Source organism: Varanus komodoensis, unplaced genomic scaffold, assembly GCF_004798865.1.
Source record: "Varanus komodoensis strain SLA01 unplaced genomic scaffold, ASM479886v1 scaffold13_1, whole genome shotgun sequence".
In the NCBI taxonomy this organism is placed as follows: domain Eukaryota; kingdom Metazoa; phylum Chordata; class Lepidosauria; order Squamata; family Varanidae; genus Varanus; species Varanus komodoensis.
Window position 1 is genome coordinate 1,980,806 of NW_025335408.1, and position 72,089 is coordinate 2,052,894.

Sequence of the window (72,089 nt, forward strand, 5' to 3'; positions counted from 1 at the left end):
CTAGCTTGAATATTCAAATACTGGGCCAGCTCCTCATTGTCTTTCTGTAATTGCCTACTTCAGACTGTAAAAAGAAAACACTGAAGCCTGTTAAATTTTGTAACTTCTGATTGTTTTATCAGACATCCCTCTTTATCTGTCTCTCTTGATGTGCCATGATGTTTTTTTCAGTGTTTCCTTGATGATTTCTCAATATTCTTATCTTGTAATTCTTTGCTTCCACATTTGTTCTTTCATTATCGCCCATCAAAGTCTCATTCCCCTCCCTGCCATGCATATAGCACTCTGACTCCATAAAACACTCTGTGTATGTTCTGTTCCTTGCAGCAAGTCTTAAAGTGCTGCCCTTCAGTGCTGTTGTAATCTAATGATTCCTGTTGCTGTTAATAAGCTGGTGAGTACTTGATTGTAGGCTTCCACTAAATCTGGGTACTCATTCCAAGCTGGTCTGGAATCTGCACAAACTCAAACAAAGGGCTGATCTTCTAAGCTTCAGTCCAAGTCTGCTGGTCCAGAGGAAAAAGAGGAAGGGGGAGAGACATGCTCCTGACATTGCTTGCAAGTTGCTATTATTGTTGTGCTTATCCCTTCAGGTTTTAAAACATCTTCTTTTCTATTTTTTAAAGTAAAATTTAAACTTGGTTGTTTGAAACTTTGTGCACTCTCTGTGCATGGGTCCGTGTTACTCTCCACATGTCTAATAGCCAATCCCACACCACCTAGAGTAGCTGTCTGAGAACAAAAATGGTTTGAGGCTGTATTGATGGAAGAAGCCAGAGGAATACTCCAGGGCCAAAAGTAGTACAGTATTTTGCCTCTTTTCACTGCGATTCATGGAATAGGACATTGATGGCCCATGGCAATACAAAATTCCATGTGTCAGTATTCACATTCCAAATTGATGGGGAGAAAGTTCATGCAATGCTAGGTAGTTCTGCTGTTGCCAAACTGCAAGGGCCCCCAGAATCCTGGTTATGGGTACAGGATCTTCTCACCTGGCTAGATGGTTCACAACTCCCCATTATTCACTCTCGGGAATCACTAAGTGGCAGCAGCAGAAAGGAAATGCTGGGAGAAGCCAGAGCATCCTCTTTGGCTTCACAGGTGCTCTGGCTTTCCTTGCTGCTCTTGTTCCACTAGATGAGCCACTGTCTAACACTATGGCAGAACCAAAGCATTCTGTGAGCTGGTGCATGGGGCAAGTAGCTTGCGTTGATACCTGTAACATAAGGCAGCTGCTGATTGGAAATCCCCTGTGGTAAACATTGCACAGACCTAAGCAAGGTTTGCTGGCTTCAGACTCTGGTCTCATGATGACATCACTTGATTGAATTTGCAGCACCAAATTGTACATGGTGCCAGGAAAACAAAAACTAAACAATAAAGCAACCCCTTCCCTTGCCCAGTAAATTATGAATGGGCCAGCAAAAGCACTAATATTTGAAAGGAACACTGCTGAGAACAGGAGGAGATGAATGCATTGCAAGAAGGATAACAAAGATGAGTTCACTCAGTAGGCTGCAGCAGCGGGAGAAGCAAGGGGGGATTTAACCCTTGAGCTTGGTGTCAGTGCAGATAAGGAAAAATGATTAATAAATCTGAAGAATGGTGCATGCTCAGAAGAAAGCTTTCATATAAAAGGCAACATTTCAATAGAATTAGGATGGAAAGAATAAGGATAAATGCCCATGAGATTGATTTAAAACTTCTAGCACAAGCCTGCAAATATTAGAAGCTCTGGGTGGTGTAACGATAGAAAACCAGCCAGCAAGATTCCCCAAAGTAACTGATTTAACTCTGAAACATACTGTGATTATATACACAGACTGACTACAGAGGGGTTCAGAAGGTTGGAGGTACAACCCCCATCCAGCCTCAAACAACTGATAGAAAAAGGTAATACAGTTAGTACCATAAAAAAGAAAGCTCTGACCCAAAGTGCCAGAAAGACATTACTTTAAATCTGTATCTAGTGGTCTACTCATTTTCATTCTACGGTAAGTGCAGGGGGTGTGATTCAGATTGGGGTACTAAAACAGGCAGGTGGGGCTTTTAAGATTCAGACTGGGTTCCTTCTGCCTACTCTGGAGAAACAATGCAACAATGTGGATTCTAGACACAGTTTTCACTGTTCTGTTCTGATTCCAATAAAAGTCACAGAAAGAAGGAAGTGTTGCTAGTATGCAGAATGCCTGATATATATATCATCAACCGCAGCACAAATCCTGGTCCACCATATCAGCAAACAACTAGGAAAATGACATACGTAGTCACTTTGTTAAAAACCATAAAAGTGGGGAGAGACTCTCAATGCATTAACACCAGTGGAAACAGACTGAAATTAATCTAATTCTTCCTCAGATATATTGAATACCCCCTAAAATTAGGGGGATTGAAGCTATTTCCATAATCACTGAATTATTAAACCGATTTAGGAGTTCAGTGATCTAATGTGACATCTTAGCACTGTAATCCAACACATAGCTAATAACAAATAAGAAGTCCTATCAATTTATTGGGACTTACCCTTGTGGAAGTGGGTACAACATTGCTGGATTAAAAAAGGCAAACCATTGCAAACTGAACTGATTAAACATTCAGTTGCCAAATATGTACCAATAGTGTCTATTTTCCAAATTCATGCTCTCTGGATGTCTTGAAGTACAACGTCTATTTATTCCAAACTTTGGAATGGTGTAGCTGCCAGGTTTGGGAAGGCTGCTCTGTGTTGACTAGCAGTGGATCTTTGGGATTTAAGTCAAGAGTCTTCTCCAGCCTATTTGGAGATGCCAGGGATTGCTTGAACTGGGACATTTTCCATGCAAACCATCCGCTGTGTCCCAGAATGGTTGTGTGCATGTAGTAAGTGATCCACAGCCTGATATGGGCATGCAATGTGAGCCAGGCCTGCCTTTCTTGTGGGTGCTGCTGAGCACTTTGCTGCCACCAGCCACCTCCACTCTGCTGAGGACATAAGCCTTGGCTCCTAACAAGCTCTTCCATCTTGAGCACCACTCAGAAGTGACAGCCTCATAAGCTGATGGCTGTCCTGCATAGGAGCGGCTGTGCAGAGAAAAGAACCTCGGCCTTGATCTTCCCTGCAGAAGGAACTGCCCTTGTCAAAATTCTTCACCAAAGAATTACCAAAGTTCACATTGTACTTGCAACCACGGAGCCACAAAGGGTTACTGGAACTAGATTGCTGGGGGAAAAAGGAACTCGTTTAATCTTCAGCATTTCAGATTCCTGTTCCAGTTTTAGAAACTTTACAGAAAGGAGCACTGGGAAATCATTGCATTGGCTATGTAATCACCATTAGGTTGAGTGGAAAGGCTTAACTTGCACCTGCTTGGATTTAGAGCCATATCACAATACAGCAGACAGCACAGCAGATGCATCCATATCTTACAGCTGCTCTTCCTACAAACATCTGTCATGTGTGTATTTTGCTGATATTCTGACTAGATCCCATCCATGAAAGCCACTTAGTTCTTCACATTTATTCTTATTGCACTAATGAGGAAATTGGAGCTCTACGTGTTTATTTATAACCCTCTGCCCCACCCCCAAATGGTAGGAAGTGGCCTGAAAGACGTCTGTGCTAGACTGACACACAATATTGTAACCTTTGTATTTAAAAGCAATTCTGTTTGAAAAGTTAATGAATGTGTATGATCAAGCAGTGTTCCAGATACAATAGCTTAATGTTCGAGCAAGCCTTATGTGAAAAGGGAAGTACAACACCTTTTCTTTATCTGGTTGTAAAAGCCTTGGCATTTATTTTAGATGTTCCAATGAATTAGAGAAGCTGTAGAGGTTGGTGGAACATGCTACACAATCAGCACAAAGAGGAACACCTACTCAAATTAATAATAAATGTGCTTGTTAATTATTTTTGTGGTTATTTTTCTCCCATGGGAAATGTGGCAACCTTGTGGCCTTTTCTTTTCAATAGAAGTGCTGTACTGTGCATTTGAATGTTATCCAACTGCTTATTTACTGCTAGCAAAATACAGAAGTGTACTGTCATAGATCAAGTTAACCAAAGAAAAGTGATTCCATTTCTCATATTCTAGTGCAGGTTTGGTGAGACTTAGAATACACAAAACCCAGAAAAACTTCTCAGTTTTCATGCTAAGAGCTCAACTTCCTACATCGCTGCTATCAGTTGCCATACATTACACAACAGATGCCTGTGAAACTAACAAAGAACAATGTGGGATTGAACATAAGGTTTACTCTTCTGAGAAGAGGACATATTTTTTCCCTCTTCCATGATACTAGAACTTGCAGTCCTCTTATAAGCTGATTGGTGGGTGATTCGGAAAACAGCAAATAATTTTTTTCACATCACACATAGTTACATTATGGAATTCGCTTCCACAAGATGTAGTGCTGGCCGCAAATGTGGATGGCTTTAAAAGGGGACTGGGTCAATTCATGGAGCTTACACCCAGTCTGGATAGCATTATGCTCCTTCCAGATCAGAGGCAGTGTGCCTGTGCAAGCCACATGTTGAGGAACATGGACAAAGGAATCTGCTGCACTTGTGTCCTGCTCTTGTGTTAGACATGGGCAGCTGGTTGGCCCCTGGAAGAACAGAATTCGGGCTTAGATGGACCTTTGGTCTGATCCAGCATGGCTTTTCGTCTGTCCTTATGCACTCAGCTCAGTATAGGGGCTTTGGGAAAGAACAACACAGTAGTTTACAGCTAAATAATCTTTTCTAAAAGACTGAGCTGGGAATCAGGAAGTCTCTGTTTCTAATTTCACCTCTCCATGAACTTGCCTTAGGCAAGCCAATCTCTCAGGTTCACATTTCAGCAGCAATATGGAGAATACAAGTGCCGACTTAATGCACCTTCCAGGGTTGTTTTAAACATGAGAATTAGATAATGTATGTAAATTGAAGCCCTTGAAAATGGAAGTGCAGTTCTGGGACTCAGACGACCTGGGTTCTAGTTCCCGCTCAGCCATGAAGCCAACTGGGTAACTTTAGGCCAATCACAGATTGAGAGCAGCAGGGGGAGAATGATATATGCGTTCTTTCCAAAAGAAAAAGGCAGAATATAAACCTAATAAACAAATGCATAAAAAAGGAAAATCAAAGCAATGCAAATGAACTTCCAGCTAAATTGGTGCCTAGGGCATTGTGGACCTTTCTACACTATGCACAGGGTTCAGCACGAGCTCTTTTCTCTGGTGCACCAAGAGAAAATTGTGACAGAATTCTGGCTATGATGTCTTTCAAAAAAATTCAGCATGGACTACCTTGGTTGGAAATTGGTGCAAGTTACCATTGGTAGAAAAATAATAATAATGGGAAATGGTCTTCCTGAAGACATATTGCAGTCCTGGGGATGGAAAATTCAATAATCAGGTAAGAAACATTTAATCATCAATCAGCCAGTTCACCATGGCACAATCATTTCCATTTAAATAGATCCATCCACGTGTCAGATGAATGAACTCCAACTGAGTCCAGTACTAGTATTTTGGTCCATAGATCTATGTCTTTGCCATTCTCCAGTTTTCATGAAAGCCACACCTCACTTCTGTTTTCTTCTAGTTTGAATTCACTGTGGCTTTCTGTAAGGCCCACAAATGACATGATCATGATAAGATTCCACCTCCTCGCCAGTGTTGTTTAACTTCTGGGATTTGGGGCTCACTGCCAGCAGTATATCAAGGACAGCTCCATCTTCTTGCATATGTAATTCCAGAGCAGAAATTCAAATCTTGAACTATTATCTGAACTTAGTGAAGGACAATGAGTCAGAGCTTCAGGCAGACACAATACAGGTGTTCCTGGCCAGTTAGAATATAGAGTTTAATTCATGGAAAAGGGTTATTGGATGTTTTACAAGGAGTCGCACTCCCTTGGAAAACAGGTTTGTAGTTTGAGGGCCTTGCTGGACTTGGCCTTGCTGATGGATGTGAAGGAAGAGGATGCAACTAGGAGGGCTTTTGCTCGGATGAGCCTGGTGCACCATCTGCCCTTGTTCATAGAACAGCTGATCTTGGTATGGTTCTGCGTGTCTTAGTGAACACATCTGGACCATTGCAATCCTGCCTGTGTCAGCTGCCCTTGAAAATTCAGAAGCAATGAAATGCCATCCCTAAAGTTCTGACTGGGTTCAGTTCAGTGGAGCATGTGCTCCTTTTATTCTTCAGGTTGCATCAGTGAAAAGCTTATCCAGTCTAGCATCCTGTTTCCCTTCACAACCAAAGAGAAGCCGACAAGCAGGTCATGAATGCAGTAGCACCTCCTACTCACTTTGCCCAGTGATTAGTATTTAGAGACAGAGTGTCTCTAATATTACAGATAGCAAGTAGCCAACATGGAGAGATCTGATGGGGGTAATTTCAAAAGCTTATCCATTTAGTTCTCTTTTATGGAGAGCACTTTTTCAGCTTCCTAAGCTAGGAATGATGCACCATACAGCAGTGGCAACATCCTAAACTGGGTGGGAATGAGCAGTCGGTAAACACAAAGGAAATGTCAAAAATAATAGCACTGAAATGATCCTGTTTTTGTTTCACTGATAGAAGGAGGCAGCACTTCATGACCTTGAAATATTAAGATCAACAGGATACTTTTCCTCAGGATTGCATCTTACAGGAGGAAATATCTTCTGAAATCTGTCAAGTTATGTCACAATGTGCAACAAATAAATGCTTGCAAATAAAATAGATAAAAATAAGGAATGGAGCAGATAAAAGTCATATACATAACACAACAACCTGCCTAATCACAGAAAATGATGATTTTTGTTTAAGGTTTTTAAACAGCTGATTGAGAAGTTCCTTTTGGTTGTGCCCTCCTTCTCTTTCTCACAAATGGCATTTGTGGAAGAATCCTAATCATATGGGAAAGACAGAACCCATGCTCAGCTTTGAAGAAACTACTTTTAACATGCCTCAAAACAGCAATCAGTTCTACAGGAAAAGAATACTCTGTGAAGGTACGGTGTAAAAAATATGGCTATCCTAAGTATCCATATGTACTGGTAGCAGAGAGAGATTGAAAATGCTAGAGGAAATATATATATACAGTGATACATATATTCAGTAGCAGAAAAGAGAGATTTTTTTTTCAGGGAAGTTTGTACTAGAGCAAAATCTAATTTTGAACAGTTCTGGGGCTTGAGAGAAACAGCTTGCAGCCCACAAAAAGATTCCGCTGTTGATCAGAATTTGCTGGGGAGAAGAAAAAGCATAGAGCATATGCTAATGACCGTATGCACTGTGCATTTTACTATAGTTCATCATAATTCTCAAGAAAGCAAAGTATTACACATGCTAAAAATAATGTAGACCAGCTGTGCTCCTTCTGGGATACAAAAATATTACTGCTTAATTGGGTAAGCCCTTCTAATATCTTCACCACAGTGTGCAAAATAAGCTGTTTGTAATTATCACCAGCTTCTCCACTTAACCTAGGATTTTATTTTCTCCAATATTAATTTTTCTCCTTATCTCTCCTGACCTCTCTTGCTCAGTTACCTGGTTACAAAATTGTCTTCTTGGTATCTTTTGTCTCAAGGGAATTGCTTCATACTGTTGGCAAAAACACATGGTGTTTAATTATTAGTGAATGTTTTTCTCTGCATGTCTGAAGGTTTTCAGATTTAACATTGATGATTCATGCATACATGCAAAAGCTGGAATATTTACATTTGTGCCTGGGGTCAATTTTATTCTAGGTATAGAAAGATAAAATACAGTATGGATTTAATTATCTTATTTTGGGGACCTAAACTATAACAAGCTGCATTATATGCTCTACTGTTAATTAACTTAGTGCTTTGGAGGGTCCACTTTAAATAGAAAATCAGCCTGAGAAATGTTACATTATCAGATCTTCCATTTCTGTGACATATTTACAGTTCTACTATATAAAGGAATAGTCTCGTTGGTTAGGTGAATTTTTTTAAATTGAACTCTGCTTTCATCTTAATGTTAATGTGTGAATCAATTGTATAGGCACTGAAAAACAGCACCCTCCCGTATGCTTATGTGTTTGACATTGAAGTTTACATGCAGAACAAAACAAAACAAACACTGCTTTGCTAATTCTATTAAGTTCTATCTAGTTCAGTGTTGTGTCTTAAGAAGTAAGCCATTTACCAGGCCATAATCCTTTGCTGTTTCCTCCAGTATTTGCTAGTCAGGTGTGTGCTTGGTGATTCCATCTGACTTTAATAGCTAGTAGTCACAGGTCTCCTTGTGTATGTATGTGAAAGCTGACTGCAGCCCTTCTGCACAACCCAGCTTAGAAGTAAGTCCCATTGAATTCATTGGAACTAGCTCTTGAATAAATAGCTTTCAGTCTTAGGGGACAGTCCTACTGGATAGCTGCCTGCTAGAATGAAGTCATTGAGATGAGACGCTTCTGAGCATCCACTGGCAGGGTGGGAGAATGACAGGAACTATTTTCACCTCTCTACTTCACTTGCATTTCATGCTTGATGGAATTCACCTGTCTAACTATGTTGCACTGCAACTAAGATTCATTGTCTTTCCTCCCTGTCCATCAGCACATTGCTTTACTTTCTTTCTCTCTTCTTCCAAGAAGTTACCACTGAATGTGAAGCTTATTGCTACTCCTGCGAAGGTTGGGAAGAATCCAAGCTGGGCATTGTCCTCCCTGAGGACAACTTGGAGAGTGGGGTGGGGAAGTCAGCCATAACACCTTCCCAAAGACAATGCAGTCACTCTCTTAGAATACTGTCATTCTGGGAGTAATTTGTTCTGCTTATTAGAAACACTGTTCATAATTTTTTTTATTTCTCTTCTCTTCTGACATTTTTTACTATGAGTTCCAACAGTTATGTTCATTTTCAGTTACTTCCTAACAGTGAATCTATCTTTTTCTTTGCTGAAGCTACTGAGTGGACATTTCAGGGAAATCCCAGGATTCTTGGATAGGTATCAAACAATTTAAGCCTCCCTAGAGTGGTGTCAATTTTTGCTCTAGTGTACATCATTTTGTGCTTTAGTTGAATCACCTAACATTTAGCTGTCCACTCATCCAGTTTAGCAAAATATCCTGGGCTGGATAAAATGTTTAGATATTTCATTTTCAAATAGCATCATCTTGAAGTAAAATAAAGAACATGCTATATAAAATGAATGTTATTCTTAATTTGTTGTCTGATGTCTTTGCAAAACAAAAACAAGAACAAAAAACAACAATGATGAAAGTTTCTGTAAGAGAACATTTTGGTAAAGCTTGGAAACATTTGGCATCCAACTATTTGCACCTGTTCACATCTTTTGTAAACATGGTTGATATAATTATAATGCCATATGTTACCTATGACTGGCATAATATGATTAATATAACACTAGCACAAGTCCCTCTAACACTGCTTAAGTGTTATGTAGCACTTAGCAACACTTCACTAAACATTAAGTGTTCTGTCCATATTTTTTCAGGGATTGTTAAAACAAACACCTGAGTTACAGATAACAATTTAATGAGAATGTGTTCTATGTTTTTTTAAAAGAATGGGAACAACTTCATCCCACCAAAGGGTCTCTCTCTCCCTCTCCCTCACCCCCCAACCCCTTGTCTCTCTGTGTTAATGAATCCAGAAGCCATAAAGCCATAAGAACAACCTGTCAAGGAACTGCTTCTAATACACTTCAATTTAGCATCATTTGGCAATGTACCACTTATGGGGATGAGTATACAGACATACCAGTTTGGATCCAACCCTCATGTAAATGGCACTCCACTCACACAATGAAACTTCTGTTCACACAATGGGACAACTCCAGCCTTCCCTTTTCTTCCTGCAGCCTCCTTGAATTAGTGCTGTCTGTTCAGGAGGATGTACCCCACAACTCTCTGGAGTTGATATGGAAAGAGGTGGAGTTTAGGGATGTAAGCAGGAAGGGAAAATCTATTCTTCCCTGTCTGAATGATATGGCTGGATACAACTCACACTGCATTTCTGCTCCCTTTATCTGAGTAGCAGTGCTGCTTGTCGGTGGGTCATCTAATTAGATTTCTGGCTGTCATTGTAAACTATTCATGAGCCCCAGGTTCTGTGGTCGCTGTTTTCCTAGGAACAGAATATATTCCCATACATAAAACAAAAGCCAAGACAACGCTAACTTTGCTCAGGGTGAACCAATATACAGGAATGCCACCCATGGTGGCTTTCTTCTTCTTCTTCTTCTTCTTCTTCTTCTTCTTCTTCTTCTTCTTCTTCTGTGGTTACTCTTCTTCCTTTGCAAGTAATGTCTAGGGATATTTACTGAGTGTCACAAGGAGGGTTGCTTGAGGAATTTGATCTTTGCAAATCCTCATGTGAACTGACCTGATCTGCACTTCTGAGATTAATCTGTGGTTTGGAGTACAATTATCCTTTGGATTTCACATTTTCCATATTTTGTGATTCAGGGCTTGGCTGCATAAACATAATAAAGTGTATTTATAAATATGCCATTGAGAAATGAAGCTCCTCTGAGCATTTTCTTCTCTTACCTGGTAAAATGGTGGGTAAAAGAGCAAGTTATCAAGGTCCTTCTTTGTTTATTTGTAGATAATCATCCCATGGTCATTTAAAAATTTCTTTTGATAAGTTTTTAGTCTGCTGCTGTTTCTATGCTTTTTAAGGATGTTGTTTTACTGTTCTTTCTTTTATTGTCAGTTTTGATGTTAATTTTATAATTTTAAGTTATATATTTTTCATTTTAAGTCACCTTTTGTTTGAGATTGCAGAAAGTCAGAATTATTTTTTTTCCAGATGTGCACATGAAACACACCCTTGTTCATTTCCTTCTAGGGTAAATATGTGGAAGCAGAGTTTGACCATGCCTGCCCAATCCACTCACAATGCTGCATGCTTTTGTGTGCCCCTCTAACATCCACAGGCAGAGTGCATGAACTGAAAACACTTAGCTGTATATGAAGGACTTCCATGCAATTGGGAGTCCTAATGAAATAGAGTTCCTGATGACTTGGAAAGCTCCTTCCATGAAGTTTCAGGCACATGTAGGACAATCGTTTTGGGTGCTTGATGTGCAGGTGTTGGGAGTAGCTACTGTTGTTGAGTAGGATGTGTTGAACTGCTGTTAAGACTGGGCCTCTGTGTTGTTTAGGGTTTGGCTTTCTTTCCCTTTCGTGTGGAAAAATTGTGCTATTTTAGGCATCAACATGCTAAGGTATACTCAAAATGGCAGAGAGGCTGAGCTTCTCTCTAGCAGTGCTTAAAACACTGTGATTTCTGTTGGGTTTGAGGGCTGAGTCTAGCTGAGTGTCGTGAAATGCTTTGAAAATTTATTCATAGCATTTTTAGGTATGGGAATGTTAAGTTCACTGAAATATAACAGGAGTACACAAACATGAGAAATCAGCTTTTGCTTGTTTATGTCCAGAAATTAGCACATTCACACATCCCACTTGTTCTGCCCTGTGCTGCTTAATCAATAGTGTCTCATGTCTGAATCTTCACTGAGTCATATGCTGTGTCTTATCTAGCAAGAGAATCAAACCAGTCAGTCCTAGAGGAGATCAACCCTGACTGCTCTTTAGAAGGCCAAATACTGAAGATGAAACTCAAATACTTTGGCCACCTAATGAGAAGGAAGGACTCTCTGGAGAAGAGCCTAATGCTGGGAACAATTGACGGCAAAAGAAAAAGAGGAGGGCGGAGAATGAGGTGGCTAGTCACTGAAGCAGTTGGTATGAGCTTAAGTGGACTCCAGGAGATGGATGAGGACAGGAAGGCCTGGAAGAGTGTTGTCCATGGGGTTGCAATGGGTCGGACACGACTTTGCGACTAGCAACAACAAATCCAACAAAACCTCTTGCTTCTTGTTTAGTGTCTCTTTACTATCACAAGGTCTCTTTAATAAGGGCATCTCTAAGTTAACCTCTTGATGGAAAAGCTTCGTTCTGCATCAAGTTGGAACCTGGGAAAGCATGAGTTTTGCAGATTCCCGTAACCCTAAATTGGAGCAAGGTGGTGTGTGGGACACTTTGGTAAGGGCAATTTGGCGAGGGATGGGCATCAAAGTGACCATATTACATTTGTTTTAATAGCAAATATCCCTGTCATTGACTCTCTGTGTCCTTTCTCATGAATGAAAGGAAAAACAGGCATAAGAGTAAGCCCAAACTCCTTTATACACATCCGCTCCTGTGACCTTTTGTGATGGATTTGTCCTTGCCAAGAGATTTTATGAAATGGATGTTTGCTTTTAGCTTGAATATTGATCAGAAGTTCTGTATTTCATGCTATTTCCCAAGAGGAAAGTGCTACCACAGAACATAAGTTTGTTTCTGGTATTAACAGACATAATTCTTAAATTAGGCTTCTGAGATGACACATTTTTTATTTTGAAATCTTAAAGAGTTTTTACACGATTAAAATATGACATAAGAGCATTGAAAATTAGATTTAAAAATACAAAGTAGTTTCAAGCAAAACACATATCAAAGTCTATTTCAGGAGCAGACCATAAGTAAGTAAAATAAAGTAACTTATCCAAGTGAGATTTTTGAGCTTGAAGGGGGGAAAGACGGATAAAGCGGAGATCTATCTGAAGTTCTGAACAGACTGAAGTTCTGCTCTGATTACTTATTTTGCTTCTCATGTTTATAAGAGTCTTCTGTACTACTTACAGGTATTTTACAAGGAATGGAATTCAGCTAATAACATTTTTCAACATTTCCAGATCTGATTTGGTAGTTATAGATTTCTTTTACAGTTTTGTCAGTAGTGCTGACCACACATTTTCCTAAGTTCCCCAGAGAGGATACCATCTGCTTCTTTTCTGCAGGTATGGTTTGCTATTGTAAATCTCAGCTTTTTAGTTCCATTTACTTCTTATAGCATCTTGTATTAACTTTTACTCATTTGTGTCATAAGCAAAACATACAGAACAACACTCTGGATGAGCAGACATCCTTCCTTCTTATTTTAAGTACTTTCTGACTTTACATGGGAAACTCTGGTTTTCCCAGGTTACTTTAACAATAGCAGGCTCTGAGGGCAGGGAGAAGTTTAACTGAAAATCATAGCATGACAGCATGAATGTTTCCGTTAGAATTAGCCTGATTCAACCTTAACATAGGAATATATTTTCTAATATTTTGTTTGCTTCTTTATGAGAAACTCATAAACTCATGAGAGAGAGAAGCTTATAAAAGAAATGTGGAAAACCATGTAAATATTTATTCAGAATTAATATGTGGAAAGCAGAATATTATGCAGATTGGTACAGGAGTCCTGTAAAGACTTTTGGGATAAATATTTTTCTGCTGCTCTCAGGTGGAAATATTTTCTTTTCTTTCCAGTTCCCTCCACCAAACAACCTTACATTTCTTTGGGTCTCAGGAATTTGCTTTGGGTAACATGGTTAGGTAATATGTGGGTTGGTTGGTACACACTTGTGTAGGTAATCAAAAAAGAAAAGTTTTCAGTAAATAAGATTATCTTTTACTGAAAAAATGTCAAGAAGAAAAAGTGTTAAAGTATGAATAGATGTTCACATACAACACAACAAACTATATGGGCAACTGAGAAATAAAAAACAATAAATGCTAATAAGGGATAAATGCATCCAGAACTGAATGCTATCCCTATTTTATCCAAACAATATCTTGAGTCAAAGCTCAAACAATTTTAGTTCTAGCAATCCATACTCTTGGTTTTCTGAAGGACTCTTCTCCCATTCTCACCCCCTAACTCTCTCTACTTTTTTCTACATTGGTTTTTCTTTCTTAAAATTATTCCCACTCTGTTAGCTCTAACCAACTGGGAGGATCGTTCTCGTTCATTTCTGCAAACTAAGCTTCCTTCCCCTCTCCCTCTGACCTTTTGTTGAACATTATAATCGCTTGCTCCTGAGCAGAATTTCCTGACCACTATATTCTAACTAAGCCTCTGAGCTCTAAACCACTAACCCTTACCTGATATTGAGTAGCACTCAGACTTGCAAATACATTTAACCCCTAAGTGAACTAAGAATAACAATGGAGGACCTCTCTGTTTTGCCACACTCTCAAAGGTAGAAAGATGCAGGGACTACACTGATGAGGAAACCGATCTGTGCAGCCTCATGTTTCTACCATCTTACCAACAGTACGGCTGATTTTTACCAAACAAAATGTTCATCTGCAAGGGATCAAAGGGACAGCATTGCTAGTGTGATTATAACTCTGTGCGGAACAGCATGCATCACTTCAGTGCTAGGGGTGGTTTGAGCATGGTTGACCAAGGTTTCTGAAAGCAACCACAACAGCAGCAGGTGGTGTGGAAAATGTGGGCGGATTAGTTTTCACAAAATGAGACATACTAAAGAAAGATACAGGAGGCCCATATGGTGTAACCTTCAGCACACATGGTTGTGTAGGCGATGGTTGTTCTGCTATAGTTGCATACTGTGTCTTTCCAACAGAAACCATGCGAGCTAAGTGGCCCTGGCTGCTAAAAATACCTTACTTGTTGGGCATCACACAATATGTATGTCAGATAAAACTCTTTTTTTCCTGGAATAAAGCTGTCATTCCACTTACTCAGAGGGTCAGGGATTGGCACAGACTTTGGAATGCTGGATCAGGGCCTTGATGGTGAGCCCAAGTTGACCAACCAGGACTAGACCCAGCTAGACTCCAGGGCTGTAGCCTCATCCCTTCCAAGGGATGCACTTCCACAAGGGCATCCACTGCCACAGTGAGCATGTTTATGGGAGATAGACAAGTAAGAAAAGGAGAGACTTCAGGCAAGAGTTCTGTCCCTTGAGGCTTATCTATTAAGGGAAGGTAGTTGGAGGACAAGTTTAACCTCGTGGTTGGTGGGTGTGTGCCAGCAATTTATTTTCCCAGCAACAAAATAGGGTCCTAGGTCTCCAAGATGAATGATTGTGGTAGGTATGTACTGACTGCACAAGTCAACCTGGACCCTGGTCTAGCATATTGGAAAATGGTTTGATTCAGCTTCTACTGATTCAGAGCTGGCCACTTCAACTCTAGTACTGAACTCAAGCTGAGGTTCTGAAATCTGAGGCTTTGTGACATGTGTTGACCATTACGGGAAGTGAATAACAGCAATACTTTTTCCTTTTCTATACTAGAAGTACATGATTTTTTCAGGATCTCTGAAGGGATTATACCTGCTGAGTGGGGTGCTTTGTGGGATGCATCTTTATTTTTTGACTATTTTGAAAAGAGAGTTTTTTCACCAATAACATTTTAACTTTTGGCAGCATTTGGATGAAAGTTGCAAGTGCAGTTACATTTTCTGAAGTGATCAATCCTGCCATATTTCAGATAAATAGCTGTCAGAAAGTGTGTAAGAGTAGCCTTTACATTTGGAAGGTATCCAAAAAGGGACACAGGTATACGCATATGTTCCCTGTGGGGCATTCTTTTGTCAATGACAGAATCAGAGGTTATTTAAGCAAAATTGCACAGTGTATCAGACAAGGTACAGAAACATATTTGGAAGGAGGGTCTTAATATTTTGCTGAATATAAATTATTTGCTTCCTCTTCATTTTCCATTCATTTTTTAAACATAAAAAAATCATTTTGGGGGAAAATATAGATGAAATAGCACACATAGCAGAGGTGTGATACAGCAAGAAACTTGCAAATTTTCAGATAGTTAGTAGAAGAGCTAGGGAGTTATGATGACTAAAAATAACTTTAAACCTTTTTCATACTGAAGTCTGGTGATATTATCCTTTACTTTCCCCAAAGCACAATGACTGGAACCACTTGTAAGAGCTACAGAGATCATAAGGCTTAAAGATGGATCTCTTTTGCTTAGCTTTGGACTTGGTCTGAATCCAATGCACATCCCTGGTTCCCTGTATGTGTTCTCTATCCTGTCTCCAAGGCACCACTCACTTTCTCTTTCTCTCTTTCCAATGCACACATACACCTAGAAGGAGATCACACGGGAAAAGGAAGCTGCTACTTCCTCATGTCATTTCTGACATAATTTGCATCGTTCTCCCAAAGTGCAGTGATCGATAAAGACTGGTAGAAACTACAGCTGCCAGTCACTCAACTCCACTTTTTCCAACCCATTGGCATTCAGAGAAAGAAAACAAAAGACCCTAGTTCTGAAGACACAGTGCCTGCTTTTCTGAAGCCTCAATTAGGATTCAGCTACACTTCTAATCACTTTGGAGGCAAGCCTCCTTTGTCTTAGGAAGCACCAGCAATGGCCAAAAGAGACTTAGGATTCAGGGGAATCTGATAAACTGTCCCAGTAATCAGGCCCTGGGAGCATAAGACAATGTACATGTCATAACAAATTGTTTAATCCCTGGGAAGTGAAAGACTTATTTTTGAGCACTCCTGTGTACTTGTTCTGTTTACAAGCTTTATGTGGATTTGTATTCCCTGTTGGTCTCCTGCTTTCTTTTTATCTTCTCCACACCACTGACAGACCTGCTTCTTCTAAAAGAAACCTTAGCTTTGTCAAGGCAGACAAAAGCAGTCATGCATAGAGTTCATGGGAAGGTCCTGGGCACCATTTGGTGGAAAGATACCATTGGAAATGCCCTTAATGCAGCAACCCTCTGCTTCCAGAGTCAAGATCAAATGCTCTGGTAGTGTTTCTAAGTGGTTAGAGCAGTTGGGAAGAGAAAATGGCCTCCTTGGAGGTCTTGGTCAGAAACCTCAATCCTGCAGTCTTCTTTAAAAAAGGAAATCTCCCCTTCATTTATTATCAAAAAAACTTTTACAGAGACAAAAGTATAGAGAGTATATAAAACAGAAAACAAACTTTTAAACTATCCAGCTTGCACAGACTCTAGGGATACATGAATCTTGTAAAATTCATTTCATCTCTGCTTCATAGATTGTCAGGCACCTTTTGTTCTGTTGTCTGCTCACTGATGGAAGTATATTTTGTACAAATGCATGTGTACACTTTTGCACCAATTCAGAATTGCCCAAAATGGCACCCCAAAAGGTGCAGACTCCCCAAATATACCCATTTCCTTGGAAAACATGCCTTTTCACATGTGCATATCTTTACATATTTTTGGATGAACTTTTATATATCAGGTACATGGGTAGACTTATGGAAAATACAAGTGTCCCCAAGTCTGTCCAATACACCCCATGCAGGAAAAACTGCTCTGTTATACAATGCACAGGCTGGAGTCTTAGAAATGCAGGTCCATTGCAGATTTCTCCAGCATGCAAGTAGACTCCAAACTTACTCCATGCAACTGTCACGGTGGAATGCGCCACTCATCTCCAGCCCCTCATCAGTAGGGCAGCTGGGCCCCAAATAACAACACAGCCATTTACCATCAGGCATCCAGCCTTAAGCAAATATTTTCAGAAACTTAGTACTTCAGAAATTTTATGGTATCCTGTCCTACCACAAATACCTTTGGAAAAAAAAATACAACTTCTGCTTTGAAAGAGTGATCTGATTTCCCTGATCTTGCTCTTTGTCATCAGGCTAGTTATTTTCCACCTAGATTAGATTTTTTCTGGAATAGTTTTGGAAGTTACATTTCTGGCACCTGAATCCAAGCAGATTGCACTTAGTTCTCAATATACAAAAACAGATACATAAAGTATACCTTCTGGAATTGCAGTGATAAAAGAAGTGTGGCACACAATAGCACATCAATTGCCATTTGATCCATTTTCTTATGCCAAATTAACCTTATGGGAGAACCCAGATTTAAAAATACATAAGAAAACATTCATACTGCTGACCTGGATGCTAAGACACACTTTTACATTGCATCAGTTTGTGGTAACTGATGGTAACTTTCGGCCATGCCTACAATGGCCAAACAGCAAAACATTCAATTGAAACTTCTACTAAAATCTAGGTTTAGCCTTGCAACTTCTGTGCTTTGGAATCTTCTCCACATTTGCAAGTACTTATTAAGACTGATCAGATATATCAGCTTTTGATATGATTACATATATACTTATTGTTTGTGAATCAATATGATACACAAGGTCTCAAGCAAGACTGGAATAGTGTATTAGACTGTCCTATTTAGCTAATCAATAGAATGCTGTATTAGCATCCATTTCAGAATGTCCTCTTCCCATGTACTGAAATTTAAATAAAAATTGCCCTAGCACCTACTGTCAAATTGTTGAAAAAGAAAAGATATGCCTCCAAATGAGATCTTTAGCATCATGCCTGCTTTGATCCTAAGGTAACTAAAATGAGAATTTACCGTAATGACAGCTGAGGCTGATGATCTAGCAGGGGCCTGGGGATGTGGATGATTTTCACCAGTTCTACCTTCCTGGAAAATACTTGACTGGAGGGCTAACCTCACTCCTGGGTGCCTTTCCTTAGAAGAAATATCCTCCCATTTTAGCGGGAGTTTGCAATTTGCTGCCAAGTAAGGTTGCATCTAGGCAGCAGCATTGATCAGCATTGATTTGGACATGCCTCTGGTGTGCATCCAACCACCCATGGCCCATTTGCAGTTGTGAATTCATTCGTCCCCTGCTTCCACCTGTCTATACAGTGTGCAATAGTGACTGAAGTACCAACTTAATTGCGCCAGCCTCTGCATGATGGAATCTGAATTTGGGCCTGCGGAAGAAGCTGCTTTTATCATAGCTAGCCAAAGGAGGAGGGCTAAGGACTCCCCCATCCTCATGACTTGCCGACCAAGTGGAAAACAGGTATGCAGCAAGCTCACAATTGGCTCCTGGTTAGCTGGAAGAGAAAGGGCCCAGTTGGTAATTAAAGGAAGGCTGCAAGCAGGTCCATTTCATTCACAGACAGAGGAAAGGCTTTGTGAGTTATGCAGTCACCCTTTCTTGCCTTCCTGGGGATATGAGAAGCTGCTTTTCTGTGGAAGTAGTTGAACTGCACCACAGTGCATGGAGCATGTTGGCGTTGTTTGCGGAACAACAGAACGTCTCATAACTTTTGTTCAGATTTTTGTGGAAATGCCAGTACCTCGGGTGCTACTGTTGAGTGTGGGTTTCACCATTTTGGTTTTTAAAAATCTCAGCATTGTTCATGGGATGGAACTGAGCCACATCCACTAAACGCATCCAGAGGGTAGAAATAGTAAACAATTATGTCATGGCTTTGAATAAATGCAACTATTCCTGGATTTTGCTTGTAATAATAAGCACAGATTAATATGGCCAGCCTGAAATAAAGCAGAAGCCCCACCCCAGCTTTTATCTTGACATAAAACTGAAGTTTCCTTTGAAAGCCTCTAATCTAACTGTCATCTCTTTCCAACAGCAGCAGTGATCCTATAACGAACTTTGCTAGCGAGTGCCAGCTGCAGAGAGGTATTGATAAACAGTGGTTGTGTATTGAAATCCCTATCAGCAGAGTGTCAGCACTTCATACAGTAAAACATTTTCATTCTGAATTCTGTGTCTGAACAAACAGTTTATATTAGATGTGGAAATGATAAATTATGACTGTCATAATAAACATTCATCTGTATATATTTTATTTCCAATGGATAGTATTAAATCATAGAATAAACTTCATCTGCTGCAGGCAGGCAAGCCGCTACTTCCAATTTCCCTTCCCTTCAAACTAGGTTAATCTATTGTACTGAAAGCACAATTTAAATGCCGAGTCAACCTCTAAAACAACAACTTAATTGCTGGCTTTCAAACTCTTTTTTGAGCAGGAACAACAGCACTTCAGAGGAAAATGAGGCAATACAGGAGTGCCAAAATGCCTGGAGTGTCTGCCTTAACTCTTTCATCATTATTTTATTATTAGCCAATATTTGTGAACTGCTTTTCTGCTCAGAAAGACCTCTAAGGCACTGTATCATCATCATCACCACCACCACCACCATTATCCCATAAAATAATCAAAAGGAAAAATATCAATGCATCTTTCAATATCTAGAAAATGGAATAAGAGTCCCATCAAAAGCCAGGTTATATCTAGCTGAGCAAACAATTGTTTCAATCCATGGGGATCTCTGTGGTGAGGATTCCACAGCTGGGGTGGGGGATGCCAAAGAAAAGATCCTGCCCTTACCTACCTCTCCTCATGGTGCAATATATAAAAAGCAGTTTAGGATCTGGTTGCCTAAAGGAACCTCTCCTTCCTTAAGAGCTTGCCTGTACCTTAGGATCATCTGCAGAAGTTCTCCTCTGAGAGCCTTCCTTGAAAGAGGTGAGGAGGGGTAGTATGAGGAAGAGGACCTTTTCTGCTATAGCACCCCGATTATGGAACTCACTCCCCAGAGATGGCTGCCTGGCACTGACATTTTATTTGTTCCAGCACCAGGCCAAAACCTTTTTATTTTACCCAGTTTTTAATTGTTAATTGGTGTTTTAATTTTTATATCACTGGCACTAAGGAATTTTTAATTATGGTGCAGTGATGTTATTTTTTTTAATGTAAACCATCTTGGGATTTTTTAGGGCTGAAGAAAGTTGAAGAATGACAGGGGTCCTGTGTGGGAGGAGTTGGCCAATCAGCCATCTTGGCTACAAATCATTTATGGCAGCTTTCCCAAACCTGTTGGAGCTGTTTGGACTACAACTTCCATTAGTCCCAGACAGTGCAGCCAATAGCCAGAAATGCTGGAAGCTGTAGTCCACAGCAGCTGTAGGGCACGAAAGTTTGGGAAGTCTGGTTTAGAGCTTTTATAGGTAAGAACAAGCACCTAGAAATAAACTGGGAGCAAATTTACTTGGCATAAGACTGGTATTACTTTGTCTACACAGCAGATCCTACATTTTTCACTACCTGCACTTTCTGAACTCTCTTCAAGGTCAGCCCCATGATGAGCAGTTCCCAATTTAAATGGGAAGCCATTAAGCTACGGATCACTAAGTACTTAGAGAGAGGCACTGTTTGATGTTTTGTTGGAGAAGCATAGGGAAAAGTAGCATCTTGTCAATATGGGAATGAGAAAAATCTGTAAGTATTAATTCATTTAGTATAGTTGTATGGCAGCCAATAATATATATTATTTGGGCAGATTTAAGGAAGTGAGGATGAAAAGAACGTAACGAGAGCCATGAACATTCAGGTCAAAGGTGCATCCAGTTCAAGATTCTCCTCCCCTTGTGGCCAGTCAGATCTGGGAAGCACATCAGGAGACCTTGAGGAGATGGGAATCACACGCCTGGTGTCCTGCTACAGGGACAGATAAGCTGCCTGGTCACCTACCAAAATGTGCACTTCTCTGAATTTTGCAATTGCATCTGCCAATGATATTGCAAAGAAAAATAATATATTAGGGGGGAAATAGCATTCAAAATTGCATTATATTTGGTAAATGTACATATCACGCACAATTGTGTTAAAAGGTTTGCTGTGGGAAAAGTCCTCACAGAAATTCATCCGAATTGCATTCATATTAAAAACAACAGCAACAACATCAAAAGCTGTTCGGGACAAACCAAACCTATGTTTGGAAAAATTCTCAAATCTGGGATGGATCAACTGTAAGAGTAGAAAAAATGAGAAATGGGTAGTGCAATCCTATTGTCCATGCAGAATCTGCTCGGAATCCTCTGCACTAGAAAGCTTATGAATATCCATGCAAGGCGAATGGCACAGTAGCAGCAATTGCCGCAGCCTCTGCCCCTTCTGTCGTGCACTTTCCTTAGATGCCTGGCTTTGGCTGGTTGAATTTAGCACCAGGATGTGGGAGGAAATGAGCCTTGTGTGCAGATGCCTGGTTATGATCTCAGGAGAGGGCAGCTGGGATGGTTCTTTCCATGCCAGCTGTGACCCAGCTGTGCAGGGCCCCAGCGTTCATAGTTTAAGATCCACAGTCCAAGATTTTTCAGATTCTGAAAAATCCTATGTTCTCTGAGGTGGCAGATTAACCCATTCTTAGATGTCTTCGTGTCGTGCTTATATAGTTTGTCCTTTCATATTTAAATATATGACTGTAATACTTGGGGCAGTTAAGGGAATCAATTTAAACTGCATGCAAAGCAACTGGATGTTAGCACAGTTTGCATGCAAACTGCACAGACATTCAGAAGTGGAAAGTGAGCAAGAAGTAGAGACCGACGAAGCTGTCCCTGCTCATCATGACCTTGTAAGTGCTATGTTGATGAGCTCATGGATGTTTTATGTAGAATTCTCTGTGGCCCCCTCTGCAAGCACCAGTTGCCTTCATCCAAGTAACTTTTAAAAACCTGAAATCAGCAGATTTGAGGTTTTATAGTGCCATTTTTCATGCATCTGTCACCTCTCTTTGGAAGCACATTTTCTCGGGAAAAATGGAACCTCTAAAGGAATGAAACCATTTTGAGCAAAACCTGTTAGAAGAACCTTTTTCAGCTGACAACACTGACTACCTGATAATAGGATCACAGAAGAAAGAAAATGAAAGACTTTTTTTTACAAATGAGGGAAATTACAATTGGCCATATAAGTTAAATCAAATTAGGCATTGCCCGGCTTGCATTGTGAATTGACTCTAATCAATAAGACTGGCACTTCCAATCAAGTGTTTCTGTTAACCTTGTATACGACTACTTTAATTGGAAAATAGTTTTTCAGTGCTATTATTGTTAAGCTGTGAGAAAGCAAGAACAGAGCCCTTTTCAATACCTCAGTTGTTAGTTTTGACGGGATTGACAAATTGTTTTTATTCGGTGGGATTTAAAATTAAAAAGAGCATAGACATGTTTAGTCTCTCTTAGCATACTTGAGCCAATGGTTACTGCAAGGATGACCTAATGCTATGGCGGATTTCATAACCTATAGTGTTCGTGTTGATGCATGCATGCATTATGTTGCCATGACCTTTCTTGGAAATCACTGAGCAGCTCTTTGCTCCAGAGGTAGGTGCATGAATATGTGAGCGAACAAGTGAATGGATGCAATTTATTCTCCTGATAATGTCCATTGTTTTTTTCCTGGCACCTGCTCCCTGACTCTAGAATCCTCAATATGTGAAGCCCCCATAGTCCAGGTCTGAATGTATGTCAGGATATTTGTAAGGATGAAATATTTTGCAGCTTCTTTGTGATCATGGATACATTCAGGAGTGTTAATGGATTTGTTTGTTTTGAGTTTTACTTGTCGTATTTTTACTTCTCACTCTTCCTCCAGCAAGCTCAGGTTAACATGAAAAGGGGAGAGTTCTTTATATATGGATGAAGAAGAAATTTGCCCAATTTGCCTTTTAATGTGCATTTACCAAATTTCACACTGACATGCCAACATGTGAATTGAAATTCAACATTTGCAGATCTCCTAATTTTGAGGTAAGTTGTGATCCAAAAGTTTCATGCAAACATTTGTCTATTGGAAAAAGTGCACATATATTAGTGCATATATTAGTGAAAATAACATTAACATGTATTATATAAGGAAAACGACTCACAAAATTACATGCAGAAATACATGCACATTTTCATGTGGCTTTCCCTGTGCTTCTCCAAAAAGTTCATGGCAAACTGAACTTAAATCTGGAAAAATGAGAAACAGAGATAGATCAAAACTGACAGATTAAATCTTTACTCCCATTATAACTTTGCAAGAAACCAATGGAATATCTTAGGTGAAGAGGAAAACGACAGGCTCAGGACCACCTGGTGATCACTGGACATCAGTCAAGATCTGCTTTATACTAGCCCTTTTGTGGCTAAATAAATAGATAAATTTAGGATATTTAATTGTTGCCACATGCCCTGAGCTTAATGGGAATGACAGAGGAGCCCTCCCCCCTTTAAGCAACTAACCGAATAGATAGAGATGGAAAATATTCACAAAAAGGTAAAATCAAATAATATGCAGATTTTCATCACATCTGATCTACCCATCCTGACAGCATTTTGGAGACTAGGCTGAGAACATATGGACTATCATATTGTAGCCAAAAGGAAGGCAGAGCATATCTGGAGTTCTGGGCAGCCAGCCCAACTCAATGTCTTCCCGTAATTTTCATGGTCCAAGGCAGAACCTTGCCTTGCAGCCATTCCTGAAAGTTTCTTTGCATGGCCAAGTAAACAGGACTGTGGTTTAAGCCATAGGCCAATATAACTAAGGAAGAATAAACTTGATGCTGCTACTTGCTACCCTGCCAGTGTGTTGGCCTATAGGGCCATTCTCTGGGTCTTGGCTGCATACAAGGGACCAGGGGGAGCCTTAACGACCCTAGCCCCTCGTGTGGCATTCTTCAGCTTTCGCTCTCCTTGGCACCTCTGTGCCGGTGGCTGCCATAGTCCCTCTGTACTCATTTGGTGGACTCGGCTGATCAACACAAACAGGACAATAAAGCAATAGCTTTCATAAGTAGGATAATAATGCATGATTAATGTCTGGATATTCATAAACAGTTATAATATATGTAGGTTTGAAGTTTTCTGTCACTTAGCAGGGCAGCTTTGCATTTTCCACTCTCTTTGCACCTAGATAATGAGAAATAAGTGTACAGTTAAGAGTTGTGTCAGTCAGGATTCAGAGTATAGGGTAAATTCAAGAAACCATGCAAGGAGCTGCGTGGTTAGAACCACTTGCATCTATCCCAAGTGATGTAGGTCAAGTCTGTGCCTGTTGACTGACAAGGAAATACCACTGAGTTCAGTGCAGAATTAGTACTTGCATGCTTTTCTGCAGGGTACAAATAGATTTGATGATGGTGGTGAAGATTTCCCTTGGAGGAAGAGCAGAGAGAGGGAGAACCATAGTCACAATCTGAAACATTGCCCCACTTCCCCTTCGATTTCATTCAACCGCCAGCATGATTTGGGAACATGTACAAACTCAAGAGCACCAAATCACCTTGATGCTATTTCTGCATAATGATCTCCATTCTGTAGACTTGTTTTGAATTATTCAGTAGTCCAGCAAATAGTTTATTTCCCTTTAATCTCTGAATCCTCCGTGTTCCATTGGATTTTTTCTTCTTACAGCCCTCCTTTTAATTATGGTTCAAACTTGTGCATATTGATCATTCAGGTCTGACTGACATTTTTCCCTATAGTCTTTCAAACATGTCTTTAAATATCCTCTACTGGCTCTTGATTATACACAGTTGTCTCTGCACATTTACTCCACTTGTTTACAAAGTGGAGCTGCTTTCAGGTGGAAAATAATTGACCCACAGTAGGCCGAGCATAACTGTCTTGGGCTTCTTTTATGTTGTTTGCAAGTACCCTTTGAGTTAGTTAGGAGTGTCTGACTCTTCAATTCATATTGCACCCCTTTAAAGTATATTACAAACTTAGCACATAATGAAAAAGCACAAATTAAGTTCATTTTCCAGTTCTACCTGTGCTTCAGATAGAAAAATGCCAGAAATGTAAAAAAGAGAAAAGAACAAAAATGCATGGGAACCATTTAAGCAAAGCAAATAAGAAACTTGCCTGAAGGCAAAGTTTGCCTAAGGCAAATTATATTTCTGTGACACATTAATAGGACCTAGAATTGAAGCAGAAGAAAAGCATTTTAGAGTTTTTTAAACCTCTTTTTAGAAAACTGCTAACATATGCCAGATATTTTGCCATGAAGACAGGATGCTAAAAAATAAATGAAGGAGGACCAGAAATTCAAGTACAATGATAGAAATAGGACTACAGTGCTCCAAGAAGCTTGTTCCTAGTGAACAGTCACTCAAATGCTCTCAGGCTTTTTCCTGGGCTGTACCATTTTGTATTGAAGGTAGGGAACTGAAAATTGTGAAGGCTTCTCTGTATAAAACATACTCTTCACACAGACACAGTAGAAAGAGACCTTAGATATTTCTTTCTGAAGTGCTAGTTATATATGTGTGTCCTAGGTGGGAGAATATTTATATCTTTCACCTGCAGTACAAAATAATCGAGCCCAGGAAGAGATGCATTATATTTGGTTGGTTTTGTATGGTATATCAAATTGACATGGTATGTCAAATTTTTCTTCAATGGCTTTTCAGCTGATTTTGCTGCATGACACTGGCCTTCAATCCACGTAACATAATGAAATACAGCATGCTTCGTATTATCTTTGTAAGGTGTTCCTGGTGGCAGCAATAGCAAAATATACAGACGATTCTGTAATGCCACCCACATCTTATTTGGCTTATGGTTCCAAAATTCTAGTTAGTACTGGCCTCTCTTAAGCCTGTGCTATTATTTTAGAAATATCTCAAAGGAGGCAAATAGAAAAATGGTGCAATCAAATGACACGAGAGCTCAATGTAGCAAGTTGTAGCAAATGAATTATTTCATAGATCTATAAATCAGAAGAAGAACAAATGTAGTCACTTTATGTGGTCACTTTCGAAAACTTCCAAAAGTGATCAGATGTCTAGCAATAGCTATCTGTCCCTCCTATAGTGGTGGTGGTGGGGAATCAAAAAGTAAGACAAAAGGGGAAGCCCCATCCATTTTTGTCTCTAGCTCCTCATACCATTGACTTGCTCTCTGCCCTCTGACAATGGGAAAAAAGAGTTCTCCATTCCTGCTATACACCACACATAACAATTGAATGAATATGAAAGGACCATCTGAAGCTGGGTCAGACCTTTGGTCCATCTAGCCCAGTTCTGCTGACACTGATTTGTTTATTTATTAGATTGATATCCTACCTTTTTCTTTTCAAAGAACTTAAAAGTGGCTTACCTTATTCTCCTCCTTCTGGTGTCAGTCTCATCCCCACAACAACCACCCTGTGAAGTAGGTTGGGCTGAGAGACTGTGACTGGCCCCAGGTCACTGAGTAGCAGTGGCTGTCCAGGATTTTAGGCAGTGTTTTTTCCGTCCCTACTTGGACATACCAGGGATCATGTGTGGGACCTTCTGCAAGCAAAGCCTGTTCTCTGCAGCTGAGGGACTGGTAACAGGCCCTACTTTAGAGAATGCATAGCAAACGATATTGTTATCAAGATGAGCAGGATACTTTCAGCCGTACTCAAAAGGTTCTTGCAGAGAATAACATGTGAAAGACCCTTACTATTTGGTTTGCAGCCTGCCTTTCCTCACTGCATCAGCACTCAAGGAATCCAATTGTCCTTGCTAAGCTCCCATAATATCTTGTTGCTAAATCTTTATGGCAACCATTTCCTTGCTTTTGGCTACCACAGCCATGGTGGTTACACAGCAACCTGTGCATATGCAGAACGTGTTGTAGGTTATCAATAATGCTTTACCATTTGTGAAATATATTTTAGCAGCAGTCAGGTATTCAAATGGAGATCTAACATTTTTTCGCTCCAGTGAAGATAAGGGGCGCTCTGTATGCCTCACATTTTAGCATTTTGTCTTTGGTTACAGAGTTTTGTGGCTGGAGGACATGGTGTTTTGAAGTACCTGGAGCATTGCTGTCTGTCACCTGAGGTGAGTACAACTGGTCACTGTCACAGACTCTTGGAATGTGAAAGGGTACATTTCTTATTCTGTTGCTGTAGTATTATTTAAGCCTAACCTTGAATGTCCTGGAAACAAATCATGTCAGTTCAAGTAAACTCACATGATTTGCTGTGAGGGTAATGTTGGGGTGGGGGTGGGGGGAACTCTATGTTTGAAATTGATAAGCAAGAGACCTTGGGCTAAATTTAGTTGAACTAAGGTTAAATGGTATTGATCAAACATTATGGCTGGAGAGAATGATTCTGAAAAGCTTTCATATAATTAGTATGATATAAACTCACTGAGCAGGAGGAAATGTTAGCCCCATGAAAATGAAGGCACCAGAAGCAACGTGAACATCCTTGGCAATTGCTATGCAGATCTTCAGTGATTTGTCTTTGGATGACTTTGCTCATCACTGCAAAAGAATTCCAGGAGGCTAACTCAGGAGTGTTAGACAAGTCCTATAGCTCTAATGTATCAAATGCCTATAGAGCATACATACATATATGCACTGAAATAAGTAGTTTCAGTACTTCTGCTGTTGTTCTATGATGTTGACTCCTATCTGATTAAACTTTGGGCCACTGGAGTATTATTATTATTATTATTATTTGTGCTATGCAACCAAAGGATAGTTTGTTGAGACTGTTGAGAGTCAAATTTCAGCATTCCAAAATTGGGCAAATTTCTTAAAATGAAATGACATATTTCAGTTGAGGGGAAATACATCTTTCACAAGGGGAAATGCCTATTGTGAGTGTGTTATATACCTATGCTTTTGTAGTGTGTGTGCTATGTATCTATGCCATGGCATGGCATGTCACCCTTCTTCCATCTTGCGGATAGAGCGGGTGCTTACTGAGAATGTCTAGCTTTTTATAAATAATCAGATTATTGGTTTCTAACTAAATCTAGGTTTTGTTGCAGGACTCACACTGTGTGGGCAATTCTATTTCAAAGCATAAATTACTGCAAAGAGAGCATGATCAATAGACGTAAGAGAAATGGGAGTTGACCTCACCTTATGATGTCCATTTATTGTCTGGATCTTCTGAACAGATGCACATTCAGGTACAGATTATGTTCAAATATGTCATACCTGGCCCAGCCTAATAAGTCGCTTTGATGCAGAATAAAAAGACGGAGACCATATAAGCTGTTCCTTATGATGATTTTGCAACGGTGCAGCACCCCATCAACAGGGGAATTTGCACTGTTCCTAGAGAGTGTTGTGCTGAAGGGTCCAGATGGCGTCTTGTCAGCAAAGCATGTGCTTGAGAGCACAAAGAAATTGGAGTTCCCAGAAGAATCCTCAAGACTAGGGCTCCTCAAGACCAGATAACTCTTCAGAGCAGGAGCCCTGATGGATTGTGGTAACTGCTACAGCTGGGTCTCATTGAGGCTCCTAGGAAAAGCCTACCCAAGCCTTCATTCTGGCCATCCAGTGTTAGAACAAGCAAAGGCTCTGTATAACCAGGCTATTTTGCTCCAGCTGTGTGCTCAGGATAATGTATTATGAGCGGACAGATAAAAGGAAATTCCTTTTCACATAGTATATTATGAAGTTATGGAATTTGTAAGAAGTAGGGCTGGCCACTGACTTGGATGACCCTAATAGGGGTTTAGCCAGATTAAAGAAGGATAAGACTATCGAAGGCTATTAAGCATGATGGCTGTATGTTACTTCCAGGGTCAAAGACAGTATGCATCTGATATGTCAATTGCTGTGAATATGAGAAGGAGGGAACAGTGGAAGCCCATTCATATCCAGTGTCTGGCTTCCTTTGCATCTCTAGTTGGCCATTTTGCAAGCTGAATTTATTTTAGTTTATTTCCACTTAGTTTATTTCTCTAAGTGGCTTAGAGAAAAACAAAAATGAGTAGTGAAACAAATATAAGCATGCTATATAAGCAGCATGCATTTTAAAGATTTAAAAGATTCATATAAATTTCAAAGCCAGCAAGTAAAAGTGAAATGGCTTAGCATAAAAAGCCCTATTTTTAACCTGATTGGAACAGAAATAAGGAACAGGAAGAAAGCAGATAACTGTGTCAACAGAATGGGGGACTACCTTGTTAAGGAGTATTTCTTTGTTTGGAAACCTTGATGATTTCTAAATCTCACTTATATTTCCTGTGAGATAATTTATACACATTATATTTATGGCTCACATTTATACACATTTATAGCTCATCCTTTCCTCTAATGGAAAGGGAATGGGTGAATTATCAGTAATGCCTTTAGCCTTTCCAAAAATGTGTTTTACTAGCACTTGGATCTTCAAATAAGACCTATTGTAAAACTTTTGCTCCAATGACAATGGGGCAATATGGAGATAAACAAAGATTTCATATATGAAGAGCTAACAATGTTTCCATTTTCTGGGACTCATCCAGAATCTGTGTGTGGCCCCGGCCTGGTCATCAATTTTAGTATTGATAATCTTTTCAGGAGAGGATATAAGGTGCTAGGTTAAGTTTCATCTATTCCCTGATGTAGGTTATCTGATTGGAACAAACATAATTTTGGGTTTACCTACAGCTGGATTGGATTCTATGCATACACACTGAATAGAGCAGGGCCATTTATTTTAGGTTGGTTTGTTGTCTTCAGCACCCCTTTATGAACAATACTTTTTTCTATACATTTCTCTTCCTATCTCATATAAACAATAATCATGTAAACTCTTCAAGAATATCCAAAAGTGCTTAAATGTCATGTGGGCTTTTTGACTGACACACAGTTAGCTTTCTAGCAAGAAAAGTTATCTGGGCTGGAAACAAAGTACAATTTAAAGAATTCTTTAAGAATTTATTCTGCTTCATCCTTAAGAGTCATGGGTGGTAATAGTTATTTATTGCTTACAACTTGACAGTTCACATCCAGTACAAATTGGAATGGCACTAACAAGCAAATTGTTTCCATTTCAAAAAACAATTGTCATAATTGCTACTGACTTTGGAGACATTTTCTGGAAAATCAGTAATGATTTCCTGGCAGATCTCTTTTAACTAAGCTGTTTTTATAAGAATATATTGTCACTAGTTAGCATTTCTGCCTACAGGACAGCGGAGAAGTTTACGGTATTTCCTAGCATGGTAGTCCAAGATAAAGCTGTTATCTTAATGGTGAAGAAACTTAAGCATATATAGCTCCAAATCCCAAACACTGTCAACCTCACAACCTAAGAAAACTCCAAAAAGGGATACAGACCAGCTTATGTTATGGAAAAGAATTTGCATGTTACTTATGTGATACATAAAGTACTTCCTTTTGTCTGTTCCTAGCTAGCTGACTTTGTAAAGAGTTTCTGGGGTATGGGAACAAGAACCGGAATCAGCAAAGGAGACTGGAGCAAATGCAAATACTCTAAAAGCTCAGACTTCACAATCATCAAGTAGCTGATGGATCCCAGTAAGGAAGAACTGAATATCTGCTATTGAGCTAGGAGTTCATAATATAACTTTAAAAAATAATAATAACAGTTACAAACCACCTAGTTACATGCTATTTAGTATCTGGTTCCAATCTTTAATCTTCTAGTATTGGCCCAAGTTTGCATTTTCTTCACATTTGCTTCCTGAGCTTTGACATCAGCTTATGTAGTTTTTGATTAAGCTCTAGTTTTCGGATTTGTTGAATCTTGTTCTTTGGACTAGATCTTTGGTCTTCTGGCTCCTTATCTATATGAATTCCCTTTTCTGGATATCACGTACATATTTTATACAGACACTATCCTCTAGTAATCATTTTGACAGTAACACCCTTTAAAAATCTTAATGTTAAAATGAGAGTGATCAGTGTTACATTTCATGCAACTTTTAAACTTTCTTCCAACTGTGAAAATACATCCTTAAATTAAAACAAAAAACAATGTGACCTGCATCATTTTGTGATGATTTACAGTTAATTTTCATGACTAGAATTCCCTTGAAGAATATTCATGAAAATGTTAAATTTCAAGTGATTGTTAAACTTGCAACTTATGTACTGGCATATACACAACTGCTTCTAAATTATGGTAATACATTCAGAAGAAATAATAGTATTTGACCCAAGTGCCCCATCGGACCGAAGCAACACAGCTGGAAAAGCGCCACAGTTTTTTTCTACCTGTCCTCAGAGCCAGAACAATTCATAATAGCAGTTAGGTAACGTTGTATAATTAAGCAAAAACCCATAATTGTTTTACTGTTAAGTGAAAAAGAAAACACACAAATGCTACAAAATAAATAGAATCAGTTGTATATTCTGCATGCAAAAGTCTAGTCTGTTACTATATCCAGAGTATGTGTTGTTAATTGGCCTAGGAATAAGAGCAGAATACGAGGTTGAAAAGACAAATATTTTTGAAATACAGAGATCCTACTAATGATTGTTTCATCATAGAGTTTTCAAGGTAAGAAGACTGAGAAGTGGTTTACCATTGCTGCCTTCTGCACAGTACTAACCAGTGTTATCCTGAGCAGCACTGTCATTGACTGTAAAAGATCCTCTGCTAGTGTTCCCTTCAGCTACTGCTGCTGCTGCCCAGATGTTTCTGCACCCCATCACCATTACAGATGTCCATTCTCTTCTGCTGATTCAGCCATTACTCATGCAGAGGGAAGAAGCCAAAATGGAACACCTGAGACTCTCATCCTTTGAGCACATTGTAAGAAAACAAAAATCCCTTGAGAAAACAATCATGCTGGGCAGAAGAAGAAAAGGAGATGGATTGACTCCATAAAGTAAGCCACAGCCAGGAAGTTACAAGCTCTGACCCGGACTATCATGGATAGGACATTCTGGAGAGTTTTCATTCAGAGGGTTGCCATACGTCAGAGACCGACCTGAGGGCACACAACAGCAACAACAGCTGAATGTGATGGACAGAATCTTAAGTTGGAAGTTGCAAGATTGAGGTTCTGCTTTCAGTGGGAAGATACATGTACATTTTCCTTGTGCTTGTGTTATTTGCAAGGAAGCCTCTGCCAGGAACGGATTGCTGAAATAGTGTGTAAGAGTTAACTTCAAATTATATCTGTTTCATCTCCCCATCCCTCAACTCAGTACCCATACCACTGATCTGTTGCTATTTTTGCTTCTTCCCACCTCCTTTTCCCATTTTATTTCCACTGCATTTTTCTAAAAAGAGACCTTTTTCATTCTGTCCTTTCCTTTTTGGCTTTTCCCAGTCCCATTTGGACAAATTTATTTATTTAAAACATTTCTATGCTGCCCGCATCGCAACAAATGAGGCTGAACTGCCTTTTCGTACACCACCCAGACAGCTCTGGCTATTGGGAGGTATAGAAATAGCAATAAAAAGTCTAGAAACAGTAAGTCTGGAACAGGGACGACTCTGCCGTTCCTTTAAGGCTTTGATGCTTAGTGTAGAATGCACACACACTGAAAAGCAGACTCCTTTGGCATATCTACAGTCATCCATTTGAAGATGTATATTTCATAACCCTCCATGAATGTGCAATTGTACTTGGCTGGTCACATAAATACAGGTAGGTTAAACACGGGGCAGGAACTGCTGCTTTAAGTGTGTTCATTCCATGCAGTAAAGGAATACGTGGAAAGGGCCTGGCCTAGCACATGACCTGCTCATTATTTTAGACTTGATACATCACAATGGAGTTTTGAACATAATAAGGTGCAAAAGTATTCTAAAACCCTTTTCAAATGAAATTTGATATAAAATATGCTTTGATGGCAAGTGCATAAAAACTGACATTTCAGAAAGTAACATGTGAAATATCAGTACTTCTTGAATTGTTTTTCTCTCTTTTTGTCAAATTCTTGTTCACTTAGCATATCAAGGGCAGGGAGGCATGAGAAGCAACTGAAGGAATTTTTGATGGTACAAAATGTATCAAACCAATCCTCAGCAGAGTTTACTCTTTATGTTCATTTAGGATGGAGCAATGATTGAAAGTAACCTTTGAGCTTTTTAATCACTTAATACCTTGTATTTCCAGAACAACTTAGAAAGACTAGGCAGTGTTCTGTCTGTTTGTTTATTTTTAATCTGCCTTGGTCTTCTATTTTTTGAATCAATGATATGTAATAAGGTACTCTGGGAACACAGGAAGCATAAAGATGCAGGGTTTAAGAACATGGCTCTAGTCCGCATTTTTGCCATCTTGCATTTGAGCTTGGGCCTCACCTGCCTTCTTCCTAGCTCCAAGATTAGTGTAAATGATACAGTGATTCACAGTAGCAATTGGAATCTACTGGCCCCTGCTAACATTTCCGATGCAGAATTGTTGCTGTAATTTTTCTTTTTTGCTTTCCCCACTGGTTTAAGCACTTGGGAGAATTATGCAATGGGTCTCCCTGTGGCGAAAAGACATGAGAAGGTGTGTTTGTACTGCATTCAAAATTATTCTTGATAAAATCAGCAGTTCTTAAATTTGGCACAGTAAGATCTGACACATATCATCTTCTGAAAATGTTAGCTGTGAAAATAAGGTCTGCAGGACTGTGTGTTTAACAAATAATGTGAACGCTGCACTTGATTAGAATTAAATAGATTGTGGGAATGAGATGGGTATTATTTTGCAAGTAGAGGGGGGATTATTTTCTTTTGGAAATTGTGTCTGGGTCCTTTGAAAGGAAAGGCTGTTTGGAAATGCTGCCCACCTCATTGAGAATTTCATGGTTTTGCAACATTTCCAGAGCCACAAGGAGAACAAACATTCTTGGCTTGGCTTTGGGGAGATACATTTGCTTGCTATGACCATCTGTGTCTTATTCAGTTTTGGTATGGTGGTGCATTGCACTGAAATTAACTTTATACTGTTTCTTATATCAGATGAGAACTTTAAGCTTTATTAGTGGCATAAAATAAGCCAGGACAAGTGTCAAGTGTTATTGCATTTTCTGAAAATGAAGTTTTCTGTTTATTCAAATGCAGAGAGAACTGCATTTGACAGTTCTTCACAGATACAAGCATTCTGACTTCTGTTCTCTGTATGATTTCTCCTGGCCATACTAGGATATATGATGACATGGAGAAACATAGGAATCTGACTATACATTGTGGTGGGCAACCCAATGGGGTGGGGGTCTAGATAAGGGCTCATTCTGCTCTCCGTGGGCCAAATGATGCCAACGGTGTGGTCACATTCCTTATATCATTTGTAGGCACATTAAGGAGTAATGATCCTCCTGGTGTGTCTGCTGGGAATGGAATTAACTGCATGTGGGGCTACTGCCATCTGAGAAGTCCTACACATGGGAGGCCTATCTCATGCCTTCTCCCATTGATAGGTGAACCTGCCACTCTCCTGGTTAACCAGAGGGATTTCTTTGCTATTTTTATTCTTGAATCCAATATAGGAAGGGGTTCTTCTTCCCTTTTTCCTCTTGAAGTCCTTGGTGGGAGTGGGGCTTAGGGAGGTAGGTAGGAAGGGCTCACAGAAGGAGCCTAAGCTTCCATGGGCCAAATGGACAACTTCCATAGGTTGAATTAACCTGTGGCCTAAAAGTTACTCTCCCCTGCTGTACATAAACACAGATGTCACATTCCCCTGAAAAATGTTCTTAGGGTTGTGTCAATTGCTAATGGCCACTGCTGACCGTGCCCATGTATGGCTGTGCTCAGAGAACATTTTCTCACGCAATGCCAGACTCTGGCAATGGTCAGAAGAGACTGGATAGGGGAAGGGTAAACTGGCCAGTTGACATATGGTAAATCAGGCCCCAAGTGTGATTATTGCACAACTAGACAGGATCTCATCTAGAAGATGAAAAGAGTAGCTCTTCTCTGAGGTAGAGAGAAATCTCATTGTCTTTCACACCCAGCTCCTAGTTTAGATGTCTAATTCAGCAGAGAGAAGTAACAGGGCCAATGAGAGATTGTTGCTTGTGCTGTTCGAATGCTGCATCTGAGTGGCTTCTGCATATCTTACAAGATCTGGACAATAAGTACATGGATACAGAGAAATAGGTTTCCTGAAATAAGTTCCCATAACAATCGTCAAGCATGAACTGCAATTTAATTTCCTTTTTTCCCCCTGTTGTACTCAGGAAGAGTTCTTCTGGATCTCTGATAAAACATACCTCTCCTTTTCATGGTTGGGATCTGTATGAAATGGCCCTAAACCTTTGTCAGGTATATTCATCCACCAAGGAATGTGGGTCTGATTTTTGCTGTTATGATTCTGGAGTATGATGGGTCACCTTTTTTTTTGTTAGAAAGTGTCTTTTTCTTTTGGTTCTGAGGGCATGGGGTCATGGCTACTGATATGTTTTAAAGCCACACACAATTACTCTCAAACCCCTGAGAAGCATGACACTGTTTATGACCTTCTGCAATAAAAGGCACAAACTATGCAACGCTTCATGAATTCAAGTATAACGCAGCTCTTCCAAAGAACATGAAGTGACAGGATGGGGGATAACATAGTTGGACACTACATTACTATCTCTTTGCTATTACTTCTGCTGTTTTGGATTTTCTCTTTATCAGCATAGCTAGATGGCTCCTTTGTAGCTTGCTGAATTTGAAATGGTTCTCATTATATTTACCCGCTCTATCTGTTTATGCGTCCATAGTCATGATGTATTGAAAGAAGAGAATTCGTAACCTCTGGTTAATCCTAAAGCATATTGCTAATTATTGGTGAGTCCCTACTTCATTTCATATCTGATTCAGCTTTCCTGAATTGTCAAAAAATTGTATCAACTCACCCCTCCCCAACACTCAATAATTTGTGTCCTTGCTCAGATTTTTATGAAATTCCTTGGAAAAACCAAATCCAAGACTTGTCCCAGCTTTTCCAACCAGGTCCCTTATTTTATCAAAACTTGTGCTGGCAAAACCTTGTGGTAGGTAAGAAGGTTAATGTGAAGAGTTTGTACCAGCTTCACCAATCTTGAAGGTGAATTTGGAGAGCCATTCTGGAAGCAGAATTTCCAGTGATTTAAGTTCAGTCCATTAAGATGGAAGATATTGGAAGCTCTATTTTCCAGACTCTATTTTCCTATTTGGAACTATGACCATGGTGGAACCCCCCCCCCCCCCCCCGCACTTGTTCTAGGTTTTAAAAATGAGGGCCAGCTGCTACAGCAAATTCAGTTCCTGCTGCTACTGATAATTTCCAGGCCAGGGTTTGGGAAATGGTGTGGGAACCAGTAGCAAGGCTATTGCCTGAAGGCAATGACAGCAATTATTAGCTGGGCTGGAAATTCAGAAAACCTCTTAATTGACTTCTGGTAAGCTGAGACATTGGGCATGTTCCTGTGGCATGATAAACAATGTTGTTTTTTAACCTTTTGTTGCTCAGTTGTGTTGTCTGAAATACATTGTGGTACTTCAGTGTGGTATGCTTAGTTTTGGGAAACTATGAAAGGAAACAACAGTTTGTTGTATGAGTTCCTGGTTCCATGACTGCTTATTGGGTAGTCTGAACCAGAAATCATGACTCATTGTGGTACAGAGGCCAGAATCATAGAGTTTCTTGGGAAGAGCGGCCCATTTGCCACTCTTTCTTAGTGGCTAACCAGAGAGCACCACTGTCATATGAAACAACTGTCGGAAGTGTCCCAGGACCATGCTGCTCCCACTTCCTTCCCTAACTATTTTCTTTGGGGCAGGGGAGATGATTAGCTGAATGGCACTGGGAAAGAACAGTGCTGCTCAGTTGATTCCCTTCCACTCACACTGCTCAAGCATGAGTGGGAGAATCTGCTAGACAGCAGTGTCTGGTTGTGGGATAAACACTACAGTGCATCCTCTGTGCCAGCCCTCTCACTGGAGCAGCAAGGTGGGATCTGGGGCTTTTGCTGAGAAGGAAGGAAAGGGAAGACAGGAAGAGCTTTAACATGATCAGTTTGTCTTTCAGGCACATCCACACACACAAAAACCTTTACACAGTGAAAAATCACACAGTATTCATTTCACTGATTAATAAGCCAGGCCTTTGTTTCTGATCTCCTTCCCAGCTCAAGGCAAAATTTCAGTTGTATCTCTACATATTGCCCACACAAGACTTTCAAAGTCAGAGCATCTCTATAGGCAGATGTTAACACCCTGCAGTGTTATGTACAGTTTAAAATAGTCTCTGTGTAGCCAAACAGCTGCTATTGGCATCTTTTAGATCCAAATCATCTTCACACCTTATGTAAATAAGACACAATATGTGTTGTCATTAGGTGTTGAAAGAAAATGATTCTTATTAGTTTGGATGCATTTGAAGTTATCACAGATTGCAAATTGTTTCATGAAACTTTCATGGGTTTTAATAAAACATAGCTTTAAAGAAGTGGTAAAGAACTAAGAATGTTCTTTCCTGTTGTAATCTATCCTTTAAGGTGGTTGGCCAAGTTCACAAGCCACTTGTGTTATGATAGACTGGACATAGAGCTGAAACAGTTCTGTGATCTGAATTAGATCAACTCAGAAAACAGTGGTGAATTTTGAAGTGCTGGCACTTTCGACCGTTCTCACAGCAGTGCTCCAAGAAAGATCCAATACAGGCGGCTGCATTTACACGTGTAAAGAATTTTACCAATAAGGCCTGGTACCACCACTAGCCCAGTCCTGGCTGCTACTTCCAATTGTTGGGACAGTTCTTTGGAAAGGGCAGGGTGTTGTCTTGAGGCTGGAAATGCTGGTGCCAAGGATAGCAATTATGAGCCAATTTCAAAATTCATGAGGATTTGGGGAAAGCACGGAATTGCTTGACTGCTTATAAAACTGGGAATTTGGTTTTGACCTCCTTCCCATTCTAAGTGCCAGTTCAGCTGCATCTCCACATGAGTCTCCACATGTCCACATGAGTCTCTCAAAGTCAGACCTTGTCTACTGGCAGATCTTAACATTCTATTTACATGCATACAGGCAGTTGTAGTTACACAAATAGAATAGTTTACATAAAAAGTATTTTATATACAATATAAAACCACCATGAGTTTCTGTGTTGTCTTTTTCTCTAATAAACAAATCCCATCCTAATAAACAGAACCTCCAAACTACCAGCAAACTCTAGAAAAGCTAGTGGGTTGTACCAGCTGTATCACTTCACTCACAGAAGTTTCTTTGCTCTATTAGTAGGCTTTGGGGAATTAAGGGGAAGAGAGACAAGGGAAGTTTCCTCTACTTTCTGGAGCAGACTTAGAAGGTGGCCCAGGAAACTGAAGAGAGAAGGTGAAAATTGCTTTTCCTTTCTGATCATGAAATTTTCCAATGGACTCAAGGGAGAATGGGCATGGTTGAATTCAATTTAGTGCTTTGTAAATACTAACAAAATATTTTTGTTGTAAGGAACCCTGCATCTTTTATTAAAGCCTTATTGACTCAATTTCATGTGACCTTATTTGGTTTTTGGTTATCACTGTTTAGTGCCGGGACTTCTGGAAGTGCATGATGCATCATATGCCCAGGTGTTGGCTGGAGTGGCTGAGGATTAAGCTTTAAACAGAGGCTGGTGTGCAAAGCTAAACACTCTCTAATTCACACGGTGCTGCAATATCTGTTAATGACTCCATCTCAGCAGACTAACAAGTTTGGATCAATGTCAGCTGCCACTTGATTAATTACGTGCATAAGGCAGCTTGGCCAGGGGGATTATCTACCATCTCCCTCAGTATCAGTGCACGTTCCTCACAATTAGTCATAGTCACTCAAAAGCTTCAAATAGGGAAGTCAGCAAAAGGGGTTGGCAGGAAGCTTCATAGGACACACTGAATCTGCATAAGGAAACATGCAGAAAAAGATGAGATTACTAGGCTAGTTTTATGAAGCAGTTAAAGGCTTGATCCTATGCATGCTTAGACAGAAAAACCTCCCACAAATCCCAGTATACCCCAGCCATCCCTATACCCAGTATGGCTAGCTGAGGTATGCTGGGACTTGTAGGACTTTTCTGTTGCCTAAGAATGAACTGGATTGTGCCTTAAATTGTGTTACTCAATGAATGAGAATATTTTTCTTTCATTACAGTAGTAAATGGCCTTGACCTATGTTTTATTTTTGGATGGATACCTGGACAATATCCAGGGGTGCATATTAGTAGTGCTAATGATTTCATACTAGTGTAAACCAGTGCTAGTACATCTTCATTAGTGCTTGGGAAGGAAAGGGAAAAGTGGCAATTTCCCATCAAAACACAGTGACAACTATGCTGCCAAATTGGGGCATAAAACTACACCACTGAAATTAATGGAAGAAATCTTACCACCTTCCAAGACAATTTGCTCCACTGTCAAACAACGTGTACCTGTGGGCAATTCTTCCTAATGTTTAAATTGCTTCGTTTCCCCTGTAATTTGAACTCATTCATACTGGCTCTACTCATAGCAGCAAGATAAAACAAACCTGCTCCATCATCTACATGACAATCCTTCAAATATTTGAAGATAGGGGTCATATGGTTACAGATTCCCTCTTCTGTGGACTAAACATATCAACCTATTTCAGCCTTTACTCATAGGAGTTATTCTCCAGACCACTCACCATCTTTCCCAGTCTTTACTAGACGATATTAAGTGTAACCTGGGTTATCCAGAATTGGACAGAGTATCACATGTAAGGTCAAACAAAGCAGAATAGAATGGAACTGTTACTTCTAATGAGCTGAAGACCATTCTTCTGTTGATGCAACCTAGGATATCATTAGATGATTTTAGACACTGAATTGCCTAAATTGCCTATCATTTAGACAGATGTGTGCTTTGTGGTTCAGTAAAACCTTCAAAAATGGGTTTGGCCACAACTACAGTGGGTGGACCACTGTATGCTGGCATGCACCCCCTGCTGCATTTGTTCAGTCATATATATTCACTCCCAGTCCCACACATGGATAGATTCACACATATACACAACTCACACAAATATACACACTCTCTTACATGCAGACAGCCTGTGGGCAGAAGCTCTGCAAAGCACTATCTGGGTCATGGGTGTTATGCACTGTTTGAGTCTAACTCTAGTTCTAAGCCTAATCCCAAAGCAGCCTGAGCTTTGGGGAACTATTCCTTGGTGTGCTATCTTAGGCATGTGCTGGCTCAGCCTATGCTTCATTTTTCCTGCACAGGATAAGTGGGTGGTCATCCTGAGAAGTTGACTGACATGTCTCATCCATACTTACTCTCTGTATAGCATTTTCAGAGGGCTGCCAAGGGACTAAGGGGGCAGGGAAGTCTAGTTCCACCAGAACAGCTGTTTGAGAATAAATCTTGATCCAACCGTCAGTTTGATTGAATGATGGAAGAACTGGACAATTCCCTCTATAATGAGATGGATAGAAACTGGTATTTCCTGAAAGTCAGGCTGATATTTTTACAGGGAATGTGACCATGAGTAATCTGTGACCCCTGCTCACAAGAGCAAACAAACAACAGCATTTGCTGCATGAGATTATTCCAATCTTTCTGTCACAGGACATTCCAGGTTTCTATAGTGTGGCAGTTTAATATATAAAAGTGTATGTCTTCTATTTTTTCAGTGGCTCATTTAACCATGTCAAGTCCATCCCAACTATACCAACCAAACACACTCTGCTTGCTGCCCTTTGGCTTCTATATGGGACAGATGACCCTAAAGTGGACCCTACCTGTGTTTGGTACTGCTGTGTAGGAATGTGTTGATTCTGTATGAAAGTAAGTGTAACATCTTTCTCTGGATAAAGAAAGAGTCATCACTAGTCCAGAGTACATCATTTTAAGACATAATTGTAGGCTTCATGCCAATTCTCATCTTGATGGGGAGAGTGAGCATTTGCCTTTGGTCTCATCCTGTGACATTTTCCTACAATGTACTGCACATGAAAGCGATGGTCATATAATTTTCTTCAGCTCAGAAACAGCACCCTTCCTCATGTCTGTACTTCACTAAGCTTCTTGGTAAAAGACGGAGCTGCAAGTTGTTTTACAACTTTCTGTACCTAGCAATAGAGAAAATCAATATATTAAACAGTTGTTATTGGTACTATTTTCTTGATCATGGTAGGTTGAATGTCTCCCTAGGTCCTATTTCTTGTAGATTTCAGTCTAATTTCAAATATCCTCTGCTTCCAACAACCAGCTTAGACCTCTGGCAAGAGTGAACTGTCTCTTTCCTGGCAGTCTGCTAGCAGTGGGAAGGAACTGGAGGAGAGAGAAAATAAAGTAGCAGAAAGAAAGAGAAAAGGAACTGGTATAAAGAGAAAAGAGTTATTCTACCAACGTTTGGTTTTGGCACTCCTCCTCCTCCTCTTCGTTGTTCCACACACTACTAACATGTGGTTCCATAAGGACTTTGGCCTTTGCTAGAAGAAAGTTTGGCCATCTCTAGATCTGTTTTTGTCCAGCTACCAGGAATATCTCATGCCAGGAAACCTTTGTGAATAACTCCCTTTGAAATGGATGTGAACTATTCAAGAGCAGCTAATAAAGGCGCCTGCCATTTCAAAATAGCCTGTTTGGGAAAGTTTTCCCTTGGCTATCCTCCGATTGTATCTACGAACCACTTTCCAGTGCCACGGCCAAGTGTGCATTTCTAGGGTTTCCTTGTTTTTGAAAATGCCAGGGTTGCTGCAGCCCTCTGTGATAAACACAACAAAAACATTTTTATTCTCCCAGTGCTGCTATTCTAGCTTTGCTGATAGGGTTGTTTTATGGATAGATAACATTGGTCTGGGGAAAAAAAAGCTCTTAAATTTCAGCGGCCCTCATTTGTACATGCTCTTTAAATTTTTATTCTCCTCAATGGATACTGACACTTTAAATATTAATGTGATTTTAATATTGCATTGAAAAAGACAGAAGGTTGAGACCTTCTCATATTTTAATATAATTCCTACAAAGTCAGTACCAGTTGTGTATTATCGGGACTTGATTTAGCTAGTGGCACAGTAGTGAAAAATAACAAACCTGAGCCTTGTGCTGTGAAGAATGTTGAGTTTCTCTTACATTATTCACTCCAATCTCATAACTTCAGTGCCATACAAGGCATGAAATGTATTGTCAAAAATATATAGTTCAGAATAGAATGCCATTAAATATTTTATCCAATTGGCAACGGTGCTGGGAAAGAATTGAACCTTAAACTGCATTCTGTTCTGGGGAGGCGGCGGGGGGGGGGGGGGAGGTGGAGAATGACATTTCATTGTGTTTCCTAGTTCTGCTTCCACAGATATATTTTCTGTCAGCATTTTTTCAAGTGCAGTAATGCTAGCTTGAGCAGAGATTGCACAATAGTTCTCTAACTGTTATATAAAACAAGTCCTGTCACCTTCACACCAGTTGTTGATATTTCTCAAGATTTTATTGAATAATGGCAGAATGCTGTCACTATTAAGAGCACAAGGAAAAAACCATGAAATTATTTTATCTTCTTGTTTGAAGTTTTCTAAGACATAACCAATTAGGAATGTCTATGAAGTTTCCATTACAAAAACAAACTATTTCTAAGTATCTAAAATTACTGAAGTCATTATTCCTTTCTAGCTGATCATATATTCATGATCAGTGGCTATCTGGATGACGAATGTATGTGAGGGCTATTAGTGTTGAGTGCAATTGAGGTTTAAGGGTTGTGCTATTAATTCTAAATGTAGGAAAAATTTATATCGTGATCCCATCTACTCAAAATTAGGTCCTGTTGACTTCAGTGGGTCTATATGCCCCAGGTAGGTGTCTGTACACTGATGCTTGAATTGTGCTTAGGTAAGCATTAACAGAAACTGAATCTTCCATCTTGATGGTTTTTGAAAGTGAGAGAACCTGCAAAAACACCAAACTGTTAAAATATGGCAATACCAGTCTGTGTGATTCTGTAATGCATCAGCAAATGATAGTGGATGATTGGAAATCATATAAGCTTCCAATCGATATAAGCATCAGTTTAATAAGTTTACTCAGAAGAAAGTGAGGATTATGTGTCTTGCTTGTGTGTAACTCATTGCCTTAGACTGGGTGAGCCTTACTTTCCACTAACAAGAAATAGCCTTAGAATATTAACATATATGATCAAGCAATTGAGTTTAGATACATAGATATTGTCTGTGTGCTGTTGCAGTATTTTAAGGGATGCATTGGAAAGAACAAAATTTTCTGTTTAAACTCATGCATGGAAATGCAGAAGTGGAAAAGGATTTAGCTTAATACTTTATTCTGTAATATATATTTCAGTTTTTGGAACATAGCATTCCCATATTATTTCCCAGTACTTACATCAGGAGTGTGTAATATATTCCAGTATAGAAGTATGCACCTATCCATTAAACATTTGCATTTTAACCATATACTATAGAAGGGAAAAGCCAGACCCAAATGAAGAAGAGCTAATTAAATGTTTTTACTCAAGCAACATTTGCTGATGCCAACAAAATACAAAGGAAGCAATTATTATTTGTTACAATACATTTTCATTACTAATGCAATTATGGCACCATGGAAGCACAAAGACATGCTCAGGGGACTGCAGACATGGGAGTGTCAGAAAAGTAAAGCAAAAAACCAAAACATAAATGGTTGCCCTTTCACCTTTCTGCTGTTAGATGCAATAGAATTAAATTAAACGAGTAGGAAGATAACAGGATTACAGTGGAATCATAGTTTCCTGCAGTATTTATCCTTTACATTTGACCTTTGCTGGAGTTCATTTTGTCTGACTTGATAGATGATGCTCTTAAAAAAGGCACCCTACATATTTGAGAGTATAATAGAATAAACAGCAATTTCATGTTTCCACGTATTTCATAATCTACTCTCAGTAAAATAAGGTTGTAATAAATAATGCAATTTCATATAATTCAATTAAGTAGACAAAACCCCAAACAGTAACAAAGTTAGATGAGGATAAACAATGCATTTTATGCCACTTATATCACATTTAAAGGAAACAGTGCATGTGTATATATATTATCTTCTTCCAACCTGCTCAGGATTAACCCTTTTTTCTGCAAAATGATTGCCTGTTGTCAACCTTCTCTAATCCAAATAACAGTGATTAGCAGGCAGCCTGATCCTACAGCCCAACTATGTGAGCTGCCTGCCCCGAAAATTTCAGTAAATGTAGTCAGGATTCAGTGCCCTCCCAGAAACCAATGAGAAAGCAAAGCATGTAGCAGAGAAACAAAAATTAATCCAGGGTTTGGAAGCACTGCCCTATGAGGAGAAACTGAGAGAACTGGGCATGTTCAGCCTTGAGAAGAGAAGACTGAGGGGGGACATGATGTCCCTCTATAAGTACCTCAAAGGCTGTCACAAAGAGGAAGATTGAGATCTCTTCTTGCTAAAGCCAGAGTGCAGGACATGGAATAATCAGTTCAAGTTGCAACAACCAAGATTCAGGCTGGACATCAGGAAAAGGTTCCTCACTGTCAGAGCAATACAACAGTGGAACCAGCTGCCTAGAGAGGTGGTGGCCTCTCCCACGCTTGAGACATTCCAAATGAAACTGGACAGCCATTTGAGTGGGATGGTGGTAACCTGCAACAGCAGGGTGTTGGACTTGATGGCATTCGTGGCTCCTTCCAACTCTACTGTTCTATGACTCTATATGGGTAAGAGCTAACATAGACATAGGACCCATTGCAACCCTGTTACGGCACATCAGTCATAGGATTGGATACTGCCAAAGTCACATTGTTAGGCATGGAAGATTCTCTTGCCATTGCTCTCCATCAGTGCTGCAATGTCAGCCCCACATTCTCAGCCTAACCTGCCACCGAGATATCTGCAACATCCCTACTAGCTGAGAGCAGAGAGGTACGGTCAACCAGGGGCCAAAATATTGGTTGATAGCCATATTTGTTGGGTGGCCTGTAGATAAAGGCTTGAGCCAGTGAAGAATGATAATTCTGAGGTTAACATTAAATACTGTCTCAAATATAGAAATGAGTATGTTGTAGAATGTAACATTGCCATGATTGTAAATGTTTAAACAGAGAGAGATGAGCTTGATGTTACTAACTGAAGCCTGATAGTTACTTTGTAATTGAGGCCTGCTGTGGCAGCCTGCCAATTTCCTGTAAAGCTGCTACTGTTGCTGGAAGGAAGTGATTATCCACCTTCATAGGTTGTACTTAATCCTTTCAGTTTAGATACCGGACAAGAAAATAGCTGCGGTCAGCTAATCATGAGCTATTCAACAAACATTCTACTTGCATGATACGTGCAGGTCAGTGGACTAGCAGCTGTCCATGTGGTAGAGCCATTGGTCAGAAGGTTCTGACTGTGAAAATAGAAAAGGGCAGTTCCAAACTGTCAGCTGAATAATTTTGGGGAGTTGGATCAACTTGGCCAGTTCAGGCAGAGAAAAGTTGCAGGAACTGCAAACATTGAGGGCAGCAGCTGTAAGAGCAAGCAAAATGATTCGAAAGGCAGTTCTCCAGGGAAGAATCTGATCAGAATGACTGAGTCTTATAGCCTAACAGATATCCTGTTACTTAGGAAGCAAGTAGACTTTAGGGGAGACAACTGAGTGGCTTTTTCTTTGTTCAGTCCTCATCTTCATGGAATGTTGAAGCAGGTCTCTGAGATGATATCAGTAAATTATAAATACATGGAGAAAGACAACAATAAGACTTTGTTTTGCACTACAGTGGTACCTTGGCTCACGAACTTAATGCATTCCAGGACTCTGGTTGTGACCCAAAATGCTTGTGAGCCAAGTTAAATTTCCCCATCTGGTTCAATGTAAATGAGGTTAATCCATTCTGTAACTATTTTTTATCAGAATAATGTGAACCAAAGTGATGGACAACAAAGATTGGGGCCATCTCCCCATCCTCCCAGCACAATGATCACACCGGTCATCCCTGCATGCACCCATCAACCCAGCATACTGGGGGGTGGGGAGGAGAGACAGCACAATCTCAGGCGTGCTGGGGGAGGGAGAGACGGGCATGATCGCAGACACGCTTGAGGAGGAAGAGATAAGCGTGAATGGGGTGCGCTGGGGCAGACAGAGATGGGCACAAACATGGCTGCAGTGGGGAGGAGATGGGCGCAATCGTGCTGGCGGAGGAGATGGCCAAGATTACGGGTGAGCTCCTACGTGGAAAGACGGGTGCAATCTCAGCCATCTCCCCCCTGCCCCCAGCATGATCGCAACCATCTCCCCACTTGGGGGTGGGGGTGGGAGATGGCCATGATCATGGTCGCCACCCAATGTGGAGCTCGCGACCTGAGTTAATTTTTTTAATGACATTTTTGTTTGCGACCTGATTTGGTTGTGAACCGAAGCGTTCATGAGCTGAGGTACCACTGTATATTCTTGTAAGGAGTTCTGGACGAAGGAGAACATTATGGGAAAGCTAACTTGGGTGGATATAGGAAAAGGGGTAGCTGGCAATTTAATTTAATAGGGAAGTGAATGAATATAAGGAAACACAGGTTTCTTATAGAAACACTACCTTTATAAGAAAATAATGACTACAGCATATTTATAACACAGAAGATTCTGTATAGTAGAAATTTTTAATTTCAGTATGTTTTGAATAATACCATATTTGTTTATTTTTAAAAATAAGTCCTATGTCCATATCTTCAAACAGGGCTATTGATTGTGTCTTAAAGGATAATGTTTTATTAAGTATTGATGGGTATGGTGGTAGTAGAAAATTAAAAGAACAAGTAAGTGACAGTATATTGCAAAATGTAATTTTGGTTTGAATGGTATAAAGATGGAGTGTGTAACTCCAATTATCTGCTTTTTGTGATCAGAGAAGTAGAATAAGGGAGAAAATCCAGTTCTTCACCATTTGATGTCAGTTTCAGTGGATTTAACATATCCAGTTTCAAACTAAACAGAGTTTTAAAGACCAGGTCATGTATTCTAAGTACAATAGTCCGCTTCTGTTGCATAGAATATTATAAGGAGTTTCAGGAGCTTATACAGTACATATTGGTGTTCGTGTGCATTTGGCAGGGGAGTGGGGAGAACTGTAAACTGTGAGAATAGGAGGAAATTCAATGCCAAAAGTACTGATGTTGACAATCCCATTATTAACCATCATCTTATACAGTGCAGCTGTTGCTGATAGCAAACATCTGAGCACTAGGTAAGCAAAAGAACATATGTAGTGTGAAAATCCAACTCAAACTTCTGGCAAAGGAATTAAACTTGTCTGAAATGTTTCACAGTGCTCCCAAATACATGAATGTAGCCAGAGAATGGCACACATTAAAAGAGAGTATGGGAATCCTAGTCTGAGGCTGTGAATCTCCCTTATCTCTTTTTCCTATGTTGGTTGACTTTTCTTTGCATTCCTACATGTGGCAGTGAAGGTTCCTGTTGGGTCTTTTTATTTCTTTTCTTTTCTATTTTTATTTGGGAATAGTATCTGAATGGTTTTTGTGAAAGTACATATTGGAAAGAGCTTCTACTTCATTATGTTAGCTGCACATGTTTGTGAAATCATTCCCTCTTTGTGCTGAGTATCTTTTCAACTGAAATCTCATCACCAATGTTGCAGTTGTGTGCTCATTATTCTCTAGAAAGGGATGAAGCATTTGGTCTGTGTTTTGATGCTGGACAGGTATCCCTTTCACGTCTTAAAGGAAACTCTGTGCATTCAGCCATGTTGTTGCCTCGCCCCAATCTTTGGATGCCTTAGCCTTACCCTTGAGATCCATTAGGATAGGATTACTTGAAGAGGAAAAGGCTACACATGTAGGCTGCCCTGGGAAGTGATAATTTTATTACTGCAGCCCAAAAAGGTATTTGCCTTTATGTAGTCATCTGATTCCTATTCGATTTGTGATAGACTGCAATTCCAAATTCCCTTTCACTTGAAGTCTTGTTGAGCTAAGCTCTTAACTATATTTGTTCACTGAGAGGCTGGCATGTTACATCCTCAGCAATTATCATATTTTTTATTTTATACAAACACTCACATGTGTGTGCATGCATGCACACAGCCTAAAAGGTCTGTGGTGTAAGACACCATGGTACTGCAATAACAATAAAGAAAGCTCTTTAAAGTTAGCAATGATCATTTCATTGAGAATATTGCTACCTAACCATCTGCAGATCTCATCTGCAATTGGAATGCCAAATCTTTATCCCATTTTTTCTGACAAAGCAAGACTTCCTTTGACCTGTTAGATAAGAAGCTTATCTAGTTTACCAATTGGACCTTTGTTAGCACCAGCTGTTATCACTTTTTCCAGAAGGAGAGAATTCTCAACAGTCTGTCTTCTAATCAGATCATACAGACAATGTTTAATCTAAAAATATTAATATACAAGCAATTTGCATAGGCTCATTTTCTTAACTTTTTTAAGATCGGGGAGTTGTAGTCATAATGTAGAATCATCAGTTTCACTATGTCATGAGTTTCCTATGAGATTAAATGCCTTATCTGATATTCGATGTTGTGTTAATAATACATTTAGGATGCAGTCCTGCATGGAAGCTCCTGACCTTCTGAACTGCGAAGGTCATGGGCATCCTATTGAGCAGGGGAAGAACATTCACTGTTCTTCCATCAGCTTTAAAAACATTTAGCTGGCCAGTTTCAGTCATCAAGATGTGTGAGGTGTAGGGCATGAGGCATCCCCTCAATGTGATAAAACCTGGTGGTGCTTGGCTCCTTCTTTCCCTTCACCCCCAAGCCTGTGCAAAGACCGTCTTTTGTATAGGAAGGGGCAAACTGGCACAAGAAGGACTGGGATGACTCAGAAGGTGGAGGGGGTGGACATCTGTAGGCAAAGTCCCTACAGAAGTCTTTTCCAAGGTTGCATTGGTGACTCTGCCTTTCCCTATGGCCAGGCAGGCAGTATGTACCAACCAGGCAATGGCACTCTTACTGGGGAGAGTGCTTTACCATTTCTATTAGTACTAGGCTGCAATCCTGTATACATTTATGTGGAGTTCAGTTCCATTGAATTCTGTGGGACTTTTGGCTGAACCGATTGGCCTAGGATTGTTCTGTTAGTTTCAGGCACAGTGTCACAATCAGTATTGTATGTCAGCCAAGAATATCATCAAGGGCAAATCCAAGTAAACTGGCAAAACAGCTTTGGTATAGAAATAAAATAAATAAGAGTAATTTACACTCTCTATTGCCCTGAAAAATAATGTCTGCTTTACATTACTTAAAATATATGCACCATGTATCAAAAAGATGCATATATTTGGGGACCGGTATGATCAGGGTTATTGACTTGTATTTTGTTCTAGATATTTGTATTGTGTATTTGGTGTTCCCAGGACACCCATACCCCCAGGCATATATGAGTTTTCTTTCTCTGTATGGAGCTGGGCAGTAGAGACCTGGCTTCTCTTTTCAGCTAAGTCAGGAGTAAGATGATTAAGAAAGAGGAAGACACATATAACTGATGTTCCAGTAACTTGTATTCTTTAGAGGAAATATCAAGTTTTAAAGCCCACCCCTCACATTGACAATATGGTGTTTATGAACATCTAGGATGAAAAGAGAAAGCATTTTTGCCTATAATAGCTTTTCAAGAGCAGAAGCTGTAATTTTTGAAACATAAGTTTCATTGTGCTTTTTAACCAGATTCTGAAATAGTACATTCTCAACCTGGCTCTGCTATTTATTTACTATATTTCTATACTGCCCAATAGCAAAATCTTTCTGGGTGATGAACAACAGGGAATTAGGAATTAACTTTCCCAGAAAGAAAAATCTAACTAATCAAGAACTTCTGAAAAGCTCACAGTACCTTTAGGTTATCTTCATAGCTCAAAGAACCACTTTCATTAAAGCCTGATTTTGTGTTAGCACTCACTGGCATCATCACACATGGAAGCAGCAGAGCCCAGCAAGCACTTACTACATCCCATAATTACAGACTTCTCTTCACTTGCTTCATCATCTGTGCAGGTGGCTAGCAGCTTTCATATGAAGAAAGGTCAGCAAAGAAAAACAGCAAATAATAGAAAATGGGCCATATTTTTTCATAATTGGATGCCTTTTCCCTAGGACCATGTGGACGACAGTACTGGACAATGATGTCCAGAAAACATCATTCTCAGAGCTCCTTTGTAAACCTTATCATTTGGACCAATGCAAACACCTGGGTGAAGTATATTTTGAGCTAGGAAAAGTGATTTGCTACATCCAAAATAGTTTGGAAACTGATCTGGATGGCCCAAAAGGAAGCAACCTTCCTCACTGACAGAAGTAAAGGCACACATGATGCTCTCAATGGACTGGACTGCCCCTGTGTGCTTTCTTCAGCTTGTTGAACAAACCGACTGGTAGGACCTGCATCCATCTGAAACCAGGTCTAGCCCAAGCCACCCCATCCATAACCATATGGGTTGTAGCTTCTGTAAAAGGAATGTCCAAATCTGTCATAGCCTGAAGAAAAGAACTGCTGTCAGTGGGTGGTGGAGCTGCTTCCTGCCTGTTTCATTGGCCTTCTGGGAGCAGGAGGGGGCACTTGAGTCAGACTCGGGGTGGGTTGTCCAGGTCTAGTCAGCTAGTTGGCCTCCAGAGCAGCGGACAGTCACTGGTTCTCCCAGGACTTTGGAGGTGTTTGCTTGACCACCATCATATTACAGGCTCTCCCTGGACATGTAAATTGGTTGTTTGAGTAAACGTGGCACAATGGCTAGAATGTTGACTTTATGAAAAGTGATTAAATCCCTGATTAAATTAGATGCAGGGGGTAAGTCACCATTTCCTTAACTCACATTACAGGGTTATTATTATGTACATTGCAGTATGTTTATTGAGAAGTACATGTTGCCAAATCATACAGGGATTGAATTAAACAGCCCCATTCAGCGGATGTGAACTCTCTCATGAAAGTTTTGTTGATTTACTGTTCCTGCTTCCCATTGGATGAGAACAAATAATACCATGTTTCTTTGCATTGCAGAGATATAAGGAAATGTACCTTATAATGATGATGCCCTTGCATAGCATGCAGCAGTTCAGTTAATTCTCTCCCCAATAGCCCTATTTGCATAAGAATATTAGGAAGGTAAATCAGTAATAAACATTGTCAAAACAACTTAGGTGTAATCCAGGCACAGCTCCCAAGAGGAAGGCTGCAGTGCGAGCTTGGCCACCACTTTTGAGGAGGGAGGATGGCTCCATTTTTCATCACAAATGCACCATCTCTCCGTACACACAAGATGAGCTTGCACCATTTCTTCAGGCACAACGTAATTAAATATAATGGAATAAATCATAGTAATTGTGAGCCACATGTCCTTTCTGCATGCATTGGCCATTAGTAACATCAAGGTACCACACTTGGCAGCGGCTTATGCAAAACACTGGCAGTGTTTTGAGCCTGAGGTGCTGGTATCTCATAGAAGCTGCCTTCCTTGAAGATGGGTTATAAGACTTGGTCTTAGACTGAAGTGTACCTCACCCAGTTCTGTGCTCACTTATGCTTATATTTTGGTTTTGTGGCCCTCTGGTTGATGATGTCTGACATCCAAGCAAAGTGTGGGACCAGAAGCAATGTTGAGCCAACTCAGAGAAGTCCCGGAACTGACAGTGTGGATGAAAGCATCCTAGGTCTGGTATTCTATGCCTGCTGGTGAGTTGCTTTACCTTGCCACATGGCAGAGCTGGCCTAAGTGAGATTTAAATAAACTGGGAGTGTGTACACAATCTTATGATTGCTGCAGGGTGCTCTCCTCTTCTATTCTCTTGTGTCTCTGTGTACATTTTGGCAATTGGTATGAAAATGGAATACATCGTACAAGTGTCCATAAAGAAGAAATGTTTACTTGTCTGTTGCTACCAAAGTCAAAGAAAATGCAGCAAGACCAGGGTGAATGGTGATGTGCAGCATAGATTGGCAGAATCTCAAGTACTTGAATATTCAGCATTTTCCAAATGAGCTCCTAATGCTTATACCATCTCTTTTAAGATTCCTACTCCTGGGAGAGAGAACTTGCAAAAAGCACAACTGTGATATATTGATTGAGCATCCCTGCTCCCAAGTATAGGGATAGTGAGTCCTTGTAAAACCATTTGCTGTGGTTGGAAATCAAAGTAATTAGCTATAAACACTCCTTTTGCTGCTCTAGTCTTTTCCTTGTATGGAGAGCTCCAGGAGAAATGTATCAGTTTTTGAAAACACATTTTCTGTGTCCTTCTAAATCTTAATTGGTAATAAAGCTTTGAGGGGGTTCAGATTTCTAGTTGGTCCACTTCAGAGAACACTTGCTTTGACTTTTGCAGCTCCCAAATCTATGCAATCCAGAACAATCTGAAGGACACCCCTGCACAAAAAGTTCTTTTGGCTTTTGGGCTAAAACAAAGACAGAGAAAGTTATATGTCATTTTCTTCTTCCTGCCTCCTGTCCCCATGTACCCTGAGGTGGCATTGCTCATTAAGAAACATACAAAATAATGTTCTGTACCTTGGACTCAAAATGTACAATGTTTAACTGGTTTTGCTATCTCCACTGACTATGACATGGAACGGTGGAAGTGAAATGCATAATGTGATGGCATTACAACATGGGCTGAGTGATCCTACAAATTCTGAGAAAGAAACTGCAATGGGGATGCCATTTTCAGTAGCAGGGTCATTTTAAGGGCAATATGTAGTTTTACTTTAAATGCCCTTTTCCAGCAGATAGAATTTGGAAATGAAGATGTGGGATCTACTGCTATCAAACACTTGCTTGTTAATACTTCCATATAACTCATATGGTCAGCCATGTGAGTTAGATGGAAGCAGTACTACAAAGACCCTTATGTCTCTGTGTCTATAGTTTCAACTGTACTTCAGGTTCATATTACAGTCACAAGCCATTTTCCAATATATCCTGGAACTGCAAAATAACCTACAACCTCAAATATGCCTTTCATGGCAGGAGAAATATATTTTAACTCAACATTTTATAAATATTAGGATAGTGCAAATCTGTTTTAGTAAAATTTTAGGAAAAACTTCATTACTGTTAAAAATGAATGTGCTTTTTAAACTCTGTCTGTAACTGCTGAGGTAAATGTTTCACCAATGAAACCCCTTAGTTTGTCCCATCTACTGCCACCCAGGGTACTCAAACCTGTTCCCTACATCAGCTTTATTTGAACAAAGTCTTCAGACATTTTTACACCCCGGTGTGCCGCTTGTGTTTGGAACATAAAAACAATCAAATGGAAAAATCAGTAGATTATTGGGATATTTTATGTTCTTGATGTGCTTCTTTTCCTGGAAGGAAAACAATAAATGGTTGACATTTGGTAACATTGTTAGGGGACAGTAACTAACCATGTAGTAGGGTTAATCCTATTCAAATTCTGTAATGTAAGAGAGCATATGGAGTACGTTTCTCATTCAGCTGGATTAAACACCAAACGTTAATGGGTCTAAAAACATATGTGGAGATTATTCAATTCATGGGTCCATAATAAGCAGAGTTCTTCATTTGTGGTTCCAGAGATGGAATGAAAGGCTTTCTTTTAATGATGCCTTCATTCCTCAGATGGATCCCCTGTTCTTGTAATTAAGGGAGCAACCATATAATCTCTGCTCAGAATCTCTGCTCATAAGCTCCACTGTATTCAGTAGGTCTTATTCGTATGTAACTGTGCACAAGATTGTATCCTAAATCATGGAACCCCACATTCATAATGTGAAGTGGAAGTTTCTTTTTTGAAAATGTTGCACTTGTGTTACTAGACTGTTCTTTCCAACCACTGTACTGTAAATAACTTCTTTCTCACCTTTAGATTGTCTGCCACATGTTTGTTGACAGCCTTCATCTTACCTTTGTCTTATTTTGCTTTCTTGTAAATGTTAAGAATGCAGTCCTAAAGCATCTCTCCATAAAAGCATACCAGACTGCTGCTGAATAAGTGACATGATGATATCATATGCCGAAAGCCATTTTAATTTTGCTTTTGCATCCCAAAGACTTTTTAAACTGCCATGGTCTTATTAACAATGTCCCTAAAACTGAGGTAGCAACTTGACATACATTGGCATTATCCATCTTCAACCTTAGTTCCTTTTAATGTTTTACATCTTAGAATCTGCCATTTAAAAGGTGACTGTCACAAATATAAATGTCAGCACTTTTCTAGTGACTTACTTCACAGTGTATTCTCCAGTTCAAGAAAATATGGTGGCATGTGAAACATCACCCCATACTGCTGAAAATACAAACTGAAGTCAGAAGTGGGCACCTGGACCATTAATGGAGCACCAAAGAGTGAGTGGGAGTGTAAGGGTTACCTACAAGTTGCTTGGATTACAAGCAGCTTGATATCTACTGCATGCATAGTGTCTGTCACATTCTGTCACATTGCTTATGTATATGACACCATTTCATAGTGATATAGCAAACGACAGACCCAATTCATCACAGGCAAACTCCTGCAAACTCAGCACTTTCTGGTGTGTGGAGATGCTGATCATGAAAAAGGAACAGTTTGTCACTGTGAAGATCCATCAGGGCTCCAGGAAAGGTCGTCCCTTCCACAATGTGGTTCGTGGACAACTGGGGCCACTATAAGAAATAATCCAAGACCATGATGTCATACTGGTTGACCACTTGCCCTTTAGCTAGCCTGAAAGGGAAAATAAGCTGAGGCTGCCTGTGTAGAAAGCCTGGACAGGCAAAAGCAGGCAGTCAAGCACCCATAAGGAGCCCCAATCAGCAGCAAAGGAGGGTGGGTACATAGATAAAGGGAGGCAGAGCAAGAGTGAGAGAAGACGCAAATGGAATCAAGAAGGGAGGGAAGGAGTCTGTCAGCTCTTGAAAAGAAAGGGAGGGAAAGAGAAAGAAAGCAGAAAAGGAACAGCTGTTTAGTGGAGCAGCACAGAGTTTCCAGAGACTTCAGCTAGTTACTATGGCCCTCTGGTATTGTTTTCCACAGCCAAGTGCGGTGCTTCTTGCATATTTACCTTTTACTGGGAGCCAAGAAAGAACATCTAGTTCAAGTGCTCTGAGAGGACAGATGCCCTCAGGAACATTCCCTTCTCTAGACATTTTTTCCTGGCTTTTCAAGGAGGAATACTTGAAAGAGGTAGTCCTACAGAGGTAGCCCTACTTACTGGGCAACTCAAACCCTATAGCTTACTACCTAGAGAGTATTACTTGCTCCATATACAGGATATTATGTATTATGGAAAGAAAGTGCTTAGCAGACTGGCAAAGTGGGAGATAATGAGCCAGTAGAATTTGGGTCCTTGATTTCTCCAAAGTAAGTGTGTGTGTGTGTGTGTGTGTGTGTGTGTGTGTGTGTGTGAGAGAGAGAGAGAGAGAGAGAGAGAGAGAGAGAGAGAGAGAGAGAGAGAGAGAGAGAGAAATTATCTGAAAGGGGCCTGAGTGAGGAAGGTATTGTTCCCCTCAGGAAGAAGAATCCCTTGACAATGTGTTATTAATCAGTGATGGAGCTGGCAAAATGTAGATAAACACATGTGCATTTGTTCTTTCTGGGGCAGTGCTAGGGAACCTGTGAACCTGAAGATCTTATGGGATTGCAACTTCTATCACTCCCATCACCCCACGCCATACTCATGCTGGCTAGGACCTAGTGAACCCAGACTCCTCACCCCTGTCCTTAGAGAAGACAAACATTTTGTCTCCTGGAATAGTTCACTCACTTCCAGCAGTTTACTGCTTTGGAGAAAGACCAAAACAAATTAGCTTGAAGAAACATCATTTCAGGAAAAACCCAGAGAACTTGACAGAATGGCACTTATCCTAGAAAAGTGAATCCCTGAACTGAAAGATGAAACATGTCTATGCCACTGTCTATTTTAGTTAGCTTTTTGTTGCCACCATCTTTGTAGTCCTTCATCATGAAACAGGATGCACTCTGGTAACAAGGCCAAGGGCTTGGGAGATTGCCAATTAATGAAGCAATGTCTTTTGAGACCTTGCTTGGCAAGGTGTGAGTGCCAGAAAAGTCCTGTACTCTACACCACTACTGCCAGTTCCTTTAGCCTTCTGAACTTTCCCTTACAAATGCATGTGGAGAATAGCAGCCTTAACACAACCCTGAAGAACTAGCCTCCGTCCACTTAACCGGGCTAGGTGTCAAGGTCAGTATCTGTGAAACCTTCTCTCCCAGTAATGGCATCCTGGTGTTCTAATGCTTATGCATCTCAGAGTTTCCAGAGGTGCAGATCTTGCCAATGTCATTAGCTGTGCATGTCTTATTCTTCTTCACTGATACTTCTCATTCCCAGCTGAATACACCCGCCTGCCCTCTAGTACATGCTTGGCTTGAGCAGAGTGTATGGTGTCTCCTGTCTTGTATTGTTTAATTATTGAAGGCATTTTGAGGTAAAGAGGTATAGCAGTTGCCTCACAGAATAAATTCTGTTATATATCTACCAATAGGAAGTTTAAATAAAGAAATGGCTGAGCATGCCACGGTGATCTTGGAAAGCAACAGCTTTGTGTAGCAGAATCAAATTTCTCTTTTGCCTAAAGGCATTGTATGTAGGCAATGCATCTGGCTTCAGAAAAGACCAGAAGGGAGCCAACACAGTGCTGCTTTTGTGTTTCAGATCAAAAATCAAAATAGCAAGCCTTTCAATGTTGTTTGTGTCAAAAGAACACAGGAGGAAGTCTTTAGACTGGCATTGGAAAACACACCAGAAATGTTACAGGTGGTTGCAGTTCTCCCCAGCTAGCGAGAAGAAAAAGATGAATGCGACGGACAGGGAAGTCAAATCTTGAGAGGATGCAGGCTCTGAATGTCCCATGCTACATCATTCGAAGTGCTTTGTCCTGGATACATTACACACATGCAACAATTTCTCACACACTACACTTAATGGATTTGCATATCATGGAATCCCCAGTCTCCTACCTTCTGGAAAGGTAGGAGATGACTCCTACCTTCTGTATTCCCAAGAAGCTTCTAAATACTGAACAGAATCACTTTCCTAAGACTAAGTTTTATACAACTTAATAGAGCATACTTATGCTGCTGTTAGGACTTCTTAGGCTTGTACTATTAAAAAGCAAGTGATGGCAATCAGACATGATAATTAGATCCTGGCATGGTAGGGCAAATGATGGACCCAAAGGACAGATTCTGGTCACCTGCATCTCTCTCCCTTCCTCTCGCCCTCATTTTCTTTTGTAGGGCAGAGGGAACACTAGAAAGTGAGGCACCGAGCAAGGCTGCAGTCATCCAGCATCTTCATTGCCCCCCTGTACCCTACTATTTAGAAATTCTGTTAGGAAGATAGAAACTATGTTTATTGTATTTAACATGGTACACACATTTTAGGTTGTTCTGCAGGGTTAAGAGCAATCAGAAGGCTGTATCTATTCAGAAGTAAACCTCAATGAGTAATAGAGAGCTTACTCTTTGGTAAGTGGGGATATGATTGCAACTAGGAAGGCATGGACTTTGTAATTTGTTATTATAAAAAAATCTGTGTTTTGCATATTGTCAGATCTTTTATACCATTGTCTGCTCATTGAACAAGTCCATTAGTATACATTTGCACTAATCTGCACTTAAGAAAGTTGGACTTCCAAAAATGTGTAAGTTGCCACCTCAATATGCAAATCCCAAAATATCTGTTGGCATGGTTAATTAACTTTTTACAGCAGACTGTTCACATTGTTTCTATGACTTCAGGTGTGTAAATTAATGAAAAGTTTAAAAAATGGTCTGGAAGTTCACAGATCCATGTGATTTGGGAAAAACTAGTCTGCTGCAGAATCTGTGGTTCAGACTCATAAAAATCAGTCATTTAAATTCATGGCAGAGCTCTTCAACATTCCAAATAAAAACTATACAAAAACAAATCTCAGATGAGGGGAATGTTTTCAGGGCAAAACGGTACTTTTATACTTTTAGATATGCTCATCCTCATCTCCTTTTTACTAACAAGGAGAGATATATGATTTGCCACATAAATGGCAAAAGTGCTTTCACATTTTATGATTCTACTTTGAGTGAGTCTGGTTGTGCTAAACATGATTTGAGATTTTAAAGGGCACCAAGTAATTTGTCTCACATAGCATGCACATCTCTGTGATGGGTGATCAAGATGAAACCATCCTGAAGGCCCATATATTTAAAAAACAGGTAATACTTCAGATTTAGGAGATACGAACCAAATTGTCAATGAGCCTGATATAGATGTTACATGTTGCAAAGACAGATTGGGGGCATGTATATAGGTAAATTATCAGCCTAATTTTTTCTTGTGATCCTGACCTAAAAATCATGCTTTTTCCTCATATAAGGGCTGAGGTCAAACCTTTCGTTCCACGTAAAGCTCTTCTTTACAGGATTTTTAAAAGAGACAGTTCTTTAAAGGACATGCTGTGACTAATCAGGACCTTTTCCATATGTGTGTGGATGTAATATTCAAATAACTAGTAGTCTTGCTGTCAAATACTACAGGGGGACTTTGTTAATATTGCTAAACTATATAAACAATTGGAACAAAGGATCTCTTAGGGAGATCTTCAAGAAACTATTCTGTATAACCGCTAGAAAGACTTAATTTCTTTCCTATTACTAGCTATGTTCGTTATTTGAAGAAAAATGTGGTAAACTAATATTTTCCATTTAATATTAACATTTAAAATGTTTACTAAATTTGCCTGTCCAACTCTCAACACATGCTTAGGATGTTGATTGATATTTAATTGCATTTTTTATGATGGGTGCCCAACAATCTATGACACAATGATTAATTTGTAAGGAAGGTAAACTTCTAATGGAAGATTAGTGTTTGGGTTGCATTTGAGATGTCTATCCATTCCTCTGTAACCATAAACTACTGGCACCTCATGAAATTGGTTGCATACTGATAATACTATTATGGTCCCTAGATTCATATAAGGATTTGGCCCATTACACCTGCAAAAAAGGATGTGGGAACACTTTCTCAGTCAGATGAAGAGAATGGGATGGAATCTGTGGCTGGGATGCTAAAGCCAATAAACCCAGGAAAAAGCCAGGTAGCAGTTGAGAGCAGTCAGCCAGCTTCAAACATGGTGGAAAGACAATGAGAACCTGCCCATGTGACGTTCTTCCCCGGTATGAGAAATTTACTTCAGTTTATTTTTAGCAGGTTACCCAGTTCATATCTTCTGGATTAACTATGGACTCAGACATACTCTCTGCTCAAAGTCTACATTTCTTAGCTCATAATGTGATTTTAAGGCCTTTCAGCAGCATGAACAAATTTGAAAAATGCACACAAAAAACATAAGTTCGAAAAAGGTGCAGTCAATGTATATATTTGAAAAATATGCATAAAATACACAGGCAAAAAACAAACAAGCAAAGCTCGTAAGCTGATGTGGTTTTCAGTTGGAAGGAACTTTGAGATGGACTCAGAGGACTTCTGTGAGCTCAAGCCATGCTGATCAACACACCTATATTGTGTCTGATGGCTGTTGCCACTTACCTCACTCACTGCATCTACTTCCTGAGATGGCTGCCTAATCGTGGAAATAGTCCTTCCCAAATCATCCAGGCATTCCAGTACCCGATGTACTCCTGAAAACCACAAGATCCATCACAACCGCTTGAACCTGAGGCATCAGGCAAAGCAATAAGACTTTGGAAATTTTCAGTGCTGCTAAGGAATCATCTAGGTCACAGTCTGGCATCCTCCAGATGTTTTGGACTAAAACTCCCATAACTTCTGACAATTGGCCAAACTGGCTAGGGCTTAAGGGAATTGTAGTCCAAAACATCTAGAGAGCACCATGTTGTGTCTCAGGGAACTTTACTTTTTCCTATTCTCCACTAAATGCCTGCAGCCCCAATGTGAATTAGGTATGTGGTGCTCCAGGAGAGAAGGACTAAAGCTCTCCCCTTCCTTCCGCCCTCTGAAAGTCCACCTCCCAGTGGGAGAGAGAGATGAAAAGAATGAAGCTTCTATTGATTCCAATGCTGAATTAAAAGAAAATCTAACCACCGGGGTGTGTGTGTTCTTGAAAAAAACATGTGTGTGAGAGAAAACGAGTTAGCTTGAATCCATCTTTACCTGAGTCCAAGAATCCTATCTGATTTAGAGTCACCTGTGCTTAAGGGGACTAGAGACATGATGCACGCATTGCTCTAGTTTGTGTGCTTAACATTTAGTTCATGACTAAAACACTGGAAGAAAGGAATCTGCATTGCAACCTTTTGAACAAGACGCATTAAGGCTCAAATGGTCTGATTAACCAAGGTGCTTATACTGCTATGCTCTGAAGTATCTGTGTGAGAGAACTGAATAAACAGTTCTCATCTGTGCAAGCGGGCATGCACACACGCACACCACAAGACATTTGCATACACTTTGAACAACACTTTTGATTTCAAAGAACAGCATAGGTTAAAAAAAACTTTAGTATAATGACTGAAAGCCTTTTGAGAACAAACACCCTTAAGCTGTTTTCATAACAAGAATCCCTGAGCTTCTCACAGTTTTAAAATTCCTCAAGACAATCTTCAGAACTTAGCTGAAACTCCCATCTGGTGTTTACTAACATGATTTCTTTCCCCCAGCATTCACTTTTTCTAAAGCAAAGCAAGCATTCTGAGTGCTACATCTTTCCAAAACGGCACAGGAGTAATTGGCACTCTTTCCCTACACCTTAAAAAAGATTGAACATGATCAGTAGAGAAGGATTTTTTGTTGATGCTTCAGGTGCATTTTTTTGCCTTACAATAACACATCATGTGAATTTTATCCCACACCTATGCGTTACACCAGCATCGTATATACATATTGATAACTTTCTAATGGGCTTATTGGTGTCTTTTCTTGCAGAAGAATGGAAAGAAAAGAAGTAGAGGCTCGATTTCCTGTATTATTCTTGGAACTGTGAGCATGTATGCTAATACTTCATCGCATATCACCCATGAGTTGTTTTAATGAGATCTGACCTACAGCATGTAAGCACAAGATGTCTGAGAACCTGTGTAGGCACAGCAAGAAAAAAAATGTGTAATTAGAGTTCAAACTGCAGCTCTTTGAGGAATGGCAAATAAAATGTGGAGGGATGAATGCTAGGGAATGGAATCTTGCACCACATCTCTACACTTGGAAGAGGCAATTTCTGGTCCTCCAGACATTTTGTCCTACAACTTTCAGCAGCCCTACGCAGCCTAGCCAGTGGGTCAGAATCATGGGAGTTATGCCTCTGTGGATGTCTGGCTTACAAGTTGTCCACTTCTGCTTTAAGTCACCAGGGGTTGGCTGAGTCTCTGACTATATGCTCAACCATCTATTTCTTCTTATACGTGATATATGGCGTACACATGATGCATGGATATGAAGACATATGTATGCTAGAATTTGTGTAGCTCTGATGCAGTAGAAACTGCAGCTCTAATGCATAACTCTGTGTAATTATGCTAGAAAGTTGTTGTTGCATTTGCATTTATATCCCACCTTTCTTCCTATGGCAGGGAATTCAAGGTGACTTAGGAAACCCTTCTCCAATCCATTTTAGACTCACAACAACAGTCTTGTGACATGAGTTAGGCTGAGAGGGGGTGACTGCTCCAAAGTTACTCCATGAGCTTCATGGGTGAGTGGGAACAAGAATCAGAATTTCACAGTCCAGCACTGCCAATGACTACAATACACTGTTTCTATTCCTTTGCCTACTACCTGCAGGAAAACAGTGATCTCAGAAGCCATGGAAGTAGTAGCATAATTATAAAAGAATGTTCTCTACTCAAGGATTGCTAGAGACCAGGTCCCCAGTCCAATACTCTAAGCATCACATGATATTTATTGTATAAATAGTGCAAATTGTGTAATTTGTGCAAATTTCTTTACTGTTTCAAATCAGAACAAAGAGAAAACAAACCAAAACAATGTGAAACTAATGAACTGGAATCTGGAGGTTTGAATTATGAAACTCCATCAGATTTTTCACTCCCTTATTGCATTCCTCACACAGCCCTACTTACCAGGTAGTGGAAAATAGAGCTCTGTGCTTGAAAATAGAACATATGCAGTTCCTCAAATAATTACGTTTCACAATAGATAATCAAAAATGAATGAACATGCATGATGCTAGTAAGGAGATGGCAAGAATGCACATCCAACCATCCATGTGAGCCAGCCAAGTTCTTCATGTATGACCCTGTAATAGATGAGAAAAGAAGGTCCAGTCTCAGGGGATGGCGAGGCATGCAAGTTTGATGCAAATGAGGCACAAGGTACCCTGCATTGTAACCTGTCCCTTAGGCTTTATTTTCTGTTAGCTGAGTTAAATACAGCTAAGACAACCTTCCCCCAGTGTTTCTCCTGACTCTTCATGTTGAGTTCCCAATATTATCATTAGGGAGGGATTCTCTTTAGTGAGGATTAAATCTGCAGCACCAGCCAGATGATTACTGCTTTTGTATTATTACCCAGCATCGGGAGTTGTACCTCCAGCATGCTTAGCATCAAGCTGTTTTACAAAGATGACAGAGACTGAATGGTATTTTCAGATCTCAGTTATGCTGAGCCAGATGAGAAAGCAGAAAGCAATGGAATGGCATGAACACTCATCTCTTCTGATGACTTTTTAAAACTGAGTAGGCATGTCAGCTTCCACTATACTGGCTGAAATGTGTGAAATTAAAAGCACTTGAAATAATGTGGGTTTTTCTTTTTTGTTATGCTTGGTGGCAAAGTTCATTTCTCTCATCTTTTGCAAAATTTATTATTTCCAGCGACTGGCTTGAAATTATTGCTTCTATCTCTTGGGTTTAATAAAGTAATTTGGCTCTTTAATGGGCCTTGTTAGGGTTGAAGACCAATGCCTTTCTGGTCCTGTTTCTTAGCATTAGTGGTACACTACCTGCTGAGTCATCAGCATGGAAACCAGAGGTTAATTTCCCTCCTACTAAATGAAGCAGATAATCAGCCATCAGAGGACAGCTCCTGTGTTGTAAATAAGCTTGGCAAGCCAAGGGACGGCACTGTGCATCACTCAGCCCTATTCGTACCATCTGTCCACAAATTAAAACAAAGTAAGGATATTAATTTGTTACATTTCAAAAGCTGCAGTGACAAACCCACATGGACATTTTTAAACAGCAGTGAATAACTGAAACTTTTCACTAATATTCCGTTGAGTCATGGGTTCTTGCAAAATTTCACTCCAGCCGCCAACATGTGGGAAATGCCCAGATGCACTGCTAATGACAATCAAAGCAGAAGCATTCCAAAGTATCACACTGAGGGCTGCCTTAAAACAGCAGTGACAATAATGGCAACAAGGGAGGATAAAGGAAAGAAATATGTCTCATTGATGGCACAAAAATGGATTTTGCTTTTCCTAGATGTCTTCTGAACAAATCTTCAATAGAGCTTTTCAAAAGTCTTGAGATTCATATGGAAAACTCCCATTTTCTAAAAGGGAATATATAACTGAAGATGAGGTCTAGAAATCAATAAGGCTAGGAGTGTCTTGTTTCCTTTAATTCATACAGTGTAATGGAGAGACATCACTGTGCCTCATTTACCAGGATATCAAAAAAATCAACAGAGAATGAATTAGGTACAGTTGGGTAAAATTTAGCTATACGGGCAATTCTGTGTGTATTTCATGCAGTCATAGGATATTGCATTCTTGTTCAATTTCAGCTACTACTTTACAAGAAGAAAGTTTAGTTTAAGTTTCCAAGATGAATAAAGAGCAGACATCTCAGTGCCCTTCCCTTCTTCGCTGTGATCTACCAGAAAATAAGTGCTTAGCTTGGTATCACCAACCAATAGACCTATATAGAAAATCAACCTATGCTGGTGTCACATCCATATCACACGAGTGTTTCAGGCAGGTATGCCAAGCTGAATGATTAGGGTCAAGAGGCACAGTCTGTCCAAGCACCTTTTTTCCTAATCCATTTCAGCAGGAGAGTTAAGCACAGACCTAAATCATTCCCATTAAAATCTATAGCATATCACCAATGGAGCTCAAGGCAAAAGCAATGGAGAAACAGTTGCCTCCTAGAAATGGTGGGTTGTATCTAGACTTAGATCAGGTTCACAGAAATTCATCGGACAAGATTCTTCTTTGCAAATGTGCACCGAGATGGTGAACTCTGAAAAGCAAAATGGTAGTGGCATGAAGTGTGTGTTACCTTTCCTTGGTTTTTTTGAACAGCAGAGATCATTTCCTGCCTGGGTTTGCAGCCTATGCTAAACAAATAAAACCTTGGTGGGAAAGAGGGAACTGTGGGCAGGAGAAACAGCAATGTGCTGAATCTTCACATCTATTCATTTTTGACCATTTTCTGAGAAAGGGAGGGAAGGCCCAGAAGAAACTGCATGCCAAAGTTGTGGTAAGGGATGAGAATTTCAGGGGGTTTTTTTTTTAGTGTTTGGAGCTTCAGGGCTTCCTCTATTGTAAAATGGTGGCTGAGAGGTTCACACATACTTTCTCTGTTTGACTATTCCCCTTATTCTGTCATTGTAGCCTCTTGACTGCTTGAATTTCCTGGAAAGCTGTCAGGGTACTTAATCTGAGGAATTCCAGCCTTGGAACCTTCTGGTAATGCACCGTTTCTGACTGTGGAGCTCTTTTATCTTCTTGTAAAGCAAGAACCACAAAGTCAAAACAAAAATGATCTGCTCAGTTTTCAGGCACTCAACAGGGAGTAGAATTGGAAAGCCCCAAGAGAAGACATGCTAGCTAAGTCTTCCAGTGGGGTTTTCAGGAAGCTCAAGCCGCTTTTACAAATTCTCAGAAACCCAGAGAAAGAGCCAGAGACACCACTGACTCTTTTGCAGAGAAATGAAGAGGTTGTGTAAGGGCAGGTGGGCTTCCAAACAAAGCACTAAGGAGCGGGTCTGCATGCAGGCATCTACTCCTGGTTGCATGAAGACTAGCCTCTGGATGACCTGCTGATGCTTGTACATAGGCTTCTTCCTAGAAGGTCAGTGATGGAGTGGAGACAGGACTCAAAGGGATGCAGCAGTGGCACTTTTTTCTTGTATTGACGGGGAGGCTGGCACCCCCTCAGATATGCCTCTGCCCTCTGAGTTTAGCTGCAATCTGCATAGTAGCTGGGGAAAAATAAAATTTTCCAACAAGAATATATTGTTCCTTGTTGTAATGCAAAGTATTTAATGGTATTGTGCTCCTGAATAAACAATTCAGAGCCATTCGTTTCACAAAAGACCTGCTCGTGGTGAAGGTGAGGAAGCTGTTTGTGGATTTGTATGGGCACAGCTGTCTGCATTTTGGGACACTCCTGGGGAAACATGGTGCCACTCCCTGAAATGGTGTCTTCATGCAAGTAACATATGAAGGGAGTTCTGCTACAAGGTTGGAGACCACTCTGAGGACACTTAATGCAGTGTGGTTGCTGAAGGCAAATGAGTCAGGCACTGTAATACTGCCCCACAACCATACAAGGGGGGACCCAAAAAACCCTGGAATTATCTTCTGGAGGATGGGCTCCATGTAATATAGGCTTCCCCTGCTAAGTGAGTGTTCTAGGAAGCCACCTGCATCGGTGTAGCAGCTGGGGGTTGTGAGAGGCTGTGTTCAGCTTCAGTGAATTTTTTGGGGGACTCTTTCAATGCATTTGGCTATTTCATAAGGCAGATTTATAAGAACAACGTGTGGTGGTGAAATTTTGTTCAGCATGGCCCTTCTGCCCTACCCCCTCTGTTCTCCCAATCTCATCCAGTGGGGCTTTTTTTTGTTTACCCAGATGAATAAAGTCCTCAAATGGAAATGTTTTGCTGATGTAGAAGAGGTGAAACCAAAAATGGCGAAAGCACTAAAAGGCATCAAAACTGATGAGTTAAAAACCTGCTTTAAGCAGTGGAAAAAAATGTCTCAATAGGTGTATTGCATCAAACAAGAGTACTTTGAAGTGACTGATGTTTGAACATATAAAAATGAATACATGATTTTTTTATAAATACATTCCTTTGGGGGTTTTTTTGGGGGGGGGAGGGATCCACCTCATATGTAAACCACTCAGACTTTCCTGGGGGATGAATAAATACTCAACTAAAACAGGCAACCCTTCTAAACCTCTTCTGTCCCTTTTCTCACCTCAGGCCCTACTGATAGAGTTGGTGAAAGACTTCCAGCCTCCAGGTTCAACTGATCATGTGGCACTCTTCAGCTGAGATGGTAGGACTTTTTGAATCTTGATGACAGCATTTAAATCAATTGTGTCATGTTCTTCCTTAGAGATCTCTTTAAAGAGCATGGTGCATAATACATTTTATTGTACTTACATTTCATCTCTATTTAATTTTACTTTTAAATGGCTTGGCACTCTGCAGAAACCAGCTAGCATTATTCAGAAAGCAGCCCTCTCTGTGGATTATAAAGGAAGCTGCTTCCTCAGCATGTAAATACAAATTATATTTCTAAAGGTGTATTTTTCCTCCCCTACTTTTTTTTAAACTCATGCTGACTTGGATAATCAAGATGAAACAGAAGTGGTTTAGAAACGAATTAAGTGTTAATTCGCATGCTATCAGTGATCTTATTACCATGGGCAAATATCAGCTTGGTTTGCTTTGGAAAGCTGATGTATTATTATGATTTTGAGGGGTATGTGCTTCACGGCCCTTGGAGTATTGCTGTGTGCCAGTTTTCATTCAAAAGAAGCACTTGAGGAGCCCTTGGAAAAAAAGCAACAACCCATTCTCGCTTGTTGTTCTGGAAAAGCCTGATCAAAACACAGATTTCTCTTTTTCAAGAGATGAAAGGCTTCTAACTGTGGGAGCTGCAACTGCTAATAAATGTTTTGCTTTTATTCCAAGTGGAACTCACCTCCCGCCAACCTTGTTGTTCTGATCTGGACATTACCTGCATTAAAGCAAGGGGTACCATGCACAATCCCCAAAGACACTGGGGAGCAAAAGACAGCATTTGGGAAGCTCATTGCTCTTCTTTTGGTTCACATAGCAACAAGCATCTGCAACCTCTGAAGCCAGACCACCAGGGAGAAAAGGGAAGCTCAGCTGTCAGAAGCAGCAGTTTATTCAGGCATAGTTGAAGCCGGCCCTTTGCATTGTGCCTTGGTTGCTTTTATTCACTCTGTGCTTAAAGTATTGTTTGCTTTAATCCTCTTTCTGTATGGTATCATTCCACTCTGCTTAATCAAAAGAGAATGCAGTGGTCATACTGTGATCAACAATCAGATCCCTGCACTAATTACACTGTTGCCTACTGTATTTTCTAGTTTCATCTGGTGTTTATTAATGAGCATAAAGCTAGGCTGCTTCATCAGTGCTGACTGTGATTTATTTCATCTCCTGCACCTGCTCTATTAGGCTTCTTGTCTCAGCTCAAATGCTACAAATTTGGTAGGAACAGATAATAATTAATGTGTGTTAAGTGTTAATGACTGCTTCTTTACTGTCCCAACACAGGGACACTAACAGGAGAAGAAACAGTTCACAACTGAATTAGCGGTGGAGAAGAGGTGAGTTGGCTCCTTGTTTTCAGACAAATCACCTAATTTATACGTCTCAAAACACAGTCATCTTTTAGACTACACACTTCTCCAAATGTTGCCATGTGGTTCTCTTGGCTCTAATACAGGGTGCAGTAATGTATATATTAGGAAAAGACCCATAAAAATGCATGTATTAGAGAAACTGCATGCAAAATTGATATATTTATATGCCATTCCATAGAAGAATGCCTGCACCGTTTTCTGTGATTGTTTTAACTGCAGATGGATGCAGAAATGGGATGGAATGCCAAACTATCATGAACTGGAATGGATTGATGCTCCCATCCTTAATTTATTTAGGGGACTTCTATGTCGCCCCATTCGCCGAAGCCTCGGGGTGGCTCATGTCAGTGAGTGCATGACCTAATTTACATACACATAGGATTTACACAGAGGCCGTTCACAGTCCTCCTACCTCATCTCCCTCTACCTGTTTCATTTCTTTACTGACCCCTTCTCCAACCTCCTATCCCTTTTCTACAGGGCCAAAGAAATTGTCTGGCTGACTACATTAGGAATGTCTCTACAAGCTGAATGCTTGTATCCTGAGCATTTTTGACAATGACATATAGAAGTGCTCTGCTTCTAAAAAGCTACAAGTGCCATATACCAGGGTGACTTTCACTGCTCTAAAAGTAAGAATGCAAGCAAATCAAGTTGTTGAATGTCTTTTATCAAAAGCTTTGCCCGGGCAAATGCACTCTCCATTTTCCTTAACTACACTGAAATTTGTGAGTGATTATCATGTACAGGTTCAATTAAATGGCTAAACTACTATTCATTGTTCCCTACTGTATTGACTTTCCCCTGAAAGATGCATAGATATTAACACCTGTATATATTCAGACTTGGATATTCTTTGAAACCTTAAAATGTTATGAACAAAATCCTTTACAGCAAGAAAGGATTGCCTAATAAAGCAATAATTTGGGAGGATTGCTTTGACTATGGCTAGTGATCATGGTGGTGGATTACTGCTTTTTTAAAAAGTAGATTTCCCACCTTGCTTCTCCTTAAAAGTAATGATTCTGTAGAAGTAATCCTGGCCTTGTACCATGAGCTGTTTGAAATACAAATAGATAGATCTAATTTACATTCCAGTCTTAAATAAATATTTCATGACCCTGGAGGCATAAGAAAAGTATTTGCTGACTCAGCAAGTCTTGGGATTTGTCTGTTAAGGGCTAAGGCAGTGACTGGCATTTCTATCTGGACCAAAAGTTGCCATGCTAGTCTATACATTTATGAACCTGTCATTTGCCATAATGCCCTGGGAAGCAATTTTCTCCCATAGCCATCCTGATCACGTAATAAGATCCTGCTGCCTTTGTGGTCATCCAGTGGTTGACCAGGTCTGATGCTTCACAAAGGAAAAGGAGACAACAAGGAAAAAATGTGAGAGGCTGTCTACCGAGTTTCAAAGAAGACACATGATTGGTTAGTTTCTTTCCTGAAATAGACTTAAGACAATGCATTTTATGTTAATCATAACTATTAAATATACCTAATATAAAGCAGTCTATCACATGATCCATAAATCACCCAGAGAACTTAGGCTATGGGATTCTACAGAAATGAAGCTCATCAGAGCTCTAAATAAAAATTGAATATATAGCATGATAAACATAGGTAATATTCTCATTAGGTAGAAACTGGAAAACTGCCAACCAGAAGAATAATGAATAAGCTATATAGAAAGACAAAGCAAAGGGGGCAGCAGAATTCATTGACCTTTTAAAAAGCTAGTATATTGTCAGGGCCAGTTGCAAATGAACGAGCTATGAGGATGTGGCATCAGTCTCACCCAGTTGAAGAGCAATTAGGCAATGAAGGTTTAATCTTTAGGTAGTGGGCAAGAAAGGGGTCTATGTAAGAAGGATTTGGTGAACTTTCCAGCTCTGCTAGAAGAATTCGAACAGGGATTAAACAGGGCCATGCAATATCAACCCACTTAAAGTTATTTTGGAGTACTTTCTGCAGTGTATTGAGGGAGAGCTTTTGTGAGAACAACTCAGTACTGGATGAATCTGTCAATTTAAGATTACTCTCATTTATCCAATCTTGTGATTTATGTTGTAAAATTTGTCTGAAAATTTGTGCATGTTTCCCCTAAACGATGCTTTGCTCCGCTCCACTCCTCTCCATTCCATTCCATCCAATAGTCGAAGTTGCCTGGCCAGTTCATAAACAAGACAAACAAAATCTTCAATACACAAAATAGAATGAACAGTTAAAGAGCCAAGAAAGCAATAGTATGTTCCCCAGGCAGTGTCCAAGGTACTAGGGTTCCCCAGTGCTTCAACCTCAATGCTTAACATCTGTACTCTAATCCCTCTCCCTCCATGTAGCCAGTTCTGGGAAATTGACCTTGGAGACTGGATAAAGGGGGCATATCCTGATGCTCCACCATCCTCCTTCCTACTCTTCTCCTTCCCAGATAGATGACCAAAATTGAGCATCCTGTTGAAAATCAGAGTGGGAGGTGCACAGATGTGGAGGTCACCTCTGCAACTTTTCCAGCTCTACTTTGGATGCTCCTGAGCCTTCAAGTTTGTGGCTTATTAGCAATTACTGCTATTGACAAGACTATGTTCTAAAATCAGTTACAATGAGATGCTGGGACCTGATAAAACCTGTTAGGATCTAACAAAAACAAATAAATAATATCCCAATGCAATAGATGGATTCCCTTTATTTCCTAATATACACATTTAAAATATGCATTTTTGTAAAGGACAATTCAGGGGAAAAAAGTGGTTCAAGGGAAAAAGGGGACTTAGATGACTTTCTGCCAAAAGTCACCTTTGTGGATTTTGGGAGAGGGTGTGTGACACCGTGAAGTGCCTTTGTTTAGAGAGGTTTATTGGCCAAGGCAGCTTCTACGATTGGGTTGGAAAATGATGCATTTACGTCTCATGGAGGCACTACCACCTGACGGAAACTGTATTAACCTCAGAGAAGATAAATATCTTGAGGGAATCGGTGGAAACTGTCCAATATTCACCAGCAACCTAGGTTTTTGTCTTTTTTGAACTGGAAATTAGGTGACTTGGTTACATAAAAATTCCTTCAAGTAGAATTAGATGCCTTCAAGGGGTAGACATAAGGAAATAATTGAGAAACTTTTAGACATTCTATTTGCATAAGTGAAGTATTTTTGACTCACCTGGTCATTACTCATTTGCACATGTAGTTATATATAAAAAAGCATGTGCCTATCTGAAATAGCAGACTTATTAGGCTAGAGATAAACAGCAAATAATATTAATAAGCCAGAAGCCTGTGCTTAAGGGAAAGACTGTTACATCCGATTATATATTAAAGTCTGGTGTCTTCTTTATAGCATTTATACTCTACTTATTTATTCAATACAATTATATCCTACCTTTGTTAAAAGGAAATCAGGGAAACCTGTATAATCCTCCCCCCTCCATTTTATCTTCACAACAGCCCTTTGAGGTAGATCATTGAGTAAGAATTAGAACCTGAATCTTCTGAATCTCAGTCCAATACTGAATATGTTTTCTGCAGTGTATGCTTTTACAGTGCAATTGTTTAGCTGTCAGTAATTCTCAGCACAATCCTATGTATGTTTATTCAGAGGTATGCCCCACTGAGTTCAATGTGACTTACTCCCAAGTAAATGAGTATACGATTCCAGCCTTCGTTAGAATGGAAACTCACTGTAATGATCCATATGTGGGATGCAGATTTCCAGTGCTGACTATAGTGCCGTGCTTAATTGGCATGGAACCAAATCTGCAAAACAGCCTATAAATGGGCAATGGAAGATAGAAGTAAGATTAAATCATTGCCATCTCAGTAAAGGGGTTAATAGAATTCTGCAGGGGAAGTTATTTTCTTTCTGACAAAGTAGATGCCTATGGCAGATTGTTGACCCTGCTATGAAGCACTATCTTTCTTTCTATTGCTAAAGGAAATATAATTCTAGATCATTTTCTGCATCTGTATCTTCTGTGTTGTGCCTGCAGAGGGGGGAAAACAAGTCACATATCTGAATTTAGTTGTGTACAAAGTGTATTTTTTTCCATTTTAAATCATCCAAGTATAGATTAAAAAAAATACTGACATCACTTCTAAGTGTTTTGCATTGCCAAGTGACTTCAGATCAGAGTTGTACAGAGAAGTCAGGAGTGGATAAATTTAAACAGTTCTGCCTGAGTTTTAGCCTCTTCAGGGCCATCCCAATACAATTTGTGGCCTGGGAGGAAGGACAAGATGGTGCCTCTCTATTTGGTATGCAAAAGCTGAGTGGACTGGCTGTTGACTCTTTCTTAGGCACGGACAATGGGACACCATCCTCCACTACCGTGGGAGGCAGCATGCTGCATGGGACACAGTATGCACAACCAACACCTTGCTCTCACCTTGCAGCCTCAGAGGTGACCACCTAACTTCGCTTCATGGTTGGGCTAGTCCTGGGTCTATGAAGCCAATCACAGTCCCAGATGTTTGAAGCACACCTGTTGATCAAGGACAATCCAGATTCACCGATCCTTTTCCTTAATAATTCAC

The 72,089-nt window shown here is 40.0% G+C and overlaps 1 pseudogene; it reads right to left on the reverse strand.

Moving 5' to 3' along the window:
• Positions 1–41,072: 41,072 nt before the first annotated feature.
• LOC123019831 lies at positions 41,073–53,897 on the reverse strand (annotated as a pseudogene).
• Positions 53,898–72,089: the final 18,192 nt, after the last annotated feature.